This window comes from Nerophis ophidion, linkage group LG25 (assembly GCF_033978795.1).
Source record: "Nerophis ophidion isolate RoL-2023_Sa linkage group LG25, RoL_Noph_v1.0, whole genome shotgun sequence".
Lineage (NCBI taxonomy): Eukaryota > Metazoa > Chordata > Actinopteri > Syngnathiformes > Syngnathidae > Nerophis > Nerophis ophidion.
Genome location: NC_084635.1, coordinates 19,610,150 through 19,682,238, shown reverse-complemented (window position 1 = coordinate 19,682,238; position 72,089 = coordinate 19,610,150). Strand labels below are relative to the sequence as shown.

Genomic DNA, 72,089 nt, shown 5'->3' with positions numbered 1-72,089 from the left:
TTGTTAAGGTGATTGGCAACACTAAATGGTCCCTAGTGTGTGAATGTTGTCTGTCTATCTGTGTTGGCCTTGAGATGAGGTGGTGACTTGTCCAGGGTGCACACCACCTTCCGCCCGAATGCAGCTGAGATAGGCTGGACATAACGCCACATGTGTTAGTTCGTAGTTTTAATGCCTTCAGCGACAATCTACAAGGTAAAGTGAAGTGAAATTTTGTAAAGTGAATTCTATTTATATAGCGCTTTTTTTGTATTGACTCAAAGCGCTTGACATAGTGAAACCCAATATGTAAGTTACATTTAAACCAGTGGGGGTGGTACTGGTAGCAGGTGGGTAAATTGTCTTGCCCAAGGACACAACGGCATTGACTAGGATGGTGGAGGCGGGAATCAAACCTGGAACCCTCAAGTTGCTGGCACGGCCACCCTACCAACCGAGTTATTAATAAAATGGAATCTAAAATACTCGTGAGAATCAAGAAAACGAATTGAATGAGAAGGTGTGTCCAAACTTTTGGCCTGTACTGTGTATATATATATATATTCATCCATTTTCTACCGCTTATTCCCTTTTGGGGTCGCGGGGGGTGCTGGTGCCCATCCCAGCTACAATCGGGCAGAAGGACAAGTCTCCACCTCATTGCAGGGCCTATATATATATATATATATATCTATATATATATACATATATATATATATATATATATATGTATATCTATATGTGTATATATGTATATACATGTATATACATGTATATATATATATATATATATATATATACATATATATATATATACATATATATATTTATATATATACATATATATATATATATATACATATATATATATATATATACATATATATATATATATATATATATATATATACAAAAAATAATAAATGCAACATTTTGACCAAAGAACCACCGTCGACCACAAGGAAGTGTTTAACATTTATTAAAAAAAAGAAGAAAATATGACCCCTTAAATGCGCCATATAATCCAATGCGCCTGTTGTATGAAAATAGTAAAGCCTTACTGTACGTTTTTAGCTTCTTTTTTTTTTATCAGGCATACTTTCTTTGTTGGCATTAGAATATGTAACATTATCTGCTTGAGTGACAGCATGAATTACCATGAATTGATTTACGTGGACCCCGACTTAAACAAGTTACCATTTAGTGGTCAATTGTTTGGAATATAAATGGGTTATACTAGTATAGCGCTTTTCTGCCTTCAAGGTACTCAAAGCGCTTTGACACTACTTCCACATTCACCCATTCACACACACATTCATACACTGATGGCGGGAGCTGCAATGCAAAGCCCTAACCACCACCCATCAGGAGCAAAGGTGAAGTGTCTTGCTCAAGGACACAACAGACGTGACGAGGATTGTAGAAGGTGGGCATCGAACCAGGAACCCTCAGGTTGCTGGCAGGGCCACTCTCCACTCGAGCAATGCCGTCCCAATATGTACAATACTGTAGAATCTACTAATAAAAGTTTCAATCAATCAAGCAAAATGTTCAAAATAGGTATCGAACTAGTCGTGGCGCAGTTGGGAGGATTCCTGGTTCGATCCCCACCGTCTACTGACCTCGTCATGTCCATAGTGTCCTAGGGCAAGACACTTCACCCTTGCTCCTGATTGGTGGGGGTTAGGGCCTTGCATGGTAGCTCCCGCCATCAGTGTGTGAATGTGGAAGTAGTGTCAAAGCACTTTAGTACCTTGAAGGTAGAAAAGTGCTATACAAGTACAACCCATTTACTATGGCAACATTTCAGTTTACATAAACTGATACAAGATATAAATTAAAGGACCCAATTCGGTACCCATTCCTAGTAATGTGCTGGAGTAACAGGACTGAGTGAATCCCAGGGACACAACTGAGTGTGAATCTTGGCTTTGTTTTTCGGAAAATACACTATATCCCCCGTCTTCCCAGTCAAGCCCACCTGTTTCTAATCTAGTCCTCAACAGAACATGTCTCCAAGGTTTACTGAGTTGAGGAGGCCAGACAGGAAACGTAAACTACATGCTTTAACATTCAAATACTTAGTCCATTTCTGGTGCTGTGAACAGGACTGGTGACGACACAATCTGATATGGGGGCAAAGTAGAATGACAGATTTAAGAGCACGACTTTTAACAGGGACCAGGAAACGCCAGCATATAACCCCAATTCTTCAGAGTTTGCACTGGCTCCCTGTTCATTTTAGAATTGATTTTAAAACATTGCTGTTTGTTTTTAAATCTTTACATGGACTGGCACCTCAGTATATCTCGGACCTCATCCAAATTTACATCCCTGCGCGCGCTCTGAGGTCCGAAAGCCAGCTCCAGCTCGTGGTGCCCAAGACCAGACTTAAGACCAGAGGAGACAGGGCCTTCTCTGTGGTCGGCCCTAAGCTCTGGAACACTCTGCCCCTCCATGTTCAAACTGCCTCCACAGTGGAGTGTTTTAAGTCTCGTCTTAAGACCCACTTTTATTCTTTGGCTTTTAACACTACGTGAGTTGTGTGGTCCTCTGTCCTCTGTTGTCCTCTGTGTTTTTTATACACTTTGATTTTTATTTTACTGTTTTAATTGATTTTACCCTTTAAAATAGTTTTTAATCATATTTGTTTTTATATTGTTTTTATTGGTTTTATTTTTATTCATTTTTTGTTTTATTTAGTCATTGGTGGAGCATAATATTGTTTTTAACATGGCTGTGCAGCACTTTGGAAACGTTATTGTTGTTTAAATGTGCTATATAAATAAAGTGGATTGGATTGGATTGGATTGTCAGCAATTGTAGTCTTCCCAAAGTCAATGTTTAAAAATAACAATGTAACAATTGATTAGTAGTAATTTTATCTAATACCCACACTCTCCGATATTTTCAACATACCGTATTTTTCGGATTATAAATCGCTCCAGAGTATACGTCGCACCGGCCGAAAATGCATAATAAAGAAGGAAAAAAACATATATACGTCGTACTGAAGTATAAGTCGCATTTTTGAGGGAAATGTATTTGATAAAAATCCAACACCAAGAATAGACATTTGAAAGGCAATTTAAAATAAATCAAGAATAGTGACCAACAGGCTGAATAAGTGTACGTTATATGACGCATAAATAACCAATTGAGAAGGTGCCTGGTATGTTAACGTAACATATTATGTTAAGAGTCATTCAAATAACTATAACATATAGAACATGCTATACGTTTACCAAACAATCTGTCACTCCTAATCGCTAAATCCCATGAAATCTTTTTCCTCGATGTCGCTTCTAAACAACTCTGCCAACTGCAAAGGTATGCGCCACTTCCTCTTGTCGTTTTCTGCTGCATATTTCACTACGTCCAGCTAGTAATCTGCAGTACTTTTTGGTGCCATTTTTGTTCAGCCCTTCTCAGTTCTTTTAAGTTATCGCCAACGATGAAATGATCCGTTTTAATAGCTAGAGCAGTAGCATATAGCAGTTAGCATCCCATGACCCACAACGCACTTCTGCCACGACCCTCACAATCCGAATTCTTATCGGTTGTCGTGTATGTCAGTGGTCCCCAACCGATTGGTACCGGGCCGCAGAAGAATTGTTGTATTATTATTTCTTTATTTTATTAAATAAACATAAAAAACACAATATACACTTACAATTAGTGCACCAACCCAAAAAAACTCCCTTTTTCATGACAAAAAATAATTAAAATAAAATAATCCCCCCTCCCCCACCGCAGCCGGGCCGCGGGACAAATTATCAAGCGTTGACCGGTCCGCAGCTACAAAAAGGTTGGGGACCACTGTATATATATATAGATTTATTTCTTAAAGGTAAATTGAGCAAATTGTCTATTTCTGGCAATTTATTTAAGTGTGTATCAAACTGGTAGCCCTTCGCATTAATCAGTACCCAAGAAGTAGCTCTTAGTTTCAAAAAGGTTGGTGACCCCTGTCCTACAGAAACCATATTAAAACAAAAAAATCAGTTTTTTTCCCCCCTCATCTTTTTCCATTTTTCATACATTTTTGAAAAAAGCTCCAGAGAGCCACCAGGGCAGGGGTGTCAAACTCAAATACAGAGTGGGCCAACATTTAAAACTGAACAAAGTGGCGGGCCAAGGTTGAACAAATTAACCTTTTAATAGGGACCCAAAAAAGTTTTGCAATGAACATTGAACAAGCAAGCCTTATATAACTTTATAGACGAACATCCAACCACTATTCATAATGCAAAAAAGGGCCATCAGACTGATACATAACACAGGACCCCGAGAACACACTAATGGATTATTTATGAAAAACATTTGATTTAAAACTACCAGATCTCATCCAACTCAAGACTGCCCAAATGATTTATAAAGCAAGTAAAGATTTACTTCCAACAGGGTTACAGAGAAGATTTTTACAAAGAGAAGGGAATTATAATTTAAGAGGAGAACTACTTTTTAAGATCCAATATTGTAGAACAACGCAGAAACGAATGAGTATAACAATAGCAGGGGTTAAAATATGGAACTGTTTAAAGGATGAAATATGTGAATTGTGAATTATATTTATATAGCGCTTTTCTCTAGTGACTCAAAGCGCTTTACATAGTGAAACCCAATATCTAAGTTACATTTAAACCAGTGTGGGTGGCACTGGGAGCAGGTGGGTAAAGTGTCTTGCCCAAGGACACAACGGCAGTGACTAGGATGGCGGAAGCGGGAATCGAACATGCAACCCTCAAGTTGCTGGCACGGCCACTCTACCAACCGAGCTATACCGGTTGGTAGAGTGTACTAATGTTTTAACATTAGTACCGGCGGGCCAGTACTAATGTTAAAACACAGCACCAACATAAACCAGTTTAAAAAGCTTTTTAAATCATTTATTATTAGTAAACATAAGGAAGAAGAGCAAACATTGTTTTAGAAAGACAATAATATATCATATGTATATAAATACAATTTATAATTTCATAATTATACATATAGGTTATATTAAAATGTATATATTACCACTTTATATGGAATTTAAATAAATTGTGTATATATAATATATATATATATATATATATATATATAAGTGTACAAATGTATATGTTTGATTTAAATGTTAAACTGTGTATATGAGACGTGTGCTACGTATATATATGTTGCTTATATATTGTTTAAAAAAAAGTAATATAAGTGAAGCATGTTTTAGATTTTATATATTTTGAACCTTGTTCTTGTTGTGATGGGGTAGGTTTATATAAGCGTTGCTTCAACCTACACCCTTTCGGCTCAATCATTGCTCAAATGAGTGTTTTTTTTTTTCTTTTCTTGTTGTTGTTCTTTGTTTTATGTGAAGATTGCCAAAATAAAATACATTGATAAAAATACATTGATTGATAGTGACATGCAAACTTGAGTTTCAAATAATAATAATAATAATAATAAAAAATTCAATGGCGTATCAAATAAAATTTTAATAAAAATTGAATGCCTCTTTTCTATTTGCAGCCTTCTCAGGTAAATATAAAAATAAACTTTTTTCACAGGCTAAAAATAAATTCGAAAATAAAATAACAATAATGAATGAATCAAGCATTAAAGTCTTGAAGTAGCAAGAGAAAGTGCACAAAGAAAACGTTAATTATTGCTCAGTTTGCTTAGCTGATTTGCTTTAACACTAAATATGGAAAAAACAACACTTATATATGCAAAATCTTAATAGTCGTGGTAGCGGAGGGTGTATATTGTGGCGTCCCGGAAGAGTTAATGCTGCAAGGGATTCTGGGTATTTTGTTTATGCTGTGTTACGGTGCGGATGTTCTCCCGAAATGTGTTTGTCATTCTTGTGTGTCTTGGGTCCACAGCGTGGCGCATATTTGTAACAGTGTTAAAGTTGTTTATACGGCCACCCTTAGTGTGACCTGTATGGCTGTTGACCAAGTATGCCTTTCATTCACTCATGTGTGTGTTTAAAAGCTGCATATATTATGTGATTAGGCCGGCACGCTGTTTGTATGGAGTAAAAGCGAACTTGACGACAGGTTGTAGAGAACGCTTTAAGGCAGGGCCTTTAAGGCACGCCCCCAATATTGTTGTCCGGGTGGAAATCGGTTGAAATTCAGGAGAATGGTTTCTTCGGGAAATACTCGAGAGGGGCACTGAACTTCGGGAGTCTCCTGGGAAAATTGGGAGGGTTGGCAAGTATGAGTATTAGCGGTGAATGCGGCTGTATAATACCGGCGGGCCAGTACTAATGTTAATTGTATATTGCCTTAAGGGCCAAATTAAATTACACGGCGGGCCAAATGTAATGTTGATTTGATATTGCCTCAAGGGCCAAATTAATTTACACGGCGGGCCACATTTGGCCCGCAGGCCAGAGTTTGACACCCATGCACTAGGGTGACGCTAAAGAGCCGCGGGTTGCCGACCCCTGACCTAACACGTGAAATATGACAACTTGGAGGTGTGCACTATCCATTATAGCCCCCAGATGGCAGTATCAAGAGTGGAATATCTTATAATTAGAATCCCTATGTTTACTACAAATGTGAGTGTGAATGTTGTCTGTCTATCTGTGTTGGTGACTTGTCCAGGGTGTACACCACCTTCCGCCTGATTGTAGCTGAGATAGGCACCAGCGCCCCCCGCGACCCCAAAGGGAATAAGCGGTAGAAAATCGATGGATGGATGTTCACCACAGCACAAGTTGCTATTAAGAGTGGCGCTTTCTATAATTTTCAGCAGAATGCATTGCAAAATAATCAACCCGCCCCCCCAACCCCCCTCTCACGCAAGATCCACTTAGGAATGGGGCCATATGAATCCTATTCTTACTGTAACTCCATGTGGCGGGCATAGTCTGGCCCCCGGGCCTTGAGTTTGACACCTGTGGTCTGAAGATATAATGTCTTAACCATAGGCCCATTGTAGGACCACCAAAAAGTATGTGTTTTTCAGCTGTGGTCCGTTTTTAACCGTTTGTGGCAGAAATGACAATCTTAAAGGCCTACTGAAACCCACTACTACCGACCACGCAGTCTGATAGTTTATATATCAATGATGAAATATTAACATTGCAACACATGCCAATACAGCCTTTTTAGTTTACTAAATTACAATTTTAAATTTCCCGCGGAGTTTCTTGTAGAAAACGTCGTGGAACGATGACGCGTATGATGATGCGTGTTTGTGACCTTACTGGTTGAGCGGACATTTTTAGCCCAACACCACTTACGGGTAAAAGTCGTCTCTTTTCATCGCATAATTACAGAGTATTTTGGACGTCTGTGATGCTGAGTCTTTTGCAATTTGTTCAATTAATAATGGAGTTTAAAAAGAAGAAGGCTGTTGGTGGAAAGCGGTGGATTGCAGCTGCCTTTAGCAAACGAAACACAGCCGGTGTTTCTTTGTTCGTTGTGAAGCTTTAGCTCACATGTTTCTCTACCACATGTCGACCAGCAAGAAAATTGTGATATTAAGTCGGCTCTTATCGGAGACTTTTGCGGAGTTAGCGTCCTCCTGCAGCAGCTGTCATCTTGACTCCTCTATTGGCTTCTCTCAGAGACACTGGCGGTCACCGCAGCCCTCCGACTTTCAGGTATGACTTTATAATCTCACTAAAACACTATTAACACTATAAGCAGATAAGGGATTTTCCAGAATTATCCTAGTAAATGTGTCTAATAACATCTGAATCGCTCCCACTGCACTTGCCTTTTTTCTTTCTTTCTAGTGCTTCACTCTATCTTTCCTCATCCACAAATCTTTCATCCTCGCTCAAATTAATGGGGAAAACATTGCTTTCTCGGTCCGAATCGCTCTTGCTGCTGGTTGCTATAATTATAAACAATGTGAGGATGTGAGGAGGCCTACAACTTGTGACGTAACGTGCACATCATCTCCTACTTCCGGTACTGGCAAAGCTTTTTTATTAGCGACCAAAAGTTGCAAACTTTATCGTTGGTGTTGTCTACTAAATCCTTTCAGCAAAAATATGGCAATATCGCGAAATGATCAAGTATGACACATAGAATGGACCTTCTATCCCTGTTTAAATAATAAAATCTCATTTCAGTAGGCCTTTAAACAAACAGAAAAAGTCTCGAGCTAAAGTCACAGAGAAGTTTCCAAGTGCAAAAATTACGACTAAAGCAATATTATTAATTTGCAGTTTAATTTTATTGACATTTTAGTTAAGAAATATATATCGCACTTTCCATTCTTTTACAATATGTTTGGGTAGCACTCATTTTTCTAATCAGCCTGACTCATGGGTGTCTTGACGCGCAGTGTCTCAGGGGAATCAACGGCAGCTTCATGGACGGCACAAGCTCAGCTTTTCCCCGGTAAGAAGCAACTTTTTAACCACAATTTTCTCACCGAAACCTGCTGGGTGACATTCCATCGTGTTTCATGTTCTCTTGACCACGCTCTGATCAATAGTAAAGTTTCACCTCCAGGAATTTTAAACAAGGAATCACCTTGTGTTTGTGTGGCTAAAGGCTAAAGCTTCCCAACTTCATCTTTCGACTGTGACTTCTCCAAAATTAATTGAAAAAATTGCGAAAGATTCAGCAACACAGATGTCCAAAATACTGTGTAATTATGCCGTTAAAGCAGACGACATTTAGCTGTGTGTGTGCATAGCGCTCATACTTCCTAAAAACCTGTGACGTCTTGCTTACACGTCATCATTACACAATGTTTTCAAGGCGAAACTCCCGGGAAATTTAAAATTGCAATATAGTGAACTAAAAAGGCCGTATTGGCATGTGTTGCAATGTTAATATTTCATCATTGATATATAAACTATCAGACTGTGTGGTTGGTAGTAGTGGGTTTCAGTAGGCTTTTAAGGGCTATATGAAAAAACTTTGATTGACTGATATTAAGTTTATTTTTGTATTATGTATTAATATATTTTTTGTATTTTTTTTTCTTGTTTTTGAACACTGACTTTTTGCAGTGTATGATGAAACCAAACATTTTACTCAGTAATTTAGTCCGCAGTTTCCCACATGTCAAAAACGTGGTCTTTTTTTTTTTCTTTTCCTTTTTTTTTTCCTGAAAAGACCATTGAGGAAGTAACGTCAGCGTTCTCCCTCGGTGTGATAGCGGGCCCCTAATGACAGTAGCAGAACATAGTTGCATACTTTCACTGGTAGAGTCATTACAAGGACCAGCAACAACCCACAGTGCGCTCCCTGGAACATTTGTCTCTTTCTGTTCTCACTGCTCTGGAGAAGGATTTTATGAAACTACAAAAACTTTCTGTCTAACAAGTTTCACACGGTTTTGAGGTCAGAGGAATTATTCCTACTGTATTTGAAATATGATGAAGTTCATCTGAGGCTTATTGACAGTGTAGTGCAGGACAGTTATAAGAGCCCAATTCCTTAGGGGCCAGACATCAACTTTTGGATGTTTCATCAGAAAGTGCCTCCGCAGGTTATATATTTTTGAGGCTACGTTTACTTAATTGCAAAGTAAATACTGCACTGTCATAAAATTCATCATTCCGCCTCTGCTTCTCTTTTCCAGTGTGTGCAGCTGGACGGATAGTTAACAGCATGAAGAAACAAAACAATGAGAAGTTATGTTGCGGATAGATGTAATTTTTTTTTTTTTTATTGATCTTCCTTCCTCAGTTGTATTTCTTTACAAATCTTCCTTCCTTTAGGTTTGTAAGACTGAAAATACAGACTTAAAATAAACGTTACAGAATGTATGTCCGTTGTGCATTTTATATAAATAAAACAGAAGGTTTAATGTTAATACAGTCAAACAATAAACTCCAGATGTTTACAACAATGTGCATCCCGATTTTCCGGGGAGACTCCCGAATTTCAGTGCCCGGACAACATTATTTAGCGTCCTCTCTCACCTGAAAAGGAGACTGTTATATATGTCTTTGTCATCCGTAGGTTTATCTATAACCCATAAAGTAGGCAGGCACGGAGCTATTTCTCAGCGTGTGTTTATTCCATTCAGATTCTCATCATGTATTACTTCAAAACTACGGCAAGTAGTAATGTCCAAAATCATAACAGAGACGAAGCAGAAGAACGAAGAAGAGACATGGCGACGACGAGTAAGAAGAAGAAGTACGCTCGCATGTTCCAAAATGATTGGAAAAAAATAATTTCAGTTCATCCAGGACAGCTGGAAGGGGAAGGGATATACTCATTCATGAATGAATTATTTATATGTGTTTTTATATATCAATTAATGTTTATTTATATAGCCCTAAATCACAAGTGTCTCAAAGGGCTGCACAAGCCACAACGACATCCGCGGTACAGAGCAGACATAAGGGCAAGGAAAAACTCACCCCAGTTGGACGTTGGTGACAATGACTATGAGAAACCTTGGAGGAGACCGAAAAGCAATGGATGTCAAGCGGGTCTAACATGATATTGTGAAAGTCCAGTCCATAGTGGATCCAATATAGTAGCGAGGGTCCCGACCATCCCAAGCGGAGGACACCTGCTTGGGATGGTCTCCTGCCTCCCACGTCCCACCTCAAATCCCCCCTATCTCCCAAATTCGGAGGTCTCAAGGTTGACAAGTATGACAATGTGGCTCAACACAATTGAGAGTTATCGCCCTTTACTGGTCAAATTTAGCGCTACATGTATTAAACGAGCTTTGATCTCAGACTAAATACTATGGCAGGGTTTGTTTACCCGAAATGCAAAGAAATCGGAGTGGAATTGACGTAAAGGTAGGGACATGATTTAATTGTAGTATAAAAAAGGAACAAAGGGTGCAAACAAAAGGCGCGCACAAGGCGGAGAACAAACTTGGCTTTGAAAACAATAAACTATCACTTGGGTAAAAGCTATGGACATGAAAACGAAAACACTTACTGTGACAGGGAAATAGACAAAACTCACATGGCATGGAACTATGGTAGCAAGGGTAACATCAGTAGCAGAAGTCCAACAGAGTTATTGTCGCCAAACCGACCAACAGAAAAAGACAGGCTTTAAATAACATTGACATGATTGGTGACAGGTGTGTGAGTCCAAACGTGGAACAGGTGAAACTAATGGGTAACCATGGAAACAAGACAAGGGAGTGAAAAAAGCAGGAACTAAAAAGAGTCCAAAAACCATAACATAACGTAAACAAAACATGATCCCAGGCATGACAACATGAACACAAATACTAAAGACATCGCAAAGTCAGCAATTTCAGTACAAAACAAACTAAATAGCATCATGCACAACATCTTACAACGTTGTTTCGTGAAGAGGCTTGCACATGTGGATTTTTTTTTGTTGCCAGTCTGGAACACTGTGTCCACCTCTTAAAATGTCCGATAGGAAGCAATGACTCGAGGACTTGCAAAACATTCATACTTTCTTGTCCAGTCGCTGTTAAAAAGCAAGGTTTTTCTAGAAATTTGTCCAGATTTTTTTTCAGGGTTGATAATGACATTTTTTGAGTGAAGTCTTCTTCTTTTTTTTTCTTCTTCTAATAACCCCACTGCTGCTTCAGTGTGACACATTTTCTTCACTGTGCCCCCCCAACCTAGTTAGAATGGTTTAATCGAGCCTATTTGTGTGATGTTTGGCAGGCGAAATTAAAAATTTTATCAGGCCGGATGTGGCCCGCGGGGCGCCAGTTGAAAAGAACTGTTGTAGTGGGAAACTTCATTGGAGCCAGTGTGGGCGGAGGTCCTGATGGTGTGAAGTGAAGTGAATTATATTTATGTAGCGCTTTTCTCTAGTGATTCAAAGCGCTTTTACATAGTGAAAATTTAAACCCACCCACACATTTAAACCAGTGTGGGTGGCACCAGGAGCAGGTGGGTAAAGTGTCTTGCCCAAGGACACAACGGCAGTGACAAGGATGGCGGAAGCGGGGATCAAACCTGGAACCCTCAAGTTGCTGGCACGGCCGCTCTACCAACCGAGCTATACCGCCCCTATGTGAGTGTAGTCTGTGCCTCGCCCACACCCAGCAGGGATAGACTTCAGCTTTCAGACTCCTTTAACAGGGTAGAGAATCGGAAAATGATGAAGTCATTTATTCGTGCTTGAACGGTACACACACTTGCAGCAAGGTGGCAGCGGTGATCAAACTAGGCAGCCGTTTAATCAAAAGTTGAACCCAGGAGAATAAGTACTTACGTCATGTCTTTGTGATCATGTTTTGTTTAGTTGTGTTATGTTACTTCAAGACTCCATTAGTTCCTGTTTTTTCACTCCATTGTTTTGTTTCCATGACAACCCATTAGTTTTCACCTGTCCTCATGTCACGCACCTGATTCCCTTGGACTCATGCACCTGTTGTCAATCACCACATCAGTTTTTAAGCCTGTAGTTGCCAGGCTGTCTGTCCGCCTGGCGACATCACCCTTTACACACCCTTGATATGCGATTGATTGCTCACTTCTTGCCATAGTTTCAGGCTTTTCACGTCATAGTAAGTGAAGTTTTGTTTCATGTCCTTAGTCTGTTTATGTGTTAGTTTTGTTCCCGCGTTAAGTTTATTCCCCGCCTTGTGCGCGCCTTTTGTTTGTTCCTGTTTATAGTATAATTAAAAGATGTCATTACCTTCACGCCATATCCGGTCCAGTCGCTTTGCACCATGGGAAAACAAACCACACCATGGTCCAAGTTATGACAACATACAGTTGGTTTGTACTTAAAGAAATATGTGTCGGGTTCTCAATAGTATTTCATTTCGGGGTTGGGGCATGACAAGGAATGGCCACCGAATTCGGTTCCACAATAGCACCGGTTCCAGACCGAAAAAAGTAAAAGGCTCACTTGTGATCTATTAAATGTTTTTTTAGTTGGTTAGACCTTGTTTTATCTATTGGCTCTTGGCAAAGGCGGTAACACTCCCTCCCCTCTTCGTGTCTCCCCTGCTAACTTCTTGGTCTCGTCCTGTCTTGTTTAACTTTCTTGTTGTCTCTTGTACTGCTCTCCAAAATCTAAATAACGGAATTGGTCAACTTGTCTCTTAACAAATGAGACGAGATCTCTGGTTCAAGGGAACATGTGCTAATTGGAGTAGACAAGGTACAGCAAAGGTAGTACAGTTTATAGAAATATAGGTCAGAGAGCATAACAGCACAAATGTGGTGGGAAATGAGTGTTTCCATGGCCCAGCTAATAGTACACGCAAAAGCCTTTTGAATAGGACGATCTGCACCACTTTTCAATTGTAAATTTGTCTTAGTAGATCACACGCAACATGCCCACTTATAGTACACAGTTTATTTGTAGTTTGCGCACGCTGTTTAGCGCGTGGTACTTGGATCTTAGTAGTTCAGGACCAACGTCTTGTAAGTAACGTAGTGTCCCGACGGAAGTACCCAGGGTCTGATAATCTTTTTAAACTTTATTGCTGACCTTACAGTAACACGCCAACAGTAGCCCTCTTAAGACCGCTAGAAAGTGACCACAACAGCAACGCAGCACTTTATGCTCAATGTTGCAGCGAGCGAGGGTGCATTCAGGAACATCCAAAATTATGACGATCAAACATTACAATTTAAGTAAATCGTTTTTTTGCACGTTCTTTTGTTAATGACAATGCCATCATTATGACAATTTGTTATATGCTTTATTTTTGATCCATCCATTTTCTACCGCTTATTCCCTTTTGGGGTCGCGGGGGGCGCTGGCGCCTATCTCAGCTACAATCGGGCGGAAGGCGGGGTACACCCTGGACAAGTCGCCACCTCATCGCAGGGTCAACACAGATAGACAACATTCACACTCACATTAACACACTAGGGCCAATTTTTACTATTGCCAATCAACCTATCCCCAGGTGCATGTCTTTGGAAGTGGGAGGAAGCCGGAGTACCCGGAGGGAACCCACGCATTCACAGGGGAGAACATGCAAACTCCACACAGAAAGATTCCAAGCCTGGATTTGAACCCAGGACTGCAGGACCTTCGTATTGTGAGGCAGACGCACTAACCCCTCTGCCACCGTGAAGCCCTTTTTGAATAATTTAATTCATCTAATTTTAGTATTTAGATTGCTACTTGTATGTCCTAAAATAAATACATCATGTTTTTTGCATGTTTTCCAATTTTTAAGCTCTAGTTTTGGCACTATTTAAGCACCGGCGCCGTTTTTAAAGTATCTATTTGGTACTAGTATCGGTTAAAATCTAGACAATACGTATCTATTGGTGTGACAGAAAATAATTGAGAACCACACTGATTTAGATCAGGGCAGCACGGTGATAAAAAGGTTAGTGCATCTGCCTCACAGTACGAAGGTCCTGGGTTCGATCCTGCGCTCGGGATCTTTCTTTTTGGAGTTTGCATGTGACTGCTGGGGTTCCCTCCGGGTACTCCGGCTTCCTCCCACCTCCAAAAACATGCACCTGGGGATAGGTTGATTGGCAACACTAAATTGGCCCTAGTGTGTGAGTGTGAGTGTGAATGTTGTCTGTCTATCTGTGTTGGCCCTGCGATGAGGTGGCGACTTGTCCAGAGTGTACGCCGCCTTCCGCCCAAATGCAGCTGAGATAGGCTGAGCTAGAAAATGGATGGATGGATGATTTAGACCACTGGTGTCAAAGTTGTTTTCACTGAGGGCCACATCGCAGTTATGTTTGCCACCCGAGGGCCGCTTTTAACAGTGAATACTAATATTACACCATCTTAATGCATTTTACTAGCAGATTTTTTAAAAACCAAAATGTTTAAACAAATATGGTAAGTTGCAATAATTTCACCTTACAAATGTAGTGTATATTACTGTAAATGGAAAAACAGTGCTGCTGTTTTTATGGTAAAAAAAAAAAAAAAAAAGTCAATTCAGTTGCTAGAACTTTACTGTAAAATTTGTTTTTTACAGCAAATAAAAAAACTGCAATTTTACACTCACATTTTGGCAACTGTCGATTTTTGGGTGTATTACTGTAAATGGCAGCACAGTTCATTACATTTAAAAAAGTATGTTTTTTTTCCATTTAGATAAAAAATGCAGTAAAAACCACAGTAGATGTCACAATTTGACCATGAAATATATTTTTGCATAATTAGACAATATTTAAGTTGACATAATTTGCAATTACAGTATTTTTCGGACTATAAGTCGCAGTTTTTTTCATAGTTTGACCAGGGTTGCGACTTATACTCAGGAGCGACATATGTGTGAAATTATTAACACATTACCGTAAAATATCAAATAATATTATTTAGCTCATTCACGTAAAAGACTGGACGTATAATATTTCATGGGATATAGCGATTAGGAGTGACAGATTGTTTGGTAAACATATAGCATGTTCTATATGTTATAGTTATTTGAATGACTCTTACCTTAATATGTTATGTTAACATACCAGGCACCTTCTCAGTTGGTTAATTATGCCTCATATAACGTACACTTATTCAGCCTGTTGGTCACTATTCTTTATTTTAAATTGCCTTTCAAATGTCTATTCTTGGTGTTGGGTTTTATCAAATAAATTTTCCCCAAAATGCGACTTGTATATGTTTTTTTCCTTCTTTATTATGCATTTTCGGCAGGTGCGACTTATACTGCGGAGCGACTTATACTCCGAAAAATACGGTACATGGAGTGCATCTATTGTTTTTTTGCCCTCCCCAAATAGAAAGAAAGAATACACTTAGGAATGAAAGTTACACTACTTTATTGATACATATTTCCAGGCTTTTGAGGGCCAAATAAAATGAAGTGGGGGGCCACATCTGGCCCCCGGGTCTTGAGTTTGACACCTGTGATGTAGACCAAGCATGCGGCAACCATTGGTCGTTATGGCATTTTACTGTGTCTAATTTCACTTCATTTTTGGATTTTCATGCACTGCCACCAGATGAGTCTACTGCAAAGGTCTAGACACGCGGACATTATTTTGCGGCTCTAAACCTAATATGAAAGTTTAATGTTAGCGCGGCCCGCAAGTTTTATATGGATGGCGCTTGACAGCGTTGTGTTAATTGGGTCCAAAATGGCCCTTTCAACGTTCTGGGATGCCTACCCCTGCATTAGTGGAAAAGCGGCAAATCAGTGATGTTGCCATGGAGATGAGGGTTTTCTCACGTGCCTGGCTGCAGTCACACCGCGACACCAATTCAAACCGTTATTTGTTTTGTTTTTATTGTTTAATTTGCATTGCCTCACACGATGAACACTACATATATTTCTATATGACGCCGGATAACACTCCAGGAGTCGTCACTTTTTTGCGCTCGCTATCCCGGTACTTTCCCGGCTATTATCCGCAATGGATGTCGAGCGGGTCTAACATGATACTGTGAAAGTTCAATCCATAGTGGCTCCAACACAGCCGCGAGAGTTCAGTTCAAGTGGATCCAAAACAGCAGCGAGAGTCCCGTCCACAGGAAACCATCTCAAGCGGAGGCGGATCAGCAGCGTAGAGATGTCCCCAACCGATACGGGCGAGCGGTCCATCCTGGGTCCCGACGAGCGGTCCATCCTAGGTCTCGACTCTGGACAGCCAGTACTTCATCCATGGTCATCGGACCGGACCCCCTCCACAAGGGAGGGGGGGACATAAGAGAAAGAAAAGAAGCGGCAGATCAACTGGTCTAAGAAGGAGGTCTATTTAAAGGCTAGATTATAAAGATGAGTTTTAAGGTGAGACTTAAATGCTTCTACTAATAAATTACGAGAGTACATTTGTAACCACAGAGTGTCTTAACAGGACTGCCTTTTCTTAAAATGTTATGTAATGTTACGGAAAATCATTTCCACCAGTTGTAAGAAAAAGTCAACATCGAGAGAGTTTATTAATAAAATATATTGGACAGTTTGATTTTACTGCAGCAGCAGGATGGAAAACATAAACATTATATTTTCCCTGTTTGATATTCCTGCATCTATTGGAGCATTTGTTGACTAATTAAAATGTGCACGCCTTCCAGTTATTGTTTATTATAAGGATATTTCATATTGTGTGAAATTCCCCCATGACCTCATGCAAGTAATATTTATACTTGTTACTTACTGTTAAAAGGCTGCATTACTCACAGTCAGGTGGCAATAAAATGAAATTAGAAGTGTCTGCCTAAATGGAGGACATTCTGTCTGCAAGGTGTGTCAGCGTGTGTGTGTGATGGAATCGGAGTAGGTAAACACAGATGTTGCACATTGTCAAACAGTGTTTTGTAATGCTGTTACTATGTAATTTGTCTGTGAGATTTTACTAAGAGACTATGGAAGACTTCCAGAGAACAAAACAATGACAGGCTGCATCCAAACAGTAAATTCACATTATTCTTTGTGGTTTTGATGGGAAATAAGTTGTTAAATTGCTCTGAAAAACTTGGGGACGGCGTGGTGCGGTTGTGAGAGTTGGCCGTGCCAGCGACCTGAGAGTTCCTGGTTCAATCCCCACCTTCTACCACCCTAGTCACGTCCATTGTGTCGTTGAGCAAGACACTTCACCCTTGCTCCTGATGGGTCCTGGTTAGCGCCTTGCATGGCAGTTCCCGCCATCCGTGTGTGAATGTGTGTGTGAATATGGAAATAGTGTCAAGGCGCTTTGAGTTCCTTAAAAAAAAAAGGTACAAAAGCGCTATACAAGTATAACCCATTTACCATTTAATTTAAGAATGTTTTTTAACATATTGAGCAAAAAGGTCTCTTTTTTTTCTCCTAAAAAAAGTGCACTTGTTATTAGTGAGAATATACTTATTTTTGTCACAATGGGGGGGGGGGGAGTCGCAGCTTGCTGCGGTGCGGGGTCGTTCTCCCAGGAAAGCAGACGGACTGCTCATGACATGGCGTTTAGGTAAAAACATGATTTAATTTTAACTAAAAAAAAAGGTACAAACAAAAAGCGCCCACAGCGGAGGCACAACTTGGCTAAGGAACAAGACTAACATATAAACAGACTATGAAAATAAATCAAACAACACTTACTTTGGCTTGACAAGAGCAGCATGGACTTTGGCATGAAAAAACTGGCCTGGACAGAGCATAAAAAGAACACAATGACGCCAGACCGACTGACCGGCAATGGCAGGCTTAAATAATGCCTCTGATTAGTGCTGGGGTAGCAGGTGAGCGGCCAAACACTAATCAGCGACAGATGAATGTAATTTGCAACCATGGCAACGAAACAAGGGAGTGAAAAAAAACAGTAACTTAAAGAGTCCAAAGGTCAACAGAACATAGCCAAACAAGACATGACATTTTTAAGTTATTTTTGGGTTCATTGAGATGAGCTAATTTTACTTGTTTTGGAAAGTCTTGACAGGCCGAGTTTTCTTGTTCTATTGGCGGATGATTTTGCTTACTTCAAATAAAATACCCCTAATTTTTGTTTTGTTTTTCTTGTTTTTGAACACAGACTTTTTGCCGTGCAGGATGTCCTTGTGGCTTGTGCAGCCCTTTGAGACACTTGTGATTAAGGGCTATATGAATAAACTTTGATTGATTGATATTAAGATGTAACATTCATATTTAACATGTATATTTAGGTTAAACATGTTACGGTAAATTCCAAATTTACAGTAGATTCAATATTTAAATTTCAAATGTGAGAAAGTGAGCTTGATAATCAATAAATCATCTGCTAAAAAAGCGTGATTGGAATTTTACATTAGGCACTTCATATTTAAAATTGCATCTGTTTCATGGTGTATGTGTGTTTTGGGTTGTGGATCATTTCTGTGTTCGGAGAAAGGGTAGTCTCGTTAAAAGTGCTATCGGGCTCATTATCATGAATTGCAGTGACATTCTTGTAATCTGACATTTAGTAACAACAAAGCAGTTAGCGGCCCTGTGCAAACAGCCACTCGCTGTTAAAGTTAAAGTACCCATGATTGTCACACACACACTAAGTGTGCCGAAATTATTCACTGCATTTGACCCATCCCCTTGATCACCCCCTGGGAGGTGAGGGGAGAAGCGAGCATCAGCGGCGGCCGCGCCCGGGACTCATTTTTGGTGATTTAACCCCCAATTCCAACCCTTGATGCTGATTGCCAAGCAGAGAGGTAATGGGCCCCATTTTTATAGTCTTTGGTATGACTCGGCCGGGGATTGAACTTACGACCTACCAGAAGTGGAATACCTTTTTGCAGCAAGTGCAGCACTTATGCCCAATGGTACAAATAGAAACATTTGCATACATATTAATTATGCGGCTTTATAAGCAAATTAAGGCAGAGTGAGACAAACTCCATACACATTACTATTAGGTATATACTATAATATGTCAAAGAGTGTGGAACATTAAAAAAGGATTGATCAAGTGAAATTACTCAATTAACCTATTTATCATTAACCATCTGGAATAGACTAATGCCAACTTAAAGATGAAATAAAGTGTTAATTATCCATCCATCCATTTTCTACCGCTTATTCCCTTTTGGGGTCGCGGGGGGCGCTGGCGCCTATCTCAGCTACAATCGGGCGGAAGGCGGGATACACCCTGGACAAGTCGCTACCTCATTTCAGGGCCAACACAGATAGACAGACAACATTCACGCTCACATTCACACACTAGGGCCAATTTAGTGTTGCCAATCAACCTATCCCCAGGTGCATGTCTTTGGAAGTGGGAGGAAGCCGGAGTACCCGGAGGGAACCCACGCATTCACGGGGAGAACATGCAAACTCCACACAGAAAGATCCCGAGCCTGGATTTGAACCCAGGACTGCAGGACCTTCGTATTGTGAGGCAGACGCACTAACCCTTCTGCCACCGTGAAACCCGTGTTAATTATTTATTTGGCAAAATGTAATATCCACATCTATTCATTAAGTTAAGCTTATAACAAAGTACCTTGAATGATGCGGACACTTTTGTTACTGTACCCCAGGGGTGTCAAACGTACTGCCCGAGGGCCGAATCAGGCCCGCACACAGGTTTTATCCGGCCTGTGGGAAGAGTTTGCTAGGTGTAAAAATTAACCTGACATTTTTGAATGCAAGAAACTGCTGTTCTAAATGTGTCCACTGGATGTCACAACAGCACTTCTTTGTAGATGAGGCTACATATCTACAAAATTTAAACGTATGATGTTAGTAGTCAGTTGAGGAAAATGATCAAACTACATAAATAACATGCTGTAATTTGATTTTGATATGACATTTTTTTCTTGACAGGTTGAAAATAACACCAATGAGTTGACTGATGAACATTATCACATAATGTATTTTTGAAAATATAAATAAGGACAAATCAAGTATATACACTATTAACCACAATAGGTAATTGTAAAAGAAAAAAAATCCCAACAACATTAAGAATTGTAGAATTTCAGAATATGCTTGCTCTTTTTTTAAACAAAGAAAACAATCTTTAGTTGTCTTTATATTTAAGTTATTGTGCTGTGATTTTACCATTCCGGCCTACTTGGGAGTAGATTTTTCTCCACGTGGCCCCCCATCTAAAAAGTTTGACACCCCTGCTGTATACTTTCGAGCTTGTATGTGTAAGTGATATGAAACTGTATTTATTTGACACTTGTTTATATTGGCAATTGTCCTGTTTTAGATTGCACTATTGTTCATTTACTATGCAGGTAGAGCTTGTGCACTATTGTGTGCTTTAATATAAATTAAAAATATGAATGAGGTAGAGCTCCTCGACTTGGTCAATTGAAAAGTAGCTCGCCTGCAGAAAAAGAGTGGGCACCCCTGATCCAGAACCAGACCTCCCGCCACCTGAACAGTTTTACCCCCCTCGGCCATCAGGCACATGAACAATAACAATTCCTTTTTTTTTTTTTTTTTTCTTTTTCATGAAAAAAGGACATTTTTTTCATGAAAAAGGGAGGTTTTTGTGGTTGGTGCACTAATTGTAAGTGTATATTGTGTTTTTTATGTTGATTTAATAAATAAATAAAAATAATAAATAAATATAATATATATATTTTTATGTATTTATTTATTTATTTATTTTTTAAATAAAAATAAATAAAAAATTATTCTGCGGCCCGGTGGTTGGGGACCACTGCGTTATATGACGCATAAATAAGCAACTGAGAAGGTGCCTGGTATGTTAACGTAACATATTATGGTAAGAGTCATTCAAATAACTATAACATATAGAACATGCTATACGTTTACCAAACAATCTGTCACTCCTAATCGATAAATCCCATGAAATCTTCTTCCTCGATTTCGCTTCTAAACAACTCTGCCAACTCCAAAGGTATGCGCCGCTTCCTCTTGTCGTTTTCTGCTGCATATTTCACTACATCCAGCTTGAAATCTGCAGTACATGATTTCTTTTTCGGTGCAATTTTTGTTCAGCCCTTCTTAGTTTTTATAAGTTACCGCCAACGTTGAAATGATCCATTTTAATAGCTACGGCAGTAGCATATAGCATATACTAGTTAGCATTCCATGACCCACAATGCACTTCTGCCATGACCCTCACTCACCGAATTCTTATTGGTTGACGTGTGTGTGACGATTGCTAACATTTTCTTTGTCTCTTCCGCGAATGAGATAAATAATATTATTTGATATTTTACGGTAATGTGTTAATAATTTCACACATAAGTCGCTCCGGAGTATAAGTCGCACCAAACTATGAAAAAAACTGCGACTTATAGTCCGAAAAATACGGCACTATCAGAGAAAAGGTGAACCTCTTCACTGCTATGAAGAAGCTTACCCAACTATGAGCTACTATCTCCGAGATGCCTTTACAACAAGAGCAATGACTCTTCAGTCCGCTACATAAATAAGGAGGAAAAGAATATCAGGTAGACGATAAAGAAGGTGAATTTATGCAAAGTAGAGACGCCCTTTATTTTTTTTATTTTTATGAAGATTCTATGGATTTGAAGTCGTTATAAGCTCTCCACACAGCTTTCACACACACTTCTAAACAGGTCATGTGCATATAAAACACTTCATAAATATGTCGGAATGTCAACTACAAAGAGGGTCTTGAACATAACTCCCGTAGCAGGTGATACGTATAATAGCACACCACTTCCTTGCGTGCCGTCAGCACGGGTTCAATTCCTGGCCAGGGACCCAAGACTCAGCCATTAGATGTCCAGTGCTGGTCAGAAAGCATCCGGTCTAAAAACGGAGCCAAATCAAACATGGGCTAGACAAAACAAGGACTAAGGGTAGTCAATGTGTAGTTTTCCAGACAGGGTTTTGCTATTGTGCGACTCAGCAGTTTGGGTTACTTGAGCGCGAAATGACCCCAAGTTGTTTTTAACCTCAAACTAAACTTTACATTTCTGACAGCGGTCATTAGTTTCTTCGCTCAGCCTGGAAACACTTAGCTGCAGAACACATAAAATGAGGTCACCGTAATGAATGCTGTTTGGAATAACAACAAAAACTGATTATTTGTAGTATTAATCACTGCCTACACTGTTTGACTTTGTGAAAAACTGCATAAAAAATGCAAACATACGATGAAGTTGCCTAACTTTCAAGCAGGGAGCGAGGGTTCAGTTCCCAATCAGTGAAAATTAATTAATCAGACCTAGAGATGGGTAGCAGTGTGCTATATTTACTCTGTTACTTTTACTAATGTACAAACCCCGTTTCCATATGAGTTGGGAAATTGTGTTAGATGTAAATATAAACAGACTACAATGATTTGCAAATCCTTTTCAACCCATATTCCATGGAATGCACTACAAAGACAAGATATTTGACGTTCAAACACATAAACTTTATTATTTTTTGCAAATAATAATTAACTTAGAATTTAATGGCTGCAGCATGTGCCAAAGTAGTTGGGAAAAGGCATGTTCACCACTGTGTTACATCACCTTTTCTTTTAACAACACTCAATAAACGTTTGGGAACTGAGGAAACTAATTGTTGTAACTTTGAAAGTGGAATTATTTCCCATTCTTGTTTTATGTAGAGCTTCAGTCGTTCAATAGTCCGGGGTCTCCACTGTCGTATTTTACGCTTCATGATGCGCCACACATTTTCGATGGGAGACAGGTTTGGACTGCAGGCAAACCAGGAAAGTACACGCACTCTTTTGCTACGAAGCCACGCTGTGGTAACACGTGGCTTGGCATTGTCTTGCTGAAATAAGCAGGGGCGTCCATGATGAAAACATATGTTGCTCCAAAACTTGTATGGACCATTCAGCATTAATGGTGCCTTCACATGTGTAAGTTACCCATGCCCTTGAGCACTAATGCACCCCCATACCATCACAGATGCTGGCTATTCTACTTTATGACTAGAACAGTCCAGATGGTTCTTTTCCTTTTTGGTCTGAAGGACACGATGTCTAAACTTTCCAAAAACCATTTGAAGTGTGGACTCGTCAGGCCACAGAACACTTTTCCACTTTGCATCAGTCCATCTTAGATGAGCTCGGGCCCAGCAAAGCCGGCGGCGTTTCTGGGTGTTGTTAATAAATGGCTTTGGCTTTGCATAGTAGAGTTTTAACTTGCACTTACAGATGTAGCGACCAACTGCAGTTACCGACAGTGGTTTTATGAAGTGTTGCTGAGCCCATGTGGTGATATCCTTTACACACTGATGTCGGTTTTTGATGCAGTACCGCCTGAGGGATTAAAGGTCCGTAATATCATCGCTTACGTGCAGTGATTTCTCCAGATTCTCTGAACCTTTTGATTATTTTATGAACCGTAGATGGTAAAATCCCTAAATTCTTTGCAATAGCTCGTTGAGAAATGTTGTTCTAAAACTGTTCGACAATTTGCTTACAAAGTGGTGACCCTCACCCCATCCTTGTTTGTGAATTACTTAACATTTCATAGAAGCTGCTTTTATACCCAATCATGGCACCTACTTGTTCCCAATTAGCCTGCACACCTGTGGGATGTTCCATATAAGTGTTTGATGAGCATTCCTCAACTTTATCAGTATTTATCGCCACCTTTCCCAACTTCTTTGTCACGTGTTGCTGGCTTGAAATTCTAAAGTTAATGATTATTTGGAAAAAAAAAAAGTTTATCAGTTTGAACATCAAATATGTTGTCTTTGTAGCATATTCAACTGAATATGAGTTGAAAATGATTTGCAAATCATTGTATTCCATTTATATTTACATCTAACACAATTTCCCAACTCATATGGAAACGGGGTTTGTAACTTTTTGTATAAATTGTACCTTGTCAGAGTTTTAGTCAGACTTGCCTCTAACTTTTACTTGAGTATGTTAGTAAAGAATAACCGCTGCTTTTACTCCTTACAATTAAATTTTTTTTGCATTTATTTATTTATTTTATTTATTAATTTTTTTTAACCCAATGCGGACCCCGGGTCAAAAAGTTTGGGGACCCCCTGTGCTAGAGAGACTTCTTTGAGTGGGCACAGTCACACGAGCATATTTCACCAATCCAACGTAAGCACTTGCGACCTTTGACTCCGTTTCACCAATCAAACGGAAACTGGCAGTCACATGACTTCTCTTGAGCCACACACTGTAAAAAATGACACACGTCACCTGTGTCAGCACACATGTTCACATTTCAGCCTACAAAAATTCCTCTTCCAACTGGAGAAAAAAAACATGTTGAGGTAAGTTGTAGATGTTTTTTTATTGTTATTTTACAGTAGCTGGGCTTATGCTAAAATTTGCCTTGTAACAATGTCATAAATTTGTACATTTTGTCTGTCTCTCCCTCTCTCTCTCACACACACCCACACACACACACACACACCAACTATGTGTGTCGTGCAAGTACCATTAAATAATAGCTGCTAAATAAATCAGAAGTTACTCACCAGTTACTTAGTACTTGAGTAGTTTCAGTTCAGTTCATCCATCTATCCATCTATTTCCTACCGCTTATTCCGTTCAGGGTTGCGGGCGGTGCTGGTGCCTATCTCAGCTACAATCGGGCGGAAGGCAGGGTACACCCTGGACAAGTCACCACCTCATCGCAGCAGTTCAGTTCAGTTTCAGTTTATTTCGAACGTACAATGTAATGCATCACACATTTCCAGTTGTTTCATTACAGCACGTCCGAAAAGTAGTAGGAAGAAGCAGATCTTATTTACCGTAATCCTACCCCTTTTTATATCATAGCAATTTCATCCCATTTCCTTGTAATCTGTAACAGAACAGTGAATAAATAAATAATATACCATAGTAAGTAAAGAAATGTTAAATACATAGATAATTTTTATCTCAAAACAAAAAAAAAAGGTTCAAGATGTTTATCATAGTTATTGTTCCGCTTACTTGACCTGGCCAAAGCACAGCACACTATGCCAGAAAACGAAATGAAGTCGTCTTGCAATCTTTTTAAATGTTAACATGTTAACATATCACAAAGGATAAGAAATACTTTGACTCTTGTTAGATTACTCAATTTATTGATACAACTCGGGAGAACTTTCTGCAGGAGCAGACGTATACTTGACATCCTCCTCAGTCTCCGATGCCAGTGTGCCAAGACCACTAGCGGCAAAAGTCCCGCCTGGATACAGTAAATCCTTAAAATATGACTATAAAGCATTAAATGCATTGGCGAAAAAGTAAAGTGTTTGTCCTTGCCTCGATCGTTTTTACATTGTTCAAATCGAATGTTGGCAAAGCCCCAACAAGCGCTTCTGTGTTTCGCCAAAGTATCCCCAGCCTTGGGGTGAGGCAGCGAACATTTCCACGTCACGGTCAGTCGTAATGCATCTCAACTTTTCAATTTAACAAAACTAAAAAAGTTAATGTTTGTTTGTGATGCAACTTGTTAGGTGAAATTCAATTTAAAAAGTAATTATTTAGATAATTAGTTGCATGTTAGTGTGAATTAGTGACATGCAGTGAACTATACACCAGGTGAGCCATAGATACTTTTGGAGGTTTTTTTTCTTTCTTTTTTTTAACTTAATTTCATATGAGCCGTTCTAACCATTGTTGATTTAGGTTGCACATTAAAATAACAGAAATACGAAGTGAGTAATTTGCTTTCATAAAAACGTTATCATAATCTCATTATGGTTTGACAAATTGGTCCAAAAAGTATTTGACAAAGTTGTTATTAAATACTTTTTGGTCCCATTTTCTTTTAACAAAATAAATCAAGTGAGTGTATCTTACATTTCTGTATGTGTACCTGAAGCAGCAATAACACCCACAAATGCTGGCTTACTCTGATAAAAATGCCATGTTTGTTATAAAAACAGTAAAAAAAAATAAAAATAAAAAAGGCTGACTTCCGCTGGAGAGACATGTAGACACATAATTTTCGCGCCCCCATTTCTCCCAGTGTGGCGAGTCAGATTACTGTTGAGGCATTGAACAATATATAGTCCCCTACTTTGAGGCAGAGGTACTTGCTGCCTCATGGCCTGTCCTTTCCCCGTGGCACCAAACACGCGCCCCCTCTCACGCACACGCTCAATATACTTGTTGTGTAGCCGTGGAGGCACCACGTGTGTCTGCCTCACTTCTGGTCTGCTGCGTTATTTCTATCAGGAAACACAGAATTTCCGCAATTTTGACCATGAAAATTATCCAAATATACAGGAACAACACTAAAATCACACAGACAGCATAGACCAAAAGAGAAATAATCAAACTTATTTTATTACTCTGTTTTTTGAACATATCATAGTTAAGCCTTTTAACACTCCTGGTGGCAAGGTGAGGCACTGCCTCACTTGCCTCCCTTGACAGCACGTCACTGGTGTGAATCCAGATCACATTTGTGTTCCCTGTTTTTTGTGCTGTTCTGGCGTGAGTCTCTACATGTGCCCTATGATTGACCTGCAACCAGTAGCCTACTTTTCGCCCCAAATCCACTGGGAGAGGCTCCAGGTTGAATAAGTGGCGGTGGGGCTCAGTTGTGTCAGGTTCAAACACTGATGACATCTATTAAACAAGAAACAAGGAACCATGCAGAGTTAAATTTAGCACATGAGGAGAAAGCATGGAGCTGCACACTTAGTCACAGTCTCGCCCTATGCTCTAAGATACAGCTCCCGCGTCCCTCTAGTTATTCAGGAGTTCCCCAGTCAACATCACTGAGGCAGCCTCTAAAAGGAGATGTCACATATATCATGCAAAGCAGGCCCAGTACGCACAATACATGATGGAATGTGCTGGGGCCTTGTGATTGCCTTGTTTCTGCTTGGTCTGCGTGCTGTCATCTTATCTTCGTTGACGTCCTAGAAGTCCTTGGCTGTTTAGCGGGCTAAAACAAAGATAACATCTGCGCCTGAGGCCACCCCTCAGACAAGAAGTTTTGTCCTTGCACAGATAGAAAAAATGCAGCTTGAGCACAATAGCTAACAACTATTGCACCGGACTTTAAGCGTACTAAAGTTGTGTGATAATATATATATATATATATATATATATATATATATATATATATATATGATTTTTTTAACAGTTGGTAGAGTAACCGCCCAGACAATTGAAGGATCCTGGTTCAAATTCAGCTTTCGCCATCCGAGTCACTTGCAATGTGTCCTTTGGAACGACTTCACCCACCTTGCGCCCAGTGCCACCCACACTGCTGTAAATGTAGCTTGAATGGAGACAATGGGTTTCTCAAGCGCTTTGAGTCACTACAGAAAATGCGCTTTGTAAATATAATTCACTTCACTAAAAAAAAAGAATAGATGCAAACATACAAATGAAAAAGTACTGACTGATATTATACAGGTGTAGTTTTGTGGTTCTATTGGGCACTGTGTCACAGCACAAGCTCTGCCTTCTTAAGCCAGCGTGTCCTGCGTTCCAGTGCCATAACGTAGCTACTTGTCTCCTTACAGTAAGCCCTGCACGTCTCTAGCTCTCCTCACCTATGTGCCTACTCGCACTCTGTGTTCCCCTCATCTGTGCTCACTGTGTCCTGTCCTGTGTCGTCACCCTGCACTTCCTCTTCGTTACCTGGACTCGAGCTGTGTGTCTTGCCTTCCCGGATTCCCTCTGGTCTTCTTGCTGCCTCTCTAGACCTCGACCTCTTGCCTGGACACGGACTCCGATGCCTCGCTCCTGCCCTTGACCTCTTTGTTGCCCACGAACCTCTGAGCATGCCTTACCCCTTCTGGACTTGCGCACCTTCCTGAACGTGCACTTTCAACATTGTACGGTAAAACTCACCAGCTAAATGCACCACATAGTCAAACCATACACGTTTGGATTTATTACACACGTAATTTATTTATATTATAAATATGCCTTAGGCTAAGGGATGTCCCTGCCTTGGTGACACGTAACACTGTTTTTATTTTTTTTTTATTGAAACATTGTATTTATTACCTATTGCGTGTTTTTATGTTTTTGTTGTAAGTCATACGTACTTTCAGCTATAGTGTATGACTGCTCCTGTGTTTTGTTGTTGTTTTATGTATGTATGAAACCTGTTTTGCTGCCCTCATGGCCACTCTTGCAAAATATTTGTAATCTCAATGAATTTTTACTTGGGTAAATTAAGGAAAACGAATGAATGAAAATGGTGTACCATTTTAACAACTAATGTTGTCAGTTGTGGTAAATTGAAATAATATTATCGACGAGGATTTATGCCTTTGTGGACTCAATCAGTTTTGATTTTGGACTCAAGAGTCAATATAAACTTTGCTCAGATCCTTTGTCGGTCCCTCACCAACTGTACGTATATTATCACACTATTAAATTAGAGCATTTAGTTATATTTTATTAAATGAATTATATATGTATACTATAATATATATATATATATATATATATATATATATATATATATATATATATATATATATATATATATATATATAAACACACACACAAACAAACTCCCCTGCTCTTCAGGGGAGTTTGTCAACAGTGGATGTCAGGTCATCCACCAATGGCGTTTGTTTAAATATTGACGCCAATAATCTATGGTGTGTAGTGAAGCATGTTTAGCTATTCCTTGTCTTGCAGGGATGATTCTTGGAAGAAACTTACTTTATTTGTCGCCATAGAGACGAGGATTAGTGATTTAGAAGTAGCTAAAACGACTGAACTTTAGCTGCTAGCTAGCTAGCCATATCTTAAAGCACCTCTTCCTGAGGGTGTTTCAGTGTTATAACTTCAACTTTATCGTTAGTTTTTAAGCCAAAATGCGTCCGTTCTCCCTTTTCTGTCTACACATTGTGTCTGCTTGTAAGTACTCCGTGATTGTGCACTGCCGAACATGCTCGTCTGCTCGTAAACCAGCAATGACACGACGTGACGACGACGGTGGGGTGGTGGACCGGTACTTTTTAGAGGCGGTCTACTACCGCATATGATTCTTTAATATCGCAGTACTAAACTAATATCGGTATATCGTGAAGATATGGTTAAGAAGTACGAAATTACATGGAATGCTAGCATAAAATGTTAGCATGCTTACATTAGCATGGTAACAGCTAGCATACTTCTAAGGCTAGACTGAACATACGTCCTCTTTTCCCCGAACATGTCCTTTTTTTGCGGGACTGTCCAAGGTGTCCAGGCGGGGTTTCTTAAATGCCTCAAATGTCCGGTATTTTGTGTCAAGGTTGCGTGTATTTTTAATGTACGTACAGGGTTAAGAGGGGTTAAAAACAAAACAATTTGTAAAGGTGTGCGCACGCAGCAACATCCGTGAGGGAGGGGCATAGCCGGAGAGAGCGAGAGAGCAAGGCAGTGGTTTGATTGTCAATCAAGACATAGTTAGTCAACAGCCATACAGGTCACACTGAGGGTGGCCGTATAAACAAATTTAACACTGTTAGAAATATGGGCCACACTATGAACCCACACCAAACAAGAAAGACAAACACATTTCGGGAGAACATCTGCACCGTAACACAACAGAACAAATACCCAGAATCCCTTGCAGCACTAACACTTCCTGGACGCTACAATATACACACCCCGCTACCCCCCCTCCACCTGAACCTCGATTACGTCGCATCAAATATTCCACTTTGAAAAATATTTTTGGTGGAAGATTTTGCATATTTTGTGTTTGCCATTAAATCATAGTTTTGTTTGACCAAAAAAGGGCGGAAAACAAACAAAAAAAACAACTAAAACATTTTGAAATGAGTAATAGATGTGAAGTTGATGTCGACTCCAGAAATTTAAGCGTTAAATATAAAATGTACGTATGCCCTGGCACACCATTATCATCATTTCATGACCCAAGCAAAACACTTTTTGCACTGAAATAAATACACCTATAACTTATTAAATTAAATAAAAACATAGAAAAAACTAGCAGCAGCGGTAAAGTTCAGATCCATGAAGGAAAGAAGAAAGTGAATGAATGTTTATAACTGAATACATTTCCATGTGTACAACTTTGTCTTCTTTTTATATTATTTATTTTAATGAATTAAGTAACGTTTCTGACAACCTTTTTCCAAAACACAATATATAATGTGAGATATAACAGGACAATGCACACGTTTATCATTTGTTTTCAAAACGCTTACAAAAATGGGAGATCCCAAAAATTTACTGTGGGACCCCATTTTTATGACTTGATGGGGTCCATGGGACCCCATTTTGAAAATTCCTAGCGCCAACACTGCTGTCAACAGAGGAGAAAAAAATGCTTTATTTAAATAAATATATTATTTATAAAGCAAGTTCAAGTATCATTGGCAAATGTTCACCTAGTCCCGGCCTTAGCGTGCTGCCCGCCTTGGCACGCATATACGTGTCCTCTTTTTGGGATTTCACAATATGGTCGGCCTATCTAAGGCGGAGCCAAGTGACAAAAATCCGTGATTTGTAGGTTGAAAAGTATGAAATTGGTTAAAATGCTAACATAATTCTTGTAGCGTTCACACTAGGAATATGTTTCAGGATAACACAGACATGGTGTCATGCAGCCAGAGAGGAAGGAGGGGTGTTACGAGCGGAGCAGTATAAAAGGAAGACGGGAGGAGTGTTGACGCACATGAAGACCAGAGGTGGAGGAGAGACATGTGGACGCCAAGAAGACAAGGAGGCGCATGAGTCAGTCCACCTGCAGGTGACAAATATTTACTATGTTGACTTTTGACATCACTCTAACAATATCAGTCGTTTCTGAGAAAATATTCCATTGATTTTTTTAGTAACGTCGACAGTTATCACTTTAGATTTAGGTTCTCCATTGGTGTCCGGTTGACTTACTGTAATTGGTATCATAGAAATGTCTACATTCTTTCTAAAGTGAGTGCTAATGTGATGAACAGGACATAACTACGGTGCTTGTAATGCTCAGGCTTAAGTGCAAACGTGTGTGAGGAAAAGATGCAGAAAGCCTTGAGAGCTCCCCTGACGATTGTTGATGGCCAACACAGATGTGGAATCTGAGCAGTAGAGGCTCCAGCAATGTCTTCTTGTTAATTCCCTCAAATACTCTACATTAGGTTATCCATATTCTGAAATCCCAAAAAGAGGACACTTATATTATTATATGTATATAATACATATAACAGCCGGACATTTGAGACATTTAAGAAACCCCGCCCGGACACCCCGGACAGTCCCGCAAAAGGCGGGCAGCACGCCAAAGCCGGGACTAGGTAAACATTTGCCAATGATACTTGAACTTGCTTTATAAATAATATATTTATTCAAATAAAGCATTTTTTCTCCTCTGATGAAAGCAGTGTTGGTGCTGGGAATTTTCAAAACGGGGTCCCTTGGACCCCATCAAGTCATAAAAATGGGGTCCCACAATAATTTTTGGGGTACCACTTTTTTGTCAGCGTTTTGAAAACAAATGATAAACGTATGCATTGTCCTGTTATATCTCACATTATATATGGTGTTTTGGAAAAAGGTTGTCATAAACGTTACTTAATTCATTAAAATAAATAATGTAAAAAGAAGACAAATTTGTATGCATATGCAAATATATTCAGTTATAAACATTCATTCACTTTCTTCTTTCCCTCATGGATCTAAACTTTACCGCTGCTGCTAGTTTTTTCTATGTTTTTATTTAAGTTGCAGGTGTATTTATTTCAGTATAAAAGTGTAAAAAGTGTTTTGCTTGGGTTATGAAATGATAATGGTGTGCCAGGGCATACATACATTTTATATTTAACGCTTAAATCTCTAGAGTCTACATCAACTTCAGATCTCTTCCTCATTTCAAAAGGTTTTAGTATTTCTTTCATGTTGTTTTTTTGTTTGTGTATTTTCCGCTCTTTTTTGTCAAACAAAACTATGTTTTTTTTATGGCAAACACACAAAATATGCAAAATCTTCCACCAAAAATATTTTTCAAGGTGGAATATTTGATGTGATGTAATCGGGGTTGAGGTGGGGGGGTAGTGGAGGGTGTATGGTAGTATCCCGGAAGAGTTAGTGCTGCAAAGGGTTCTGGGTCTTTGTTCTGTTGTGTTAATGTTGTGTTATGGTGCGGATGTTCTCCTGAAACGTGTTTGTCATTCTTGTTTGGTGTGGGTTTACAGTGTGGCGCATATTACTAACAGTGTTAAAGTTGTTTACCGTATGTTTGTTGACTAACTATGCCTTGATTGACAATCAAACCACCACCTCGCTCTCTTACTGTCTCTGTCTCTGCCCCTCCCTTACGACTCTTGCTGCGTGCACACACCTTCACAATTTGTTTTGTTTTTAACCCCTTCTTCACTCTGTACGTACATTGAAAATACACGCAACCTTGACACAAAACGCCGGACACCCCGCACAGTCCCGCAAAAGAGGACATGTACGGAGAAAAGAGGATTTATGGTCAGTCTACTCTACATGTTGCTGTTGAGTCCCGTATTGTAATTTAAATATACCTAATGTCTTCGATATGATGATGAATACATTAGTTATTGAAATACTACATGTACTTTTTTGGAATTCGGCCTAGAAGAGATACATTTGTTTGTTTGTAAGCGTTGTAACTCATAAATAAAATCCTGCTTACAATGGAGTCAATGGGAAGCTCTCTAAATAACCATCCAAAAAGCGCCAACAATATTGCATATATAGCTTGTGAACCCGATATTAACCAAGTATTGGTGATATTGTTATTATAAGCACTAACGCAGACAAACTACAGTTTGTATGTGATCACACAGAGCTAATTAGTTTGTGCTGCTATAATGATGTCATCAGCTATTGAGCTGATTTCTCGCCTTGGAGCTGGTGAGAGGTTATTCTAAATCAGGGGTCCCGAAATGTTTTGACTTGGGGGCCGCATTGAGTTAAAAAAAAAAATTGTCCGGTGCCGGCTGTATATATATATCTATCTATATATATATATATATATAGATATAGATATATATATATCTATATATATATATATACATATATATATATATATATATATATATATATATATATATATATATATATATATATATATATATATATATATATATATATAGATAGATATATGTGTATGTATGTGTGTATACATGTATGTATAGAAATTTATATTTATATATGTATATATACAAATATATATACATATGTATATAAATATGTATACAGTATATACATATGTATAAATGTGTGTATATATATATATATATATTTTTTTTTAGATATATATATATGTGTATGTATGTGTATATACATGTATGTATATACATTTATATTTATACATGTATACATACAAATATATATACATATATATGTATATATATACATATGTATATGAATATGTATACAGTATATACATATGTATAAATGTGTGTGTATATATATATATATATGTCCGATGTCACGTTATTGATGGGAAAATGTATTAGACAATATGATTTGCCTGAGCGGCTAGGAGACACAGAGAGTAACAAGCAATAGAAAATGGATTTGAAATAACAGATTTAAACAAAAAAACAAATTCATAAAAAAGTTTTTTTTTTTTTCGTTTTTTTTATAACTTGGGACTTCCCGCGGGCTGGATTTTTGGCACCCCTGTTCTAGACGGTAAATAATGCCTCTCACCTGGATAGTGGAAGGATGAGGACATAATCCGTAAAATTTGGCATCAAACTTAGACACTGAATTGACAATGAACGACATGAAAAGACATTTGGTTGCACCTCCTTTTTTCTTCACGAGGATTATGAGACATTCTTCATTTAAACAGGAATATATAAACATCCTATTGGTCAGCAGTCCAGTGACAGCAGACATTGTACAGTAAGCACTTTTTATTATGTGCGTTGGCTCTCATGAAATCTGCAGTGTGTAGTAGTTGTGTTGCTAAGGTAAAAAGCGAACGTTGTGATGCATTTTTGTAATTAATGCACCGCCATATGTTAAAAATGAGCAAAACACGTAAATCTTAAATGTTGTTATTAATGTGCCCATTCCTACATTACTTGTATACGTTCATCATGTATCTAAAACCTCAATGGAGGTGTTAGGATGTTTTAAGTGCTTCAATGGCAGACTAGAGTGATTTCCATAGGCTCCATTGTAAGCTGACTTTTACTCGCATTCATTTACTATTTAGAATGTATAAAACAAAGTAAAACAAATGTTTTCTTGTTTTACATAATGTTTGTGAATGATAAGCAAAAAGCCGAAAATAGTGCAGTTCCCCTTTAATCCTCTGGGGACATCCAAACCAGTGAAGTGGGCACGTTGTGTAAATCATTAATAAAAATAGAATATAATGATTTGCTAATCATTTTCAACCTATGTTCAATTCAATAGACTGCAAAGACAAGACACTTAAAGTTCAAACTGGAAAATAAATATTAGCTCACTTGGAATTTGATGCCTGCAACATGTTTTACAAAAGCTGGCACAAGTGGCAAAAAACTGAGGAAGTTGAAAAATGCTCATCAAACATCAGAACATCCCACAGGTGTGCAGGGCTAACTGGGAACAAATGGGTGACATGATTGAAAAAAAAAAACAACTTCCATGAAATGCTCAGTCATTCTTAAACAAGGCTGGAGCGAGGGTCACCACTTTGTGAACAAATGCGTGAGCAAAATGTCGAACAGTTTCAGAACAACATTTCTCAACCAGCTATTCCAAGGAATTTAGGGATTTCATCATCTAGGGTCCGTAACATCATCAAAAGGTTCAGAGAATCTGGAGAAATCACTGCACGTAAGCAATGACATTACAGACCTTCGATCCCTCAGCCTGTACTGCCTCAAAAAGCGACAACAGTGTGTAAAAGATATCACCTTATGGGCTCAGGAACACTTCAGAAAACCACTGTCAGTTACTACAGTTTGTCGCTACATCGGTAAGGGCAAGTTAAAACTCTACTGTGCAAAGCTAACGACATTTATCAACAACACCCAGGAACGCTGCCGGCTTCACTGGGCCCGAGCTCACCTGAGATGGACTGATGCAAAGTGGAAAAGTGTTCTGTGGTCTGGCGAGTTCACATTTAAATTTTTTTGGGAAACTGTGGATGTTGTGTCCTTCGTACCAAAGAGGAAAAGATCCATACAGATTGTTATAGGCGCAAGGTTGAAAAGCCAGCATCTGTGATGATATGGGGGTGTATTAGTGCTCAAGGCATGGGTAACTTACACATCTGTGAAGGCACCATTAATGGTGAAAGGTACATACGGGTTTTGGAGCAACATATGCTGCCATCCAAGCAACGTTATTATGGACGCCCCTGCTTATTTCAGCAAGGCAATGCCAAGCCACGTATTACAACAGTGTGGCTTCATAGTAAAAGGGTGCGGGTATTACACTGGCCTGCCTGTAGTCCAGACCTGTCTGCCATTGAAAATGTGTGGCGCATTATGAAGCGTAAAAAACCACAACGGAGACCCCGGACTGTTGAACGACTTAAGCTGTACATCAGGCAAGAATGGGAAAGAATTCCACCTGGAAAGCTTAAAAAGGTCAAAAATTGCCCAAACCTTTACAGAGTGCTGTTAAAAGGAAAGGCCATGTAACACAGTGGTAAAAATACCCCTGTGCCAACTTGTTTGTAATGTGTTGCTGCCATTTAATTCTAAGTTAGTGATTATTTGCAAAAAAAATAAAAAAATAAATAAATGTATCAGTTCAAACATTAAATCTCTTTTCTTTGCAGTCTATTTAATTGAATACAAGCTAAAAAGGATTTGCAAATCATTGTATTCTGTTTTTATTTACAAATTACAGAATATGCCAACTTCAAGACAAACATGAGAGTTAAGATGTTGAAAACATTTTGGATTCATATTTATTTTACCTTTTTTTGCTTAGTTCTCTCAGTAAACTTCAGTCCAAAACAAAAATATCAAACATATAATGTTTTGGGGGTTTTTTTCACGCTTCAGAGGTCTTTTGATCCAATGATGTTCCAGGTTTGAATTAGTAAACTCACTAATGTACGGCACATTTTTACTCAAAAGGCCTTCAAAGGGTTGAAATTTATTTTAAAATAAACTTGACTTGTTTGGTATTTGTTTAGGCCTGAGGTTGACTTAGAGATTTGAGCAAAGAAAGTAAAAAAAACATAAAAATCTTTTTACCTGTATGCCCTTTAAAAAATGAAGGATCTGTTTGTCCAGTTTGGCTGTGGAACAACTGCCAGTGTAACATACACCTGGAAAAGAATTGATTATTAAACAATTTTAAATGCCCTGTTATGAAAAATCATGTTAAATTAGATTAGATTAGATAGTACGTTATTTATCCCTTCAGGAAAATTAAAATGGGAATGGGAGAAAAAAATTAGAAGATTAAAATAAAATAAAATAAATGAAAAAAATCGGTCTAAGCCTGGGCCCTGGAGAGGGGGTCCAGACTGAGGCCAAGGGAAAAAAACAACAACAACTCATAGCCATAGAACACATCCCTCTTACATGTGTGTAAGAGGGAAACATCAAACATCAAAGAAGACAAAGGACATTAAAGACATAAAAGCAGCGGATACAACCAGACACTTCAACATACAGCTATGAATAAAAATGAAAAGAAACATATCCACTGTGGTGGGCTCTGCTGTGTTCCACGCCGTCATCTGCTGAGGTGGAGGGAGCATGGCCGGAGACAGGAGCAGACCCAACAAAGCAACCAAGAGAGCCAACTCCACTCTCAACCGCCAACCAACTCTCGGCCAGTGTACGCATAGATGAGCGAGGATACGTGGACTAGCAACATAAATGATGGCCAAAATACAGCCATAATTAGCAGAAAGAGGGTTGAATATGCTTGGTATTTCAGGAAATATTACTGTTTTTATTGTTGTGCTGTTTGTTTCTGTCCACCACCAGAAGGGAGGCTGTGTTGCTTGGATCTATCTTGTTCCCAGTTCCTGGTGCAGAATATACGCAACAAGGGGAGGAAGTTCAAAGGTCAGACACAAACTGCAGTGTGAAAATGGCATTGGGGCTTTTCCTGGTCATCCTGGTAATCATGCCAGCCCAAGGTGGGTCTCGCTCGATTCTCCCTCCATCTTCTTCTGCTTATCCGAGGTCAGGTCACGGGGGCAGCAGCCTAAGCAGTATGTATATATTAGGAGTGTGGGGAAAAATCGATTCGAATACGAATCGAATATGTAGTGCGATTTAGAATCGATTTCTAATTTTTAAAAAATCGTTTTTTATTTTTAAAAAAATAACAACATTTTTGCACCTGGGGATTGGTTGTTTGGCAACACTAAATTGGCCCTAGTGTGTGAATGTTGTCTGTCTATCTGTGTTGGCCCTGCAATGAGGTGGCGACTTGTTCAGGGTGTACCCCGCCTTCCGCCCGATTGTAGCTGAGATAGGCGCCAGCGCCCCCCGCGGCCCCAAAAGGGAATAAGCGGTAGAAATGGATGGATATTTTTTATTTTTTTTTATAAATCCAACAAACCACGACACAGCAAAACCATAACAATGCAATCCAATTCCAAAACCAAACCTGACCCAGCAACACTCAGAACTGCATTAAACAGAGCACTTGAGGAGACACAAACACGACACAGAACAAACCAAAAGTATTGAAACAAAAATTAATATAATCAACAACAATATCAATATTAGTTATAATTTCAGCAGAGCAGTGATTAAAAATCCCTCATTGACATTATCATTAGACATTTATACAAATTTAAAAAAAAAGTGTCACAGTGGCTTACACTTGCATCGCATCTCATAAGCTTGACAACACACTGTGTCCAATATTTTCACAAAGATAAAATAAGTCATACTTTTGGTTCGTTTAATAGTTAAAACAAATTTACATTATTGCAATCAGTTGATAAAACATTGTCCTTTACAATTATAAAAGCTTTTTACAAAAATCTACTACTCTGCTTGCATGTCAGCAGACTGGGGTAGATCCTGCTGAAATCCTATGTATTGAATGAATACAGAATCTTTTTAAATCGGGAAAAAAATCGTTTATGAATCGAGAATCGAATCGAATCGAAAAAAATCGATATATTATCGAATCATGACCCCAAGAATCGATATTGAATCGAATCGTGGGACACCCAAAGATTCTCAGCCCTAACATATATATATATATATATATATATATATATATATATATATATATATATATATATATATATATATATATACACAAACCCCGTTTCCAAATGAGTTGGGAAATTGTGTTGGATGTAAATATAAACGGAATACAATGATTTGCAAATCATTTTCAACCCATATTCAGTTGAATATGCTACAAAGACAACATATTTGATGTTCAAACTGATAAACATTTTTTTTTTTTTGCAAATAATCATTAACTTCAGAATTTGATGCCAGCAACACGTGACAAAGAAGTTGGGAAAGGTGGCAATAAATACTGATAAAGTTGAGGAATGCTCATCAAACACTTATATGGAACATCCCACGGGTGTGCAGGCTAATTGGGAACAGTTGGGTGCCATGATTGGGTATAAAAGCAGCTTCAATGAAATGCTAAGTAAATCACAAATAAGGATGGGGTGAGGGTCACCAGTTTGTAAGCAAATTGTCGAACAGTTTTAAAACAACATTTCTCAACGGGATTTTACCATCTGCGGTCCGTAAAATCATCAAAAATTTCAGAGAATCTGGAGAAATCAAAGCACGTAAGCGATGATATTACGGACTTTTGATCGCTCAGGCGGTACTGCATCAAAACCGACATCAGTGTGCAAAGGATATCACCACATGGGCTCAGGAACACTTCATAAAACCACTGTCAGTAACTACAGTTGGTCGCTACATCTGTAAGTCCAAGTTAAAACTGTACTATGCAAAGCCAAACCCATTTATCAACAATTTCCTGAAACGCAGCTGGCTTGGCTGGGCCCGAGCTCACCTAAGATGGACTGATGCAAAGTGGAAAAGTGTTCTGTGGTCTGACGAGTCCACATTTCAAAGTATATTTGGAAACAGAGGACGTGGTGTCCTCCAGAACAAAGAGGAAAAGAACCATTCGGATTGTTACAGGCGTGAAGTTCAAAAGCCAGCATCTGTGATGGTATGGGGGTGTATTAGTGCCCAAAGCATGGGTAACTTACACATCTGTGAAGGCACCATTGATGCTGAATGGTCCATACAGGTTTCGGAGCAACATATGTTGTCATCCAAGCAACGTTATCATGGACGCCCCTGCTTATTTCAGCAAGACAAGTGTTACAACAGAATGCGGGTACTTTCCTGGCCCGCCGGCAGTCTAGATCGCCTCCCATCGAAAATGTGTGGCGCATTATGAAGCGTAAAATACGACAGCGTAGACCCCGTACTGTTGAACGACTGAAGCTCTACATAAAACAAGAATGGGAAAGAATTCCACTTTCAAAGCTTCAACAATTAGTTTCCTCAATTCCCAAAAGCTTATTGAGTGTTGTTAAAAGAAAAGATGATGTAACACAGTGGTGAACATGCCCTTTCCCAACTACTTTGGCACGTGTTGCAGCCATGAAATTCTAAGTTAATCATTATTTGCAAAAAAAAATAAAATTTATGAGTTTGAACATCAAATATCTTGTCTTTGTAGTGCATTCAACTGAATATGGGTTGAAAATTATTTGCAAATCATTGTATTCCGTTTATATTTACATCTAATACAATTTCCCAACTCATATGGAAACGGGGTATGCATTTGGCATCAAAAGCGTTTGGAGGCAGGAGATGGATGACTACGAATTTTAGAGCAGAATCCCTGCTGCCAAACATGGAGGTGGAAACATTTGGCTATACGGCGGTTTTATCTGTTCTGAGAGAACAGGAAGACATTAAGAAGCAGATGTATTGTAGAATCTGAAAACTGAAGTTGGGCTGTTTATGAGTCTTTCAGCACCGCAATGACCTAAACCAGGGATGTCAAACTCGTTTTCATTGAGGGCCACTTCAAAATTATGGCTGCCATCAGAGGGTCGCTTGTAACAGCAAATAATGTATGAATTTGCCTCTGGATTTATTATTAATTATATCGATTCTACAGTTAAAAAATTTACATTTACAAAATGTTACTGTAAAATACAGCGTTTTTTATTTATTTATTTATTACCGTATTTTTCGGAGTATAAATCGCACCTGCGAAAATGCATAATAAAGAAGGAAAAAAACATATATACGTCGCACTTTTTTGGGGGAAATTTATTTGATAAAACCCAACACCAAGAATAGATATTTGAAAGGCAATTTAAAATAAAGAATAGTGAACAACAGGCTGAATAAGTGTATGTTATATGACGCATAAATAACCAACTGAGAAGGTGCCTGGTATGTTAACGTAACATATTATGGTAAGAGTCATTCAGATAACTATAACATATAGAACATGCTATATGTTTACAAAACAATGTCACTCCTAATCGATAAATCCCATGAAATCTTATATGTCTAGTCTCTTACGTGAATGAGTTAAATAATAATATTTGATATTTTACGGTAATGTGTTAATAATTTCACACATAAGTCGCTCCTGAGTATAAGTCGCACCCCTGGCCAAACTATGAAAAAAAACTGCGACTTATAGTCCGAAAAATACGGTACAACATTTTACGGTACATATGAAAACAGTACCACTGTTTTGTTTTTGTTTTTTTTACGGGAAAAGCTGGCAGCTTAGTTGCCAGAATTTCTGTATTAAATATATATATATTTTTTTACATTACAATGTTGATGTTGAGGTTTTAAATGAATTAGCGCCCCGGCGGCAATCCAGGTAAATGTGGTGTTATTCAATAAATAAAAGTATTGTCAAACTTGGACATGGATTGTGTGTGCTCCTTCGACGCAGAGAGATTACAGGACGAGCCAGGCGTGAATTAAGGTACATGATGTTTTATTTGGAATTCTAAATAATAAAAAAAAAAAAAAACTAAGGGCGCTCACAAGGAGGTATAAAACTTGGCTACAAAATATAAACAGGAAACAAAAACACTAAGAACAGAAACAGCACGATGGCATGACTATAAACAACTAAAACAAAACACTTACTGTGACAACAAAAACAGGAGGCAAGAATAGCAAGGTGCGTGGCAGGTGATCGCGGGCATGGAGAATGAGCAGCAAGGTCGTAGATAACAATGAAAGTTAGAACGGCATGGGTAATGAAAGTTGATGTTCCCAGACTGATGGACAGAAAGAAATTGACTTAAATAGTGGCTGTGAATAATTAGGATCAGGTGCGGGACTGAGGGCATGGGCGTGACTAGGAGGGCAAGGTGAAAAGCAATGAGTTGTCATGGTAACAAAAACAAACCAGGAAGTGAAAAAACAAAACAAGAGTCCAGAACACAAAACAAAACATGATCAAACATGAAATCAGATTTACAAACGTGACATGTATAGGGGATTTTTTAATTGTTGCTATTTTCAGAATATCTTTAAAAAATCTCACATACCCCTTGGCATACCTTCAAGTACCCCCATAATATAAATTTCAGTCGTTAAAGGGCGTAATTTTTACATGTTGTCAAGTCGTCATAATTAATAAAAATGTCATTGCTTAATAGGTTGTAGTATAAAACATATTTTTTAGATAACAAAATACATTTAATATTGGGTTGTTTTGCCTAAAGACTTATACTTTCCGAGACACAGTGTAACGGTAATAGTTCCCTCGGAATTGTCTCCGAACAGAAGAGAGGGTGTGTTGCAAAAGGGAACAACGTGACCAAAGGGACGACGCGGCGCGGTTGGGAGAGTGGCTGCGCCAGCAACCCGAGAGTTCCTGGTTCAATCCCCACCTTCTACCAACCTTGTCAAGTTCGTTGTGTCCTTGAGCAAGACCCCCGATATAAATGATTAAAATTCTAATTTGTCGGTATATGTATATTACAAATATATACACACAGTAGCACCCCCCGCGACCCCAAAAAATGGAGGGATATTACATAGTACATATCATTGGTACTTTAACACTCTATGTATATATATATATATATATATATATATATATATATATATATATATATATATACACACACACACACACACACACAGATAGATAAAACTTTGATTCTTCCAGGAGAGTTCCTTCAGGAAAATGTAATATATATATATATATATATATATATATATATATATATATATACACACACACGTGTGTGTGTCAAGTGATTATGTTTCAATTGTATATTTATTTAATTTAATTGTGGATTGATTGTGATTAATCACAGTAAACGAATTGCTTGCATAATCTAAATTATCTTTTGAAAGAATACTTTAGTATTTTGACACAAATGCAAGTTTAATTAAACATTTATTTGCACACAACTTGGAACAGTATTATCTAAAGTCCCATTGGGGTGTATTTTGAAGAAACATACAGTATATGAAAGATGACAAAAATTAATTGGACGATAAATCTGTGTTATGATTAATTTAAAATCTATTATTATTAATTAATGTGATTATGTTTTGTGATAAATCACATGAATCAACACGTTAAATAAGACTGCTCTCATTAGATATACCAAAACCATCAAAGGTCATGTGAGGAGATAGCGTCACAGAATCCAATCTTCTGTCTCTTGCAGGATTTAGGAGCAGTGACAGCAAAGATACAGACCCTTCTGTGTACCACACCGAAGGTAAACTTTTTTTGGGCTCAAACTGTATCTAACATCTCTAGATGCTGCAATGTCCATGTTTGTTTCTGACCTAGACAACTACGAATGGACCACATGGTTTAACGTGGACCACCCAGGCGGCCGTGGAGACTATGAGCAGCTTGATGCCATTCGCTTCTACTACCGCGCCCGAGTGTGTGAGACTCCCCGAGCACTGGAGGCCAGAACCACTGAGTGGGTCCCAGCTCGAGAAACCGGAGAGAAGGTCCACGCGGACCCCACTGTGGGCTTCTGGTGTCTCAATGAGGAGCAAGGTCCAGACCGGAACTGTTCCAACTACGCAGTACGATTCCTTTGTCCCAAAGGTTTGTTCATGTTTTGTATCATATAATGTATTAATGTGTCATTCGCTATATCTGTTCCACTGTTGACGTTTCATAGGTACGAAGGCACCCAAAAAAAAAAAAAACAATGAAAAACTTAATTTTGGTGCGTAAGAACCATACTTGCTTATGATCTATATAGTTACCGTATTTTTTGTACTATAAGTCACAGTTTTTTTCATAGTTTGGCCAGGGGTGCGACCTATACTTAGGAGCAACTTATGTGTGAAATTATTAACACATTACCGTAAAATATCAAATATTATTTAGATTATTCACGTAAGACACTAGACCAGAGGTGTCAAACTCAAATACAGAGTGGGCCAAAATGTAAAACTGAACAAAGCCGCGGGCCAAGGTTGAACAAATTAACCTTTTAATAGGGACCCAAACAAGTTTTGCAATGAATATTGAACAAGCAAAGCTTAAATAGGGCAGCATGGTGGAACAGGGGTTAGTGCATCGGCCTCACAATACGAAGGTCCTGAGTAATCCTGGGTTGGCTCGGGATCTTTTTGTGTGGAGTTTGCATGTTCTCCCGGGACTAGGTGGGTTCCCCTCCGGGTACTCAGGCTTCCTCCCATGGAACAGGCAGAGCTTATATAACGTAATAGTGCAAAATCAACTTTCAAAAAACAAACGAAAAAACATCAGTGGTATATTAAATACAATGTAATTTAAAAAATGAATGCCTCTTTTCTATTCGCAGGCTTCTGAAGTAAATATCAACATTAACTTTTTCCACAGGCTAATAAATTACAAAATAAAATAAACATTAGGTGGGCGGGGTTTGGTGGTAGCGGGGGGGGGGGGTGTATATTGTAGCATTCCGGAAGAGTTAATGCTGCAAGGGCTTTTGGGCATTTGTTTTGTTGTGTTTATGTTAAAGTTGTTTATATGGCCACCCTCAGTGTGACCTGTATGGCTGTTGACCAGGTATGTGTGTGAAAGCCGCATATATTATGTGACTTGGCCAGCATGCTGTTTATATGGCGGAAAAGAGGACGTGACGGCATGTTGGAGAGGACAGTGCCTTTAAGGCACACTCCCAATATTGTTGTCCGGGTGGAAATCGGGAGAATGGTTGCCCAGGGAGATTTTCGGGAAGGGCACTAAACTTCGGGAGTCTCCCGGGAAAATCGGGAGGGTTGGCAAGTATGAGTATTAGCGGTGAATGTGGTGTTACCGGCGGGCCAGCTCTAATGTTAATTTGATATTGCCTCAAGGGCCAAATGAAATTAAACGGCGGGCCAAATTCGGCCGGCGGGCCAGTTTGACACCCATGCACTAGACGTATAAGATTTCATCGGATTTAGAAATTAGGAGTGACAGATTGTTTGGTAAACGTATAGCATGTTCTATATGTTATATTATTTGAATGACTCTTACCATATTGTTACGTTAACATACCAGGCACCTTCTCGGTTAGTTATTTATTCGACATATAACGTACACTATTCTTTATTTATTTTAAATTGCCTTTTAAATGTCTATTCTTTATGTTGGGTTTTATCAAATAAATTTCCCCCCAAAAATGCGACTTACTCCAGTGCATTTTTTATGTTTTTTTCCTTCTTTATTATGCATTTTCGGCAGGTGCGAATTATACTCCGAAAAATACGGTAGTAGTTACAGTGGCGCAAGAATGCAATACTAGGCTCATTGGCAGTACTGACGGAGAACAACAGCACTCCCAGTTTTAGTTAACATTTTGCACTCCACGATGTCTCCCAAGCATAAGACAATCAATTCTGGTGACATAAATTCGGTTCGTACCTATAGAAGTGTTGAATTCAGTAGGATACTCTTCGCTTGCTGTAACTACTGTATGCATCAACTTATATTTCTCTGCAGGAATCAGCCTAACCTTACCAGACACCTGGAGTTCATGGACAGACTGGAGTCCATGTTCTGCCCTCTGTGGTCAAGTGGGGGTCCAAATTCGCTCCAGGATCTGCAATTCTCATCTAAGGTATTGCACCGGACCAAAGGTTGAGACTAAAGAATGCCAGGGACCCGAATGTCAGACAGGTAAGCTAGTATCTGTTTTAAGTAGACACTTCTAACTTGGTTCCTTCGAAATAATTCATCATTTGAATAACAACTATTTTAGGTATGGTTGAAACGTAGAATAGCTAATTGTTGTCTTGTTGGTTAAATGTAACACTGAACTCTTTGACATGATCACCACAAGATGCATCGTGATCACATGACTTTTTCCAATCATTTACTAAATGCTACACCTGTAAACTAAAGGCATTGACTAGTGATATTTGTAATTCTGTGTTTAATGTCCTCCATTTCTTAGACTGTTCCATGCAGTGTGTGATGGGTAAAGTAAATGCAGAGTGTGACACATGCATGTGTGAAGAGCATACCCTGCTGGGCTCGGCCCGTGGTGCCGGGGGTCTCATCGCCGAAGGGGCTGCAATACTTCTTTCGAAGAAACTCCTAACCCTCACAGACCACAATGGACATTTCCGTATCCCCGGACTCTGCCCTGATGGCAATACCACGTTGACAATAAGACATCAGGGCCACGCACCTCTTAGTGTTGTAGTTCCAAAGAGCGCTGAGCGTACCTCCGTCCTCAGTGTTCAGCTCAAACGAGAAGGTACAATGAGCAACATGGTAAGTACAAAAGGTGAGAAACTGATGGGTTTTTTTTCTTACCTTCGTCAGAGAAGCTTCATGTGTTGAGCAACCCCGAAAGCAAGGCAAGGAGGGAGGGACAAACCACTGCCTTTTGCTGCAATGTGGCGGGAATACCGCAACCAGACAAATATCAATGGTACAATCTGATGTTTTGGATGTAATATAAAACCAATTCAATAATCTTTTTTAAACCAATTAAGTTTTGTTGTTTCTGTCTCTGAACCATCAGGTTTCATAACAACAGTCTCTCAGAGAGGCAATCAGAGAACATCTTGGTTCTAAAAGATCTGCATCCTGAACAAGCTGGAGAGTACTACTGTAGGGCGAGTGGTCCAACTGGAGCCATCAAAACCAAACCAGCTACTCTCAAAATCATCGGTAGGTTTTATGAACATTCAAATGAGTTGTGAGGACTAAATATGTGGTGATGATAATGTCATGTAATTTCTCCTCAGGCAGAAATAGCCCTTCATGCGAGCCCACACCCCAGTCCCATCTAATACGTCTTCCACATGACTGCTACCAAAACGATACAAATTCGCTTTATTACGATGTGGGAAAATGCGCATCCAGCACATGCGTTGGACAATTGGACAACGGTATCAGATGCAAAGACAAAGTGACTTACTGCTGTGGCGTGGCAAAGATGGAGGAGAGGCACTTAACATGCCAGGGCTACCAACTACCCACTATGGTGGTGACAGAATGTGGCTGTCAGAAATGTGTGGACACCAAGGCTATCGTGCATGGTCGAGCCATAGCTGCAGACAATGCTGAACCAATGAGGTTCGGCCACATATTTATGAATGGTGTAAGAATGAGCCGAACAGGTTACAAAGGTACCTTTTCCATCCATGTTCCTCCTGAAACCGAGAGGTTAGTCCTGACTTTCGTGGACAACATGAATAAATTCATCAACACAACAAAGGTACTTCCATTCAACACCAAAGGAGGTGCTGTCTACCATGAAATCAAACTTCTGAGGAAAAAAGAGCCAGTGACCATGAGCTCTTTAGAAAGCAACACTCTTGATTTAGGGGAAGCGAAGGGTCAGGAACCAATGGCTCACATTCAGATTCCTCCAAATTCATTCTATAAACTGAATGGAGAAGTGTTTGTAGGTAATGTAGATGCCAGTGTAACATTCCTTGACCCCAGAGATGTTTCCACAGCAGCAGCAGCCCAAAGTGATCTCAATTTTGTGGGGGATGAAGGAGATATGCTACCACTGAGAACCTACGGGATGTTCTCAGTTGACTTCCGAGATGGCGAAACTAACGAGCCTCTGAATGCAGGTGAGGTAAAAGTGTTACTGGACTCTGCCCAGGTGACGATGTCAGAACACTTAAGTACCATGAAGCTGTGGTCACTCAACCCTGATACTGGCCTTTGGGAGGATGAGGGAAGTTTGGAAATTGAGAAGAAATCAAGAGGCAAAAGGGAAGAAAGAACTTTTCTGATTGGTAACGTAGAGATCAGAGAAAGGCGTCTTTTTAACCTTGATGTCCCAGAGAATCGCAGATGTTACGTGAAGGTTAGAGCCTTCCGCAGTGAACGCTTCATGCCCAGTGAACAGGTTGAGGGAGTGGTAGTGAGCCTTATAAACATGGAGCCCACAGCTGGCTTCTCCACTAACCCTCGTGCTTGGGGGCGTTTTGACAGTGTCATAACAGGCTCCAATGGTGCTTGCCTTCCCGCTTTCTGCGATGATCAAAAGACAGATGCCTACTCTGCATACGTCATGGCCAACCTTGGAGGTGAGGAACTAGAAGCTGTTTCTTCTTCACCCAAACTCAATCCAAACCTCATTGGAGTGCCTCAGCCGTATCTGAGTAAGCTAAACTACAGACGCACAGACCATGAAAACTACAGACTGAAGAAGACGGCGTTCAGTATCAATTTAGCAAAACCAACACCAAACACAGCCGAGGAGTCCAATGGACCAGTTTATGCATTTGAGAACTTGAAACAATGTGAAGAGGCGCCATTCAGTGCTGCACATTTCCGCTTCTCACGAGTAGAAGGAGATCGGTATGATTACAACACCGTACCGTTCAATGAAGATGATCCAATGAGCTGGACAGAAGACTACCTTAGTTGGTGGCCTAAGCCCATGGAATACCGCGCATGCTACGTCAAAGTCAAAATGAACAGCCCGCACGAGATTAATGTGCGGTCTCATAACATGGGAGGCACCCACCCGAAAACAGTGGGCCAGCTGTACGGCCTTCGAGACATCAGAAGTATCCGTGACATGGAGCAGACAGCTGTGTCAGCTGTGTGCTTGGAGTTCAAGTGCAGTGGGATGTTGTACGATCAGGAACGTGTCGACCGGACCTTGGTGAAGGTGATTCCACAAGGTAGCTGCAAAAGGGATCATGTCAATCCACTACTTCAGGAGTACCTGGTGAACCATCTGCCACTAGCAGTCAACAACGACACAAACCAGTTCACTATGCTCGCCCCACTTGATCCCCTGGGCCATAACTATGGAATTTATACAGTGACAGATCAAGACCCCCGAACAGCCAAAGAAATTGCACTTGGACGCTGTTTTGATGGCACCTCCGACAGTACTTCTCGAGTCATGAAGACCAACGAGGGTGTTGCGTTGACATTCACTTGTGGGGATCGTGAGGTGACACGCCAGAGTGTATTCCAGGCCCTACAGACTTCACAAGGCCAGACCAATGTGTTGAGAGTTGAAGGGAGGCAAAACAGACGTCGGCAAAGAGCCAACACTTCCCGTAACAGTCGAAGACGTAGCACCAGAGATCCTCAAGTACGGGGAAAAAAGGCCAGAAGCTGAACAAATCACTGAAGGTCAATGCCTGACACCAGTTAAGTGTTAATATTAATCTTGATTTTGGCAAACACATTACTAAGATTTCTGAATACAAAAACTTATTTCTGTACTACATATTGCTATTGGATTTATCTCAGTGTCATTCTTGCATGTGTACTGAAACATTTACTTGAACATGTAAATAAAATATTTATTACAAAGTATGACTGGAAAATTACATAAAAAAACACTTTGTTTTGACCAGTGATTTATTAAATTAGATGTTTATAAAACACTGCAGATAGCTTAATGTCAACACAGTAGTCAATTCTCCATGTAACATTGCAACTGGTCAACTTCTAGAAAAGAGAAATATATCGCTTTCAAATGGCTGTAGCCCATATGAAGACATGGTTGGGGGATATCCATAAATCCCATTTTCCACATCACACTTGATACAAGCCTGCAGAAGTCATGATTAGAGACCATTTTGAACATGTTCATCCAAATTCTAATCCAGTCTTCAGCACTAGTATAAATCATGTTGGTAGCAAATGATAGTTGTCATGCACAAAACAATACCACTTAATACTTCTGCTCAGTTTTTTTCAAGACATCCCAGATTCATAGTATGGCTGTGGTGGTTTAAAGTCATATTTAATTTATATTCATTCTTCCCTTTTAGCTTTAACCTGTTTTTATACTTTCTGTAAATAAACATCTTGTCAGTTTAACAGAATAAACTCTCCATTTATAAAGATTGATAATTGCTTTGCATTTGGCAACCACTTATAGATACTATATACTTATCTGTAAGAGAACCCATCCACAAGTGAGACCCAAAATATATATGACATTCTGGTTTAAGAATTTGCATAGAACCTTCTGTTTCTATGTCACTACATGTATAACTGCAACTATGTCTCTTATTCTGACAGTAGCAACATTTCTTTGAAAATGAGCCCTGAAAACAGACACAGTACACACGTATTCTCCCTTGAAGCAGGTTACCTAACAGATAAACTTAATCATGTGAGTTTGCATGTGAGTCCAGTATGCATGAAGAGAGAAAAGGCAATTTCTTATTTTTAAAATGTTAAGAGAAAGTGAGCCTGGATGCTACCAGTACAGTCCCTGAAGTCACTGAAGCAAGATGCAGGGGGCAACATATAGTTCTGATCTTCCAGGATGACACTGGACAGCAAAGGAAGGTAGCGTTTCATCCCTCAAGGTTGGAAGAGGGGGCATGACGTGGCAGCGGAGCCTGTGTCACATGAAGTCCTCATACTCTTGGGTGAAGCCGCCGTCAAAACCACCATAGTCCAGGTCATCTCTCATCTGTGCTTTTAAACCACCACCGGGCACGACACCCTTCTTCTTCTTCTTGGCTTTCATTTGCTGGGATAGGAAACAAGGTGAGTAGATATCTAAACCACTTATTCCGATTCAATAAAAATTAAGTTTTTTGCTAAAAATCTTTCCTCAAGGCTATGTCTACACTAAGCCGGATAACCCCTTAAATAAAGAATTAGCCTAAGCCCTGTTTTAGCCACATTAAACCAGCATATAAGGTTTTCCCCCCTCTGACAAATCTTTACACGGGTAAGTGCACCGTGTTTTTCTTGAATCTCCGGCTCTTAGCTATGTATGGACTCATTGATCGTCAACAACCTGAGTTCGGAGAAGAGGTAACACCAGAAAGACCGCGTCATATGGAGGAGAGTCATCCAGACATGCCGTGTTTTTCCTTCCTCGACATGTATATACACTTGTGGAAATCACACATGAAAGCGATTGCAACTATTTCAGATACAACACTTCTCTGATGGCAAGAGAACTTTACAATGTCCAGGTCAGCTGATGCTTCTCCGGGATCTTTTGCCTACTTACCAAAAAACTTTGTCCATTTGTCGAAGGAGAGACAACGAGAATGCGGGCTCCCGTGAATGTGATAAAACAGGTTGCGTGTGCTTAGTATTACCTGGCCGTCGAGAGAAGACCAACTACAGAAAACAGCGAATGCATTTGGAATGGCAAAGCAGACTATCAGTTATTGTCCGCCATGTATGTCACGGACTCAACGTCTAGGTCCACAGTATATAAAGTCACCAAAAATGAATGGACAATGAAGGTGAAGGCAAAAGAGTGAGGAGTGGCCTGATAAGATATCTAGATCCCTAGCTTGTTTGTTGTCAAATGTTCTTTGTCACATTGTCTACTTTTATATGTCCATTAAAGATTTGATTATGTTTTGATGTTTCAGGTGTGATTCACTACAATAGGGCCCCACAGCACACTGGATTCCAGTTCATTGAAATACCGCAATTATATATTGTTCAGATAAGTTCAATTTAAGAACTTGAAAACAAAGCAACACTGTACGCATTTTCGGTGCATGCGAATCAGATCGCGTTGCACTGGCTGACAGAGGGGGTCTAAAACGCCCATTGTGTGTGTGTGTCTGTGTGTGTGTGGACAAAGATAAGGCTAGGTAGGATTTACCCTGGGTTACCTTAGTGTAAACGGGGCCCTAGACTACAGGGCAATAACACAGACCCTGCTCGTACTTTAGTTGAACCTGGTTTTCTTACCTCTCACTTTCTATATGATTTGTTTTTTGACAATAAAGAAATTAACATTCTGCATGAAAAAAGGTAAAAGTTATGTTAAACCAGTCTCTCAAATAGTGTTGCAGGCCCCCCAGTAGGGGCACAGTAGTGTGTCAGGTGGGGCCTGAGAGACAAGGGACTTCTAATATTATTCGTTTTACATTTTTGAAAGGTAGGTGGCAGCACCGTACTAATCAACTCAACTTGCTCAACCAGGATATATGACCAAGTATACTTACAGTACAGGCCAAAAGTTTGGAAACACCTTCTCATTGAATTTTTTTTTCATGACTATTTACAATGTAGATTGTCACTGAAGGCATCAAAAAACTATGACTGAACACATGTGAAGTTATGTACTTAACAAAAAATAAACCCCAAAATAAACCAGAAAAAGCATCCATGGCCAGCTGGACCAAATTCACAACTGTCCATCGAGTGAGTCACACTTTAAATATTGATCATGACACACGCAGGACGTCATGCATGTCCTCTGTCCGGCAAGATATGTACAAACAAAACATGACATGTGGGCTAATACTTTACAGATACTGTAATATGATTGTTCATGTTTTTCAGTCAGTAGACATATATAACATGTTTTCAGTTATTTCACCTTTTTTGTTAAATACATAACTTCACGTGTTCAGTCATAGTTTTTGATGCCTTCAGTGACAATTTACATCGTTGTGAAAAAAAAAGAAAACATGTGAAATTATGTACTTTACAAAAATAGGTGAAATAACTAAAAACATGTTATATTGTAGTTTCTTCAAAATAGCCACCCTTTGCTCAGATTACTGCTTTGCACACTTGGCATTCCCGACGCGCTTTAAGTACACTTGTGAAGTGAAAACCATTTCAGGTGTCTACCTCTTGAAGCTCATCGAGAGAATGCAAAGAGTGTGCAAAGCAGTAATCAGAGCAAAGGGTGGCTATTTGGAAGAAACTGGATTATAAAACATGTTTTCAGTTATTTATTTTTTGTTAAGTACATAACTTCACATGTGTTCAGTCATAGTTTTGATGCCTTCAGTGACAATGTAAAAATAGTCATGAAAAAGAAAAGAGAACACATTGAATGAGGTCTGTCCAAACTTTTGGCCTGTACTGTACGTGCATAACCATTCAATTTACCTGTAAAGCGGATGTTAAATAGTTATTGTCAGGTTCTCATTAGAATTTCAATTCAGGGGGTGTGACAACATTTTTGTCTCCTAGAGACAGAAAAAAATAGAGAACCACTGATCTAGATGGACATGTGGTACACAGACTTATCCTGTACTTGAGTTATTAAAAAGGACTGGGGGGGGTGAGACCAGTACTTCTTAAATAGTGGGAGGGCATGATAAGGTGTTTTTATTGGGGGTTCCCAATTGTATATCAATTTTAACTGCCGGACAGCAACAGAGACACTGACTCTGATGACTTCGACGAGACGGAGCCCGCCATTTTGGATGCCGTATTCGCCCAATTTTTTTAATTCAGACACCGAAGAAGAAAAATTCGAGGGATTTGTGGATGAGGAATGACTTCTGAAGGTGAGCTTTAAATGTTTATTTTGTGTGCTGTGACATTAACGTTCGAGCAAAGTTGAGTTATTGATGTTGCTATTGCTCTGCAATATTTTGAGTGTTACTATTGCACATTCGCACACTGGTTTGTATTAATAAAGTTTGACTGACCTATCAGACGGTTTTTTTGACATTCCCTTTAGCGCAGCGTGGGCGCGGCTTATGACCCGGTGCAGCTTATAGGTTTACAAAGTTTTTAAATATGCCATTCATTGAAGGTGCGGCTTATAACACGGGGCGGCTTATAGCGCGGAAAATACGGTACTTGGTGCAGATGACTAAGATTGCAATCATTAGCAATGAACGAATACATTTTTGGTGTGGTGAGACAATGGAGCAGACGGAAGCCAAGAGTGTAGTGAAAGTGACGACGCTATATTCGTGGAAGTTGGACACAAGCTATGTCGACACAAATGGAGTGCTTACCCCAAAATAAACCAGAAAAAACATCCATGGCCAGCTGGATCAAATGCACAACCGTCCATTGAGTGAGTCACACTTTAAATATTGATCATGACACACTCAGCACGTCATGCATGTCTTCTGTCTGGCTAGATGTGTACAAACAAAACATGATATGTGGGCTAATACTTTACAGATACTGTAATATGATTGTTAATGTTTTTCAGTCGGTAGACAGGTGTTTTGGTATTGTGTTGTGCATTACAAAGTCAAACGTGTTTTGTGTTGACACAGCTCCTAGCTTATCTTTTTCCGTAGTTAGCTTTTACGGCTAATACCATAGCCCACCGACGTGTTACTACACTAGATAAAGAGTTTCTCAGTCTTACCTCTTATAATAATAATAATGCTGCTACAGCTTGGTTATTAAACAGGTTATGGAATTAAGTATTGTTGATGGTTTTATTTTCAAAGTGATTTAGATGTTGAACTGATTGCTTCCATTAGGTGCATTGCTACCCACCCATAAGACAATTTGAACATCTTAGAATACAGAAAAATAACATTTTATCTCGTCTCTCATAAGGATTGTGAATGATAGACAAAATAAAAATTTAAAAAAGTAAAGATCCACTTTAACATATTGTCAGTACAGTGTTGTAAACCATTTTCACATGTGTTAATGTTAAGAGGTTACTTGAAACATTTCCTTTGAATGGTAAATTTTGTATGTTTACATGAATATAGAAAATTAAAACTACCAGTACACTAAACATTGTGCGGTACATTGTTTGATCATTTCAGGTCAAGTAAACAGTGCCCCTTAGAAGCCATAAAACAAACCAGAACAAGTATTCTGTCTCTTACCTTTTCTTGTTTCTGTTTTTCACTAAGTAGAACAGAAAGGGAGTTACTTATTTTCTTCAACTCATCCACCTCCACTGAGAAAGAGCAACCATATAGTGTTAGAAGTTCGATTTGCCTGAAAGTATTCTGATAAAGTGATAATCAGTGTGCTTCAATTAAAACATGCTTACATGTAATACAGAGTTCCCGAAACAATGAATCCAAAAAGCTTGAATAATGGACTGATTTTTCAAACTGGGATAGTTTCTCTTTTAGCAATTTCTCTAATTCTGTGAAGTCTTCTTTGGAAGATGGACACATGGCATCAATTCCAGCTACTGAAGAACTCCCAACTCCTGCAAAGAAAAAAAAGTTGATGTGCCAACAGTATTAAGCAGTGCTTGATGACATGTCAGCACCTAAAAGACAAAGCTGGAAATAAGAAAAAGTTTTAGAAATAATGTTGACAGCGATGATTTGACTTACTATCAATGTCAGAAAAATGTTAAAGGCACATGTTGACCTAGGAAGAACCCACTAAAATACTTCACAGGGCAGCTCGTCTTACCGAAGGCATCTTTTGCTAACTCCATGTCTGCATCTTCCTGTAGCTTCTGCACTCTTAACTTCTCTGCAACTTGTTCTTCAGGGGTTAGATTTTCTTGCTAATTAAAGAGAAATCTTAAGTTATATATCAATTCCAAGTATCAATGCAAGAAATAACTACAGATACTACAAAAAAACAACTCACCTGCTCTTCCAATTCTTTTTCTTTTAGCTCCTGTTGTTTTTTCTTTAAACGGTTTTCTTTCTCTTTAATCTTTTCACTCAACTTTTTCTTTTCAGAAACCTTTGAAACCTCTGAAAAAACAAAATAAGTATTTTACAGCACTGAAAGCAGCCAGGTTTGAAAACATAGGGACAATCATTACATTACCTATTTTGTTCGCGGCAGCTTTTTTCTCCTCTTCTTCCTCATCATCCCAGTTGTCCTGTGAAGATAAACAAGGTCGGTTTCTATTTAAAAAAATTTTAGCAGGCAACAGTTACAAGCTAACTGATCAGGTAGCTGCAAATCTAATTCACCAATAAATTACATTTAGCATTTTGCAGATATTCAAAGTATTTAACAGCAAACAAGCAAGTTATTAAGTACAATAAATGTGGCTAATGCTTTCCAAGATTGGAGGTTTATTCACACCAGAAAGTAGGTGAACTTTTTTTGGCACCTAATAGTAATCATGTTTTGTTGTGGGCCACTTCATTTTCTTCTTAAATCAATTAACATTAGTCCACATAGAAAGATCCTGAGCCTGGGATTGAACCCAGGACTGCAGGACCTGGGGATAGGTTGGCCCTACTATGTGAATGTGAGTGTGAATGTTGTCTATCTGTGTTGGCCCTGCGATGAGGTGGCGATTTGTCAAGGGTGTACTCCGCCTTCCGCCCCGTTGTAGCTTAGATAGGCGCCAGCGTCCCCCGTGACCCCAAAAAGGAATAAGCGGTAGAAAATGGATGGATGGATGGACAGTACTAGTCACCAACATTTTCAACAATGAAAATCACTTGCGGCCAATGTTAAATCTACAGTAGGGTGACATTAAACACCACCAAAAATAAATAAATAAATAAACAAGCATGTGATTGAAGTATTAAAGACATCAGCACAATATTTTAAGGTTTTTACAAAAATCTGGTATTTATCATTTAGGAATTACAGCTCAACTAAGCCTTCTCAATACTAAAATTGTCGTATTGACAGTTGAATCCAAATGTTTCTGACATTAATACACACTGTTTAAGAGGAAGAATTTCCAATAGGCCCAAAACATGTCTCAAAAGACCACATGCATCATTTAAACAAATTAAAACATTACCAACAACATCAAGTAGTAAAAGTACTTGAACGCTTGAAAGTTACATTATCTACTGTATACACATTACCACATAGCTAAACAAGCTGAAATGATCACAATGCCCCAATAGTGTACAAGAGGCACACTGCAACAAATTAGATAGAAACATGGAAACTAGAACTTTTAATGTAGGTGTGAAAAAAATCAACTGATATGAGAAACCAGACTAATTTAGTTGATAGAAACATACACTGTAAAAAAGTGACATGATGCAGCACAAATCGTCAATGCTCTCTTTCAAACTAAAAACAAAAATGTATATCATGTGCGCTCATCTAAAAAAAAAATTAAGTAAATTGCATATAATGTATATTGTATACTCTTACTTGAGTAGATTTTAGATACTCCGCCTCACCACTGGGTGTACATAATACAGTGATCAGTCATCACTTTCTGTTTAAAAAAACAAAACACTTCTAAGAGGCTCCACCCTCAGGCAATTTTAGTGGGTGTACAGAAACTATTATGGCATTCACCTGCACTATCACAGTACTAAGACCAATACTTGCCAACATTAAAATGAGACCTTTACGGACTAAACCTAAAATCTTGATCGTGTCACCTCATGCTTTCCTTTGACAGCAGCTCAAATTAGCATGGCGAGCTAGCGGTTGCCTCATGTTGTTGACATTAGGGTGACAGTTAACACAACCCAAAAAAACAATAAATAAACGAGCATGTGATTGAAGCATTAAAACATTACCATATTATAAGGTTTTTACAAAAATCTTACCCTTTAGGAATTACAGCTAAACTAAGGAATTGTGGTTGTGTTGACAGCTAAATCCGAATGTTTCTGACAAATTCCCACTATGTAAGAGGAAGAATATCCAACGGACCCAAAACTTGTCTCAAAATACCACAAGTGTCATTTAAACAAATTAAAATATTATCGACAGCACCAAAGTAGTAAAAGTACCAATCCGTTTTATACGGAGCTTTAAAGTTCCATTCTATTCTACTGTATTTACATTATTACATAGCTAAACAATGCCCCAATAGCGTACAAGAGGTACACTGTGTCAAATTAAGAGATATACACATGGAAACTACAACTTTACATGTAGGTGTGAAAAAAATTGAATGATTTGAGAAATCAGACTAATTTAGTTGATAGAAAAGTACCGACTGTAAAAAGTGACAAGGTGCAGCTCAAATTGTCAATGCTTACTTTAAAACTAAAAAAAAAAAACATTTATATCATGTGCGATCATCTAAAAAAAAAAAAAAATGCTGCAGTAAATTGAATATGTTTAATGTTTTACACACATCTTCAGTTGTAGTCCAAGAACCTTAAAAAATAGCTACGAAAGAGGGCTGAGCAATATATCAATATACGCGATATATCGCGAGTTTGTCTCTGTGCGATATGGAAAATGATTATATTGAGATATTTGAGTATTCTTTATTCATTTTAAATTGCCTTTCAAATGTCTATTCTTGGTGTTGGGTTTTATCAAATAAATTTCCCCAAAAAATGCGACTTATACTCCACTGCGACTTAAATGTTTTTTTCCTTCTTTATTATGCATTTTCGGCAGGTGCGACTTATACTCCGGAGCGACTTATACTCCGAAAGATACGGTACGTATACGCCCTCCCCCAGCAGAGAGGTAGCAGACTGGGCTACGTTAGCTGTTAACGTAGCCGTGCGAGTGGGAATAAGAGAGAAAAAAGGTGCGAATCTGGTAACAAATGAAGGAAGACTTAATTCCCAATAAAAACAGCAGGGTTTCTATCGTCTGGCAGTGGTTCAGCTTCAAGTGGGAAGATGTCGAATAGACAACTGTAATTTGTCAAGCGTGGGGCACAAGCGTTGCTACCAAAAGTAGCATTACTGCTAATATGTAACATCATTTGAAAAGTCACCTGCTAATTACTTTAATACAGTTTTGGTCAATTGACTTAGTTGTGATTTCCTTCTCTGCATGAAAGTTTAAAATGAGCATATATTAATGCAGTATGGACAAGAATGTTTTAATGTAGACACAGAGTCATCATACTGCTGTGATTATATGTATCAAGTGTTAGTTCAAGAATAAGGCAAACTATCGAGATATATATCGTGTATCGCGATATGGCCAAAAATTATCGAGATACTAAAAAAAGGCCATATCGCCCAGCCCTATTTTGATGACTACCATATTTTCCACACTATGAGGCACACCTAAAAACCTCAAATTTTCTCAAAAGCTGACAGTGCGCCTTATAATCCGGTGCGCCTTATGTATGGACCAATATTGAGCCACAATAAGCGGTAAAAAATGGATGGATGGGTGGAAATCTCGCAACTATGGTAAGCAGCTGCCAACCTTATTTTCCCCCGTAGAAGAAGAAGCGCGCGGTGCATGCTGGGATATATGACTGCGGGAGGCGTGCTGTTTCTGTGTGTTTATGTAAAGACCCCAAAATGGCTCCTATTAAGAGACACGCTCACAACGCAGAGTTTAAACTCAAGGCGATCAGTCACACAGTAGAACACGGCAATAGAGCAGCAGCGAAGGAATTTAACATTAACAGCAGCGACACGGACTCGTTTAATGACGACTTCGACGAGACGTATGCGCCAAACTGTTTGATTCGAACACTGAAGAAGAAGAATTTGAGGGATTCGTGGATGAGGAATAACTTAAAAAAGTGAGCTTTACATGTTTATTTTCTGTGTTGTGTGACATTATCATTTGAGCAACGTTGAGTTATTGATACATTATTGCTTCGCACTATTTCGAGTGTTACTATATTGTAATTGCACTAACGTTTGATGTACCGTAACAGTATCAGACTGTTTTTTACGTGTTTATTGAATCGGGGAAAATAATAAACAGCTGTTTATTCATTTGGGGAGTGAACGTAGTTGTCAGAACGCTGGTTTGGAATTATGAATAAAGTTTGACTGACCTGACTGTTTTGTTGACATTCCCTTTAGCACAACTCCATTTAAAGGATGCATAACGTAACCCCAGCCTCTACTGAAGCATATATTCCGAGCGCCTTATACAAAGTTTTAAAATATGACATTCATTGAAGGTGCGCCTTATAATCCGGTGCGCCTTATAGTGCGGTAAATACGGTACTTTATACTTATATACTCTTACTTGAGTACATTTTAGGTACTCTGCCCACCTCTGGGTGTACATAATACAGTGATTAGTCATCACTTTCTGTTTAAAAAAAAAAAAGAACAATTGGAAGAGGCCTCCAACTAGCACCCCATACTGAGGCAATTTTAGTGGGTGTACAGAAACTATTATGCACTGTCACAGCACCTAGCCCAATACTTGCCAACATTAAAATAAAACCTAAAATCTTGATGCACTGTCACAGCACCTAGACCAATACTTGCCAACATTAAAATGAAACCTAAAATCTTGATCGCGTCACCTTCATGTTTTTTTTCTTAACAGCAGCTCAAATTAGCATGGTGCGCTAGCGGTTGCCTCATGTTGTTGACTTCATACTAGGGCTGGGCGATATATCGATACATACAATATATCGCGGGTTTGTCTCTGTGCGATTTAGAAAATGACTATATCGTAATATTCGAGTATACGTTCTCACGCAGTTGCTTCTAGCTGCGGGCATTACACTTCAGGCTCTTCTCACTCTTTCCTTCTCACAGACAAGCAGGCGCACATTCTTACATAAGTCACATACTGTCACAAACGTATACGCCCTCAGAGCAGGGAAGTAGCAGACTTGGCTACGTTAGCTGCTAACGTAGCCGTACGAGTGGGAATAAGAGAGAAAGAAGGTGCGGATCTGGTAACGAAGGAAGACTTAATTCCCAATAAAAACAGCAGGGTTTCCATCGTCTGGCGGTGGTTCAGCTTCAAGCAGAAAAATAACATTTTGTCTCGTCTCTCATAAGGATTGTGAATGATAGACAAAATAAAAATTTAAAAAAGTAAAGATCCACTTTAACATATTGTCAGTACAGTGTTGTAAACCATTTTCAATGCTACCAAAAGTAGCATTACAGCTAATATGTAGCATCATTTGAAAAGTCACCTGCTAATTACTTTAATAAATACAGTTTTGGTCAATTGACTTATTTGTGATTTCCTTCTCTGCATGAAAGTTTAAATTGAGCATATATTAATGCAGTATGAACAAGAATGTTTTAATGTAGACACAGAGTCATCATACTGCTTTGATTATATGTATCAAGTGTTAATTCAAGGCTAAGGCAAAATAGAGATATATATCGTGTATCGCGATATGGCCTAATATTATCGAGATACGAAAAAAAAAGGCCATATCGCCCAGCCCTCTTTTAATGACTACTTTATACTTATATACTCTAACTAGAGTACATTTTATGTACTCTGCCCACCTATGAGTGTACATAATACAGTGATTAGTCATCACTTTCGGTTTAAAAAAAAAGAACAATTGGAAGAGGCCTCCAACTAGCTCCCCACCCTGAGGCAATTTTTGTGGGTGTACAGAAACTATTATGGACTGTCACAGCACCTAGACCAATACTTGCCAACATTAAAATGAAACCTAAAATCTTGGTCGCTTCACCATGTTTGTTCTTAACAGCTCAAATTAGCATGGCGCGCTAGCGGTTGCCTCGTGTTGTTGACGTCATACTATAGTTAATATCGGCCACTGGTTTGTGACAACCAATATCACGCAATTATATGTCCGTGAGTTTAAAAACCACACATCCATTTTGGAGTAAACACGCTGGTGTCGTCGATTATTATCCATTCTGGACACGAAGCGGCGCGGAGTTAGCACGCATGTTAGCACGCCTGCTACACCAACTTAGACTTGCTTCGAGCTACTAGAATTCAAACAAGAAGACAACTAAAACCACGTCAAAACCCTCCATATGTAATCATTGATACATTTGGAATTAGAGCGGGATTGGGGCCGTGCGCAAACTATTGGTCACAGGCAGGTTGTAATTCTACATGAGTTAGCCGCTAGCTCGCTACTCGTGTTAGCCGAGTGCGGCGCGGCGTTGAACCGCTGCGCTACTAACCTAAAAGACAGTACAAGAACGCCATTAAACCGTAAGTGACTAATTATATCAGACAAAACCCGCCATTTCTACATACTCTAACATCGTCGTCTTCGTCCTCGCCTTCCCATTTGTCCTGTACCGCCTTCTGAGGCGTCCCCTCCGGCTCGAAGCTGTCAACGTCTGTAAGAAAGAAAAAGAAAAAGCAAACAAACAACACATGTCACAAGTCAGCGATGTAACAAAGGAGCGATGTGTTCTCATATCAAAGCCGACGACGAGTGGATAACACATGTTGTTATCCGCTCCAAGTTGCTTGCTTACCCCAGTCCGCCATGTTGGCTGTGATGCTCTGCTTTTGACAGGCGGCTCTTCTCCCACTTCCTCCACGTCACGGCTGTACGCAGACTTATTAATGTGTTAAGCTTTCGGCCAGCGGTTCCAAAGAAAAAATGAAATGTAATATTCGTTTTGTTTTACAACCGCCACCGTGTTTTCTGCCGTACCCTTGTGCGATAACGACTGCTTGTAACTATTTTACTAATAGTGACGTCACTCCTTCTTTGATCAGCCAGTTAGCTAACGTTACTGTTATACAAAAAAAAGCAAGCCTTTATGAAAAAAATAATATGGTTACTTAAAGCAGGGAGTTTTAACCTTTTTGACCACAGGGTCCACTTGAATAGTAAAACTAAATTAGTAATCTTACTCATAGGGCCGGGCGATATTGCCTTTTTTTAATATCGCGATATTTGTAGGCTATATCGTGACATACAGTATATATTACGTAATTTTGCCTTGGCCTTGAATGAACACTTGGTGCATATAATAACAGCAGTATGAAGATTACCGTATTTCCTTGAATTGCCGCAGGGCATATAGCAGGGGTCGAGAACCTTTTTGGCTGAGAGAGCCATACAAGCCAAATATTTTTAAAAGTATTTCCGTGAGAGCCATTTAATATATATATTTTTTTACACTGAATACAACTATATGCGTGCATTTTTAAGAAAGACCAACATTTTTAGAGTATAATAAGTCTGTTATTCTTTTTAATAACATTGTTATTCTGAGGCTAACCAAAAATTAGAAAAAATTCTTCTTACCATTAATGTGACTTCTTAAACAGGTGCGGTAAAAACCGGATGGATGGATAAAAATGCATGAGAATGTTTTATATTTTGAACGTTATTTTTGACACTGTGAGTACCAACGGAATTATTCATTACTTATCGTGTTAAGCAATGTCAGCTAAGATTTATCTGAGAGCCAGGTGCAGTCATCAAAAGAGCCACATCTGGCTCTAAAGCCATAGGTTCCCTACCCCTGGCATATAGTATGCGCCTGCCTTGAATTACTGCCGGGTCAAACTCACTTCGCAAAATAATTAGCGCATGCTTAGTATTACCGCCTGGTCAAACTTGTGACATCACGAGTGACACTTCCCCTGTCATAATTTTCAAAATGGAGGAGGCTGATTTCAATACCGGTAATTTGAAATCGCATAAAGGGAAGAAGATTAAGAGCAATTCAGTAGGTTTTAAGGTCCAAGCTTACATCACACTCAATTTTTTACTAGATGCCTTTGGTAAGTGCCGGAGTGAGAGGAGGTTTTAAATTAATTAGCGCCCCGGCGGCAATTCAAGGAAATATGGTATATGTGTATACATTAAAACAGTGGTCCCCAACCACCGTACCGTGCCGCGGCCCGATTGGTACCGGTGTCAAGCCAAATTTGTGCCCAGCCGAAATAAGTGCTCAGGGGGGGTGTGCGCATGCGCCCACCTGCGCAGTCCACAGGTGCGCCGGGCAATTTTTTGGCAAGGCGGCGTTATTGTCAAACCAACGTGTGTGTAGCGAGAGAAAGACTGTCCACTATTTTTAAAAGCTTAACTCACCAAAATTAAAACTACTAACCTTATTTGTTTCATCCTGCCATTTCTCCATATTTAATAGCCTAAGACAGTGGTCCCCAACCACCGGTACCGGGCCGCAGAAAAATGTTGTATTCATTTTTATTAAAAAAAAAAAACTTTATTTTTATTTTTATTAAATCAACATAAAAAACTCAATATACACTTACAATTAGTGCACCAACCACAAATACCTCCCTTTTTCATCACAAAAACGTCCCTTTTTCATGACAAAGAAAAAAAAAAAAAGGATAACCCCCCCCCACGGGACAAATTATTAAGCGTTGACCGGTCCGCGGATACAAAAAGGTTAGGGACCACTGATATAGACCTTTTTTCAATAATATAGTGTTTCCCATTGGACTCCCATCTGGTTGTGGCGTTTGTGCAAGAATGATTCAATCTAAGGGCCCCCGAACATTTTGACCCGGGGGCCACATTGGATTAAAAGAATTTGGCCTATAACTCTTACTTTTTTGTGATAGTGATTGAAACACATTCTTTTTGTTCACAGAAAAACATTCATGAAGTTTGGTTCTTTTATGAATATATTATGGGTCTACTGAAAATGTGACAAAATCTGCTGGGTCAAAAGTATACATACAGCCATGTTAATATTTGGTCATATGTCCCTTGGCAAGTTTCACTGCAAAAAGGCGCTTTTGGTAGCCATTCACAATCTTCTGGTTGAATTTTTGACCACTCCTCTTGACAAAATTGGTGCAGTTCAGCTAAATGTGTTGATTTTCTGACATGATTTTGTTTCTTCTGTGTGGCGTGATTGTCCTGTTGGAACACACAACTGCGCCAAAGACCCAACCTCCGGGCTGATGTTTCAAGGGAATCATCTTCAAACGATATAAAAACCCAAGGTAAAACAAATGATGGCGTTATTCTGCACTGAATGCATTTTCTTATTTATATTCAACTCTGTAGTGTCTCCAAATAACCTACAGTAAAAAAAAAATCATACGCTTGCTGTTTTGTAATTGGGAATGACTTAATTTAATTGTCAGCAATTTTCTAAAATAAACAAATGACAGACTGAATGACTACTTATCTAGGCGGAAGAAAAAGTAGTCCCCACCAATCGTGTTTCATTTAGACACAATCTCAATGACTTACTTACTTTACACTGTGTTTCTGTTAATGATATGCATTATCTCAAATAACTATCCATCCATCCATCCATCCATCTTCTACCGCTTGTCCCTTTTTGGGGTCACAAGGGGGGTGCTGGAGCCTATCTCACTTGCATTCGGGCGGAGGCGAGGTACACCCTGGACAAGTCGCTACCTCATCGCAGGGCCAACACAGATAGACAGACAACATTCACACTCACATTCACACACTAGGGACCATTTAGTGTTGCCAATCAACCTATCCCCAGGTGCATGTCTTTGGAAGTGGGAGGAAGCCGGAGTACCCGGAGGGAACCCACGCAGTCATGGGGAGAACATGCAAACTCCACACAGAAAGATCCCGAGCCCGGGATTGAACCCAGAACTACTCAGGACCTTCGTATTGTGAGGCAGACACACTAACCCCTCTTTCACCATGCTGCCCATCTCAATTAACTACATTATCAAAAGTATCAATATTTTGATTTTAATATCAATATCAGAGCATAGGGACCTGGTATCAGTGGTATTAATATTTCAGTATTGATCCCATCACTATTTTTCAGACCACTGCACATTTTGTGGGGTATATTTCATTATTAATAAACTATTTTATACAAAGCTAATATCTGGATGCTGTGTTCAGTTAGTTTAGCATATTTATATTGTTGATGCACAAAATGTGTCAATGTGGCGCTCCCTCATCCTTCTATTTGTCAATGTTTAGCCCTCAGTAAAAACAGTTTGGACTCCTCAGATAGTTTTATGGTGTAACATGCATGAGCCAAACAGTACAAGACCATTTTGTATTACTGGTTACAAACATTTATTCATTAATACATCTGCAAGAAGTCATGTAATAGTTGGTCACGCTTGGTCACAACAACACATGATCATTTTCAGGTCAAGTTCGATATTCATATTTTCAATAACTATACATTTGCAGCCTCGAATGGTTTTAATTTGAATAGCAACTTAAAAAACCAAACCCAAATAATAGGAAAGACCAAAATGGGGCCACAAAAAGCCTGGAGCCAACCCCGGCACACATGCCAAGTGGATGATCGTGAAAATTCAATGCAAACTTAAACATTTTTGTAGCCCTTAACAATATGTAAATGAACTGGTGAATGCTCTGTGAAGTTATATACAACACATGTCTCTCATGTGATGGTAAATGTGTAAAGATGAAAGTCAGTATAACAAAACTTCCAAATCAATAATACAAATAAGGAAGTCTTACATTCAAACAATTTCAACCAATATAAACATTATAAAAGTACACTACACATTTTATATATATATATATATATGTATTTATATATATATATATATATATATATATATATATACTGTATATATATATGTATACAAACACACATACATACAGTAGATACACAATCATATATAAATACATGCATACATATACATATATACACATATGTATACATACATATATGTATACACAGTAGGCAAGGGATTCGTATGACCCAATTGCTGGGTGAAACTTGCGCAACAATAAGTGGCGAGGTTAATTATTTTTCAATGCAGTCTGCTGAAAATGATATCAAGCGCCACTCCACGTAACAACTGACGCTGTGGTTGAAGTTCGAATTGCACAAAACTCATTTTAAGATATAATCAACATTCTACTGCCATCTGGCGGCTACGTCCCAAATCCATCACGTTTCATGTGTCAGGTAAACCGTGACAAATGGGGCTATATGAATGTCTTTCCTACTGTATGTACACATTTATATACCGTATTTTTCAGAGTATAAGTCGCACCCGCCGAAAATGCATAATAAAGAAGGAAAAAAACATATTTAAGTCGCACTGGAGTATAAGTCACATTTTTGGGGGAAATTTATTTGACAAAACCCAACACCAAGAATAGAAATTTGAAAGGCAATTTTAAATAAATAGAGAATAGTGAACAACAGGCTGAATAAGTGTACGTTATATGACGCATAAATAACCAACTGAGAAGGTGCCTGGTATGTTAACGTAACATATTATGGTAAGAGTCATTCGAATAACTCTAACATAGACAATTTTATAAGTTCACCAAAAAATCTGTCACTCCTAATTGCTAAATCCGATGAAATCTTATACGTCTAGTCTCTTACGTGAATGAGATAAATAATATTATTTGATATTCTACGGTAATGTGTTAATAATTTCACACATAAGTCGCTCCTGAGTATAAGTCGCACCCCCGGCCAAAGTATGAAAAAAAACTGCGACTTATAGTCTGAAAAATACGGTACATATACATCCATTTTTTTTCCCATCCATCCATTTTCTACCGCTTATTCCCTTTTGGGGTCGCGGGGGGCGCTGGCGCATATCTCAGCTACAATCGGTCGGAAGGCAGCGTACACCCTGGACAAGTTGCCACCTCATCGCAGGACCAACACAGATAGACAGACAACATTCACACTCAGATTCACACACTAGGGCCAATTTTAGTGTTGCCAAACAACCTATCCCAAGGTGCATGTTGGAGGAAGCCGGAGTACCCGGAGGGAACCCATGCATTCACGGGGAGAACATGCAAACTCCACACAGAAAGATCCCGGGCCTGGGATTGAACCCAGGACTGCAGGACCTTCGTATTGCGAGGCAGACGCACTAACCCCTCTGCCACCGTGAAGCCATATACATACACACACACACACACACATGTATATACACACCCACACACACATATATATATATATATATATATATATATATATATATACATTAAACATCCTTAAGTGTTTGTTTAATGTATGTATGAAAGTGCTCAGACAAATTATATACTCTTGGTCATGAGGCTGAGAAGGCCCATCCTGGTCCAGCAGGGGTTAATCGGGTGTTGAAAATTAAAAATGTCAGTGTCGGGCCTGGACCATCAGCATCATCAGCAGCGCCAGGATTAGGCACAGAAAACTGGAGCACATCACCTTCCCCGCATGTGACCTCCCTAAAGGATTACAGCAAATCATTGCAAACTTTTGCAAACTGTATTTTAATGTTGGTCATTATGGTGGTACTTGGAGACCTAAGTGTTTTCTGAGGTCGCCATGTTTTCAGAGAACCACTGTTCTATTTATAGTTTTTACAAATTAGAAATGATCGAATGAATCGTGTTCACAGATACACATGTTTTATGCATCTGAAAAGAAACCGAATTGTGAACTGTGAGTGTGTGTTCACCTCTAAAGTCCACGTGTCGGTCTTCCCAGGGCATCAGCACCATAGCGAGCGCTGTCCTCTGAACATCTGATAGAGCTGAGAGCTGCTCGTCTGTTACGGCAGCCGCCTGCCCGTAGGAGAACATGCTTATCTGCCTCTGGTGGAACACCACCTTCATGTGGTGAAATGCCAGGAAAGAAATGAGGACAAAATAAGTCGCTAAATTCAGTACTCTACCAGAGATAAAGTCATGTTACGGAAAAAGTTGACTTACAGCAAACTTATCAGGCTTTATCGTCGTGATAGCTGAAGGAGTTATTCCTTCTATTTGCTCTTTCACCAATGCTGACATTGCCATATCTGGGAGACCAGCTGGGCAAAGTTCACAACATTCATGAGAAGATTACCACAATTTAAAATGAAAAATATAGTGAAAATATATACATGTATTCAATGATGCTAACATTGTCTGTCTGCAGCATACCTGGCAAAAATAATTACATTTGTTTTAGTGTTCAAACTGCAATCCATAGTTGGTGAATGCAGCAGTTACTGATCAGTAGATTAGAAGGGTGTGATCCAAACCACCGTCTGGTTTCAGGATATTTTTTTTTTTGGATTCTTTACTCTTTTGCGATAGAAACCAGTGAAGGTCTGCAGTCTATGAGTGTTTTTACTGTTCTAAATACAATGGCGATTGTTGCGTGAGTAAACATGTCTACAAGTATTTCAATGAGAGCCCAACATTGTGTAAATAAGACACAATGGAGTAGATATTGAAAGGGTAAAAGTGGATGTAATAATAGATGATAAAATTAACTGAAAACCTCAAGTAAATAATATGTAACATAAAGTAGACACAAAAACGTCAATAATGAATAAAGCAAAACATGTTCTGGACCAAAAATAGCTTCATATTCTCTACTGCTTGCCAGTGTTACCATATCTGAGTTATTGTGCAGAAATATGGGGAAATAACTACAAATGTGCGCTTCATTCACTAACAGTGTTACAAAAAAAGATCAATTAGAATAATACATAATGTTGGATGTAGAGAACATACAAAGCCTTTATTCGTTGAATCAAAAATATTGAAATTCATCGACTTGGTGCATTTGCAAACAGCTAAAATGATGTACAAAGCAAACTATAACCTGCTACCCAGCAATTATTCTCGACAAAAGGGAATAAAATACAACCTTAGAGGAAAATGTAATTTAAGACATTCGTATGCACGTACAACACTTAAAACCTTTAGCATATCCCAACGTGGAATTAAATCATGGAATGGATAACACAAGGAAATCAAACAAAGCACCAATATGATTCAGTTTAAGAGACTGTTCAAGTGTTCACAAAGTACAAAGAAGAACAATCAGGATGAACATCTTGCACCTTTTTAAAAAAAAAAGGAAATAATGATTATTTTTGTATTTAAAATTAGTTTAATTACTTTTGGAATATTTATTTACGTATTTATTATTTATTCACTGTTTTATTACAAACAGAAAACAAGAACATGGGATAAAATTGCCCTGATATAAAAAGGGGTAGGATTAAATAAGCTCTGCTTCTTCCTACTCCTTTTCGGACATGCTGTTATGAAACAACTTGAAATACTGTATGTGACGCATTACATTGTATCGTATGCGTGTTCCAAATAACCTGAAACTGAAGTGACTGATGCATCTGTAAAGGTGAATGCAGCATACCTGCCAGAACTCCAATCTCGATGAATACCTCCATTTCCCATGAACTAATGGGTCCAAAAGCGAGACGGTGGGTCAGAAGGCCGACAAGTGCCAACAACTGTTCTTCAGAACAAGACAACCTGAGCTGACCGAGCCAGAGCGCCGCCTTACTGTAATCACCAAGGGGAGACACAGTGAATCAGTCAGGAAGAAGACATTTTCGTTAAACTCTACTTTATTATGGGGACCTATGAGGATTTTCCTCTTTTCTGACTAATAAATGTTGCTACAACGTTGGATACTCATGATAAACAATGGCAAAGCGATCAAATCCAAAGGTTCATGCATATGTGCGTGAGCTTGCATGCAGTTTTGGATGCTTTTGAATTACAGTAGACCATTTGTGATGTCACAGTGCGGTGGGGAGGGGGGGGGGGGGGGGGGGGTGTCGTACTTAAGTAGACATTTCTAGTACATGCTCTCTGCCAAGCTCATCCTCTCTGCTCTGCTGCCTGGAGCCTCCAGTGTTATTCCTTCTCCTTTCATTCTCTCCCGCCTGCTCTGATGTTTATAAACATAACTGTTTCATCAACATGGAGCATTAAGTACAAACTGGATCAGCCACTGAGCTGTGACGAAAAAAAGACTACCATTGCAAAATTGGTTTAGAGTACCAAGTCAATATAGGATCAAGTACTATTTTCATCAAATCAGTATCACTGATGTCCGACATGCGGTGAGTTAAATGGTGGCTTTCAGTATTTTGCTCTTCATCATTCAGAGAGTGGGAAAGTGTACCTAATGTGTAGGCCGGAGAATCTATGTAATGTTTCTGAAGCTTATTTTCGACCATGAATGGAAAAAATAGTGGTGATGTTCATCTTCAAGTTACAGTATTAACAGCATTTGAATTTTTCCACATTTTGTTATGTTACAGCCTTCCAAAATTAAAAAAATAAAATCCTATACACGCATTACATAAAGACCATGTATTTTTTGTATCTATTTCAAACATATATATGTGTATATATATACACATACATATATACATATATAAACACACATATATACACATATATAAACACACATATATACACACACACAAGTATTCACAGCACATATACACACACACACACACACACACACATACATACATACATACATACATACATACATACATCGGTATATCCATCCATTTTCTACCGCTTATTCCCTTTCGGGGTCGCGGGGGGTGCTGGCGCCTATCTCAGCTACAATCGGGCGGAAGGCGGGGTACACCCTGGACAAGTCACCACCTCATCGCAGAGCCAACACAGATAGACAGACAACATTCACACTCACACACTAGGGCCAATATATATATATATATATATATATATATATATATATATATATATATATATATATATATATATATATATATATATATATATATATATAATTATTATTATTATATTATTAATTAATTATTATAATATTAGTATTCACAGCAAGTAGTACTTTGTTGATGCACCTTTGGCTGCAATTACAGCCTCAAGTCTTTTTGAATATGATGCCACAAGCTTGGCACACCTATCTTTGGGTAGTTTCGCCCATTCACCAGGTTGAATGAGAAGCGTTGTTTTTCATCCAGGATGTCTTTGTACATTGCTGGATTCACATTTCCCTCTATCCTTACTAGTGTATTGAAAAAGACTTGAGGCTGCCAAAGGTGCTACAACAAAGACATTTACTGTAATTTTAGTCATCAAAAATGTTGAGGAATTTAATCGACTAAAACTAGACTTAAACTGAATCAATTTAGATAACTAAAATAGGACTAAAATTGAAATACATTTTCGTCAGAAGACTGTGACTAGAGCTGAATTAAAAACTATTGTCAAAATTAACAACGTATTGGGCAAAGGCTGTGAAAAAGGATTTACATGTGATTTTTTTTATTTTCTAATCAAAATAAATCTGCAAATTATCTTGAAAAAAACTTTTCACATTGTCAATATGGGGTATTGTCTGTACAATTTTAAGGACAGGAGTGACTTTACTCTAATTCTGTAATACCGTTGTAACATCAAAATGGGGAACCAGTGAAGCACTGTACATATTTAACACTGTAGCAACATTTACATCAAAGCATATCCAATACATATTTTTAGGACCGCAAAAAAGTGTGTTAAATGTGCATTTGAATCATCATAGGTCACCTCAAAGACAAGGCATGTTCATTTGCTCACCTAAACTCAACAGCATTAAATGAGCTCATGTCTGTGGCTTTGGCTCCACACACAATGTGTCCGACTGCAACCAAGGTGCTGGAGTCAAGTTGGCTCGGATGCAACTTGGTGGAGTTCAACGTTGCCGCAAACAGAGCAGCCAACTAGGAAGAAAGCAAGAGCCATGACCATCCATTTATTCTCTGTATGTAGCTGATGGGTAGCTGGAGTCTAAGAGAAGTGCAATAGACTCTGGACTAGTCTCTAAACAGGTAGTCCCACTCACAACTACACCGACCTGCAATCCAATGTTCTCATATGTACGCGGGTCATTGGATTTGTCAACAAATTATGTTTTTTAATAATCCCATACCGTACATACCAGGGGTCGGGAACCTTTTTGGCTGAGAGACCCATGAAAGCCCGATATTTGAAAATATTTTTCCGTGAGAGCCATATCATATTTTTAACACTGAATACAACTAAATGCGCACATTTTTTAAGTAAAACCAACATATTTAGAGTATAGTAAGTCTCTAATTCTTTGTAATAACATTGTTATTTCTTAAATTGGTGCGGTAGAAAAACGGATGGATGGATTAAAATGCATGAGAATGTTTTATATTTAGAACCTTATTTTTAACATCGTGATTACCAGCGGAATTATTCATTACTTATCGTGTTAACCAATGTCAGCTAAAATTTATCTGAGAGCCAGATGCAGTCATCAAAAGAGACACATCTGGCTCTAGAGCCATAGGTTCCCTACCCATGGTCCATACCCTGCCTGGTCAAGGTTCAGCAACGATATTAAAAACATCAGCGGACTACCCGAATACTGTATTACCAGCAATATATATACTGTACAGTACATCGAAGGTGCAAAAACATTTTTGCAATGACGGCCGCATGCAGAAACATTTAATGCTTACATTAAACAGGCATTGAATTTTTCCGTCTATAGTCAGAAATCTGTCTTTTTATCTCTGTAAAAATATTAATTAAAATTCATTCTTTTCCGACCTTACAATGTGTGTTAAAATCTTGATCCATCTCTTTGCCATACCCGCCAAC

General features: G+C 38.9%; 3 protein-coding genes across 3 annotated transcripts in view; 1 reads left to right on the top strand and 2 right to left on the bottom strand.

The window, feature by feature from the left end:
- The first annotated feature begins 30,700 nt into the window (after positions 1-30,700).
- Positions 30,701-48,799, top strand: cilp (cartilage intermediate layer protein, nucleotide pyrophosphohydrolase). Its single transcript, XM_061887361.1, has 9 exons — positions 30,701-30,854; positions 37,024-37,178; positions 42,723-42,776; positions 42,851-43,120; positions 44,993-45,169; positions 45,447-45,752; positions 45,821-45,929; positions 46,023-46,171; positions 46,249-48,799. Exons 1-9 carry the CDS (start codon positions 30,835-30,837, stop codon positions 48,600-48,602), a joined length of 3,594 nt encoding a protein of 1,197 aa, XP_061743345.1. The 5' UTR covers positions 30,701-30,834; the 3' UTR covers positions 48,603-48,799.
- A 30-nt stretch (positions 48,800-48,829) lies between these two features.
- On the bottom strand, positions 48,830-61,420 carry eif3jb (eukaryotic translation initiation factor 3, subunit Jb). The gene is made up of 8 exons (XM_061887362.1): positions 61,222-61,420; positions 60,995-61,080; positions 54,947-55,001; positions 54,761-54,870; positions 54,578-54,674; positions 54,201-54,365; positions 54,031-54,104; positions 48,830-49,976 (listed from the first exon to the last, which is right to left on the bottom strand). Exons 1-8 carry the CDS (start codon positions 61,232-61,234, stop codon positions 49,848-49,850), a joined length of 729 nt encoding a protein of 242 aa, XP_061743346.1. The 5' UTR covers positions 61,235-61,420; the 3' UTR covers positions 48,830-49,847.
- Positions 61,421-66,669: 5,249 nt separating this feature from the next.
- The window catches only part of strc1 (stereocilin 1), a 71,860-nt gene continuing 66,440 nt past the window's right edge, over positions 66,670-72,089 (bottom strand). The window contains exons 25-29 of the mRNA XM_061887291.1: positions 71,037-71,179; positions 68,827-68,975; positions 67,389-67,486; positions 67,136-67,286; positions 66,670-66,902 (exon numbers count right to left, since the gene is read on the bottom strand). Coding sequence (XP_061743275.1) covers positions 66,811-66,902; positions 67,136-67,286; positions 67,389-67,486; positions 68,827-68,975; positions 71,037-71,179 — 633 coding nt within the window. The 3' untranslated portion in view covers positions 66,670-66,810. The remainder of the gene's footprint in view (positions 66,903-67,135; positions 67,287-67,388; positions 67,487-68,826; positions 68,976-71,036; positions 71,180-72,089) is intronic.

What these genes read in the sequence shown, in the direction of transcription:
- cilp (XM_061887361.1), top strand. Translation starts at nt 30,835, where the DNA reads ATGAGTCAGTCCACCTGCAG. An exon ending in TGTTCAGCTCAAACGAGAAG is followed by an intron (nt 45,753 to 45,820) that starts GTACAATGAGCA and finishes TACCTTCGTCAG; the next exon opens with AGAAGCTTCATGTGTTGAGC. An exon ending in AGCTACTCTCAAAATCATCG is followed by an intron (nt 46,172 to 46,248) that starts GTAGGTTTTATG and finishes ATTTCTCCTCAG; the next exon opens with GCAGAAATAGCCCTTCATGC.
- eif3jb (XM_061887362.1), bottom strand. An exon ending in ACGAAGACGACGATGTTAGA is followed by an intron (nt 55,002 to 60,994) that starts GTATGTAGAAAT and finishes TTATCTTCACAG; the next exon opens with GACAACTGGGATGATGAGGA. An exon ending in GTTAGCAAAAGATGCCTTCG is followed by an intron (nt 54,366 to 54,577) that starts GTAAGACGAGCT and finishes TTTTCTTTGCAG; the next exon opens with GAGTTGGGAGTTCTTCAGTA.